This window comes from Fistularia commersonii, chromosome 17 (genome assembly GCF_037954325.1).
Source record: "Fistularia commersonii isolate RoL2024-O1a breed Wild chromosome 17, RoL_Fcom_v1.0, whole genome shotgun sequence".
NCBI lineage: Eukaryota > Metazoa > Chordata > Actinopteri > Syngnathiformes > Fistulariidae > Fistularia > Fistularia commersonii.
The window spans coordinates 3,244,938-3,317,026 of record NC_141300.1 but is presented as its reverse complement, the minus strand read 5'-3'; the positions used below and the strand labels follow the sequence as shown (position 1 = coordinate 3,317,026).

The 72,089-nt window shown below is 38.7% G+C and overlaps 2 protein-coding genes across 2 annotated transcripts in view; both read right to left on the bottom strand.

Moving 5' to 3' along the window:
* Window positions 1-3,885, bottom strand: part of wfdc1 (WAP four-disulfide core domain 1) — a 12,757-nt gene extending 8,872 nt beyond the window's left edge. Inside the window, exon 1 of the mRNA XM_086163343.1 lies at window positions 3,408-3,885. Coding sequence (XP_086019469.1) covers window positions 3,408-3,671 — 264 coding nt within the window. The 5' untranslated portion in view covers window positions 3,672-3,885. The remainder of the gene's footprint in view (window positions 1-3,407) is intronic.
* A 24,812-nt stretch (window positions 3,886-28,697) lies between these two features.
* On the bottom strand, window positions 28,698-55,328 carry kcng4a (potassium voltage-gated channel, subfamily G, member 4a). The gene is made up of 4 exons (XM_086163610.1): window positions 55,108-55,328; window positions 50,565-51,171; window positions 49,838-50,479; window positions 28,698-29,656 (listed from the first exon to the last, which is right to left on the bottom strand). The coding sequence occupies exons 2-4, from the start codon at window positions 50,670-50,672 to the stop codon at window positions 28,775-28,777; spliced, it is 1,632 nt and encodes a 543-aa protein (XP_086019736.1). The 5' UTR covers window positions 50,673-51,171; window positions 55,108-55,328; the 3' UTR covers window positions 28,698-28,774.
* Between the last annotated feature and the right edge of the window lie 16,761 nt (window positions 55,329-72,089).

Below are 72,089 nucleotides of genomic sequence, written 5' to 3'. Positions count from 1 at the left end.
AGTCAGAGAGTCAGCATGATCAAATTTTTCCACCCTCTTCTGTGAACTATTATACACATATAGACGCATAATAGCCGCATAATACCCTTGGCTTGAAAATGCTGCGTAAAAGGGGCCATTATTTGATGCGCTGGCCAATTATCAGAATAAGAGTAGCATGTATGGAAAAGTGCATGCAAAGTATTGTCATTAGCTTGTCATTAAAGCAGTTAAATTCAATTTTTTTGCCGACAAACAACCACATCAAAATAGCATACTCTACAGTTCTGATAAATTATTATTAATGGAAATACTAAAGCAGACATGGATTCTGTCTCTGTGTATGGCACCATGTTTATTATCAAATGTCCTGTACTCTAACTGCTGAACAAGATGAGTTTCCTGTTTGAAATACCATTTGACTGTGTTAATGGGTATCAGTAGACAGTTATCTTTAAGCTGAATAACTTATATAACTTACATAATAGAGTATATAGAGAGAGTTGGTTAACAGTACATATCATGGTTGGAGTCTTAACCCCTTAACTGCCCCAGTAGGTTAAGGGGGTTCAGGGGCCTTACCACTATATAGTTAAAAGTTTAAAATAAGAGGTGGAACAGATACACTTCATCATTAGAATCAGGTCTGATATTGACAGAATTCATTCACCAGATACCAGGTAACACAACCACATGCACAATCCCAAATATCTGCAGGATCACAATCACCAGCTTTTTGTTTTGTTCCCTGCAAAATAAAAGTAGACAGTCTGCATTAGCTGATGTGGAATGGTTTATCTTTTCCATCATCTTAAACATTTGTGTGTTTAATTGAATCATTCAAACAGAGACATGAAGTAACTTGCTTGAGAAAAAACAAAAAACAAAAAAATGAAATAAAAATGATTAGTAGATGTGCACCATGTGCACGGTGACCCAAAGTCAATCTGCTCAAAAGACATTCCAACAGTGTCAAATCTAATAGCAAGGACAGTCCAAATCACATTTACTGTATTCTGTACTGTATTTACTATAATTCGTTATCAGATAAATGACCCTGCTGCAGTCTGGAACTGTATTTTTTATTCTTTTTATCTCCAATTTGCTACCCGGTGATCATAAACTATCTAAATCATAGTGTCAGGCGTATGCTGAAAGACAGTCACTGTGTGGATTGTTGTGTGTCTTTGAAGAAATTAAGTGCAATAGATGCAAGGACAAGAAGTTATTTGTGTGTGTGTGTGTGTGTGTGTGTGTGTGTGTGTGTGTGTGTGTGTGTGTGTGTGTATGTGTGTGTGTGTGTGTTGGGGGCAGCTGTTTCGACATGTTCAAAGTACAGTAGCTTTGAAGCAGAGTCCCGTGAGTTCACTGCTTTCAGTTCATCCTGACAGTAGGAAAAGAAGTCATAGGATATTTTTTAAAAGGAAAATGGAGGATTATATTGCAGGAGTTGCATGGGTGAACAGAGAACTAAAAAGGAGGAACTGGGGCAACAATTTTGGATGATGGAAGAGAATTAATCAGTGAAAATAGAAGGGATTTGGGTCAGTGAGGGCATAACCTTGTCAGAAAGTGAGAACATTAAAGCATAAGAGGGTGCAGAGTTGAGGCAATAGTGAAAGGGAAGGCAAACATGCTACAGTGCACATTTGTTAAAGATGACTAATCAGCTAGGCTGAACTGAGTTAACAAGCAGGGGCCCACTGCGTGAGTGCAGTTCCTGCCCACTACACTAGTAATCCACAACACACACACACACACACACAATGAGACGATGATTTTTCAAATTAAGTGTGCCCCTCAGTTACTCATATGGAAATGTGACATGGACGACTTATTCCGACCTGTTGCACAGTCTGATCCTCCAATCCTCATCAGGAACTAAGTGAGTCTCTAGTCTGTGGAGATTATTCAAGCTCTAAAATCAGAGCATCTTCATTTTTTTTTTCTTTAAGTCTTCTCTTGCCAGTGGCAGCTTTTTCTTCCCTAGTTTTTAAGCAATCTTGCTTTTTAATCATTACAAAGTGATTGAAAAAGTGCATCAAAGATAAATGAACTCAGCTAAAAATACAATTGTGTGTGTTAATAGCAACTACTGAAATAATGTAAATAGCAGACAGGCAGTTCATTTAACTTTCTAGGAAAAGATTTAAGGATAAAGGAAAGACTTTGGCTATTCGAGTTTTGATTTTGTAATTAAAAAAATAGATTAAAAAAAAAACAGAGTGACAAGTTGAGGGTAAGTGAGCCTTTTGTTTCAGATAAACAAAAACCAAAAACCAAAAAGAACAAATAAATAATTATCAGTATTCAAAACCAAAGACTAATATTTAAAAGTTTGCAATTGGAAAACTGCAATTTTATTTTTTGAAAGCTTTTTTCAGTTCAATATGTAGGGTTTGGATGTGCTTGTTGTGTATCTTATTTTAACAGATCATTTTTTGATTCTTGATGAAGATCTTGACAAACACTGGTAAATATTATTGCTTCTTTTGTTAAGCTTTGAATGAATTGTTTGGCTATGTCTATTTTCTATTTACTATCTATTTCTACTTTCCTCTTCGAATGATATTAATTATCTGTTTGTCGTCTGAGGGATCGTTTATCATACCTCAGCTTCAGATATCTGAAGGATCGCTTGGAATCTGGTGGAAAGCCAAACAAAAATGTTGACTACACATTTGGGGCTTCCATTTCTAAAAGTTGAAATTGATATTGAACAATCTCGCCAAGCAAAAAAAAAAGATGAAAAATTGAGCTTTTTGACGTACTCTTTTCAGCAGGCCCTTCCCTGCTATAAGCTGTCTGCCTGTTATAAACCGAGAATGCTATCAACACAGGTGTGTTAATATCACAAATCAACAAATTTCAGTCTTGACTAAAGCTCTCTAAAGGTGCCTCAATTGTTATTCTGTCTGTTAGGAAAGCAAAGTAACAGGGTAGTGTGCTTTCATTTGATATGCTATGCACCTGTCTGTGTAGACGGTAAGGTAACAAGGCAGTTAAGGTTTCTTTTTGGAACATATGACTCATTATACTGAAAGTTTTTTGGTCATTAACCATTCCTAGTCATTAAATGAATGGTAATGCATGATGAATACAGTAGCTCCCAGCAAAAAAAGTAAATGAACATATCTTTATCTCCCCGCCCTTCTTTCATTAGTTCTCTCTGTAGTTCTATCAAATCCAGCCGTACAGACAGACAGACAGACAGGCAGACTGACAGAAAGATAAAACCACTCCAGGTCTAAGGTCATTTGCAACATCTCCCACTTCAGCTACACAACTCCTATCACAGTGCAAAAAATAGCTCTCTGTAACAGTACAAGTATTGTACTGTGCTGCTGTGAGCTTTCATTTACATCCACTCTCATGAAGACTGAAAAATACAATATGTACTTAGTAAACCAAGATTTTGGCAGGCTTACCTTTTGGTTGAGTCCTCTTTTCCTAATTTTTCTGGCATAATTTCCTGTGGATAGGACCAACAGGGACAACAGTAGCACCAGACAGCCTGGCATTGTCTGCAAAGAGCTTCTACAACACAACTCTGAAAGCTTTCTGTCACCCTCCCCCTTTCTTGTCGAATAGGTATTCCTTGTTCCTGTGTTTTTCCAAAGTTTGCCGTCCAAGTTTTTGGTATGTTCTCTGCGTTGGCTTTCCAGCTGAAGCACTGACTCTCTAGTGCTCATGTGAAGCCAGAGATTACACAAGCCCTCTCCTTTCAACAGGACCTGCCTTTATATCTGCCTGAGGAAAAGTGCTCGGCAGAATGACACAATAGAAGGGAAGGAAGGGAAAAGAAGATAGGGTGGCTGCAGAAATGAATGGAGGCAATTTGGAGGGAGAAATGAAAGAGGTAGAATAGTCAGAGGAAGGAAGAAACAGCAGCTGTGCATCAGTTGTTGAAAGTGTAGGCTGTCTGCTGGCATAGTGTGTGCACATGTCTCGTGAAAAGAGGAGGGAGGGGATGATGATCGGGAGGGGATAGTGGTCGAGAGGGCATTGTGTGAGACCTCCCCCCTTGCACCCTTGTCTTATCTTACAGCACATCTGGGGATCTTTATGGGAATTTCACAAAACTAAGTTGGTGTTACATATTTTACAGTGGTGTGGTTTTGCTCTGAATGTCTTAAAGGAGAAAAAAACAAATAGGTCTGCCAAAAAGGAGGTTAAAAGAATCCGTCTGATTTCGTCCCTATGGCTCAGTTGAGAGTATATATGCATGTGTTTACATTCCTGATTTGTCTTTAAAACAGGCTGATGCGTTTTAAAATGTTGCACTTGAGCACAGCAAAATCTGTGAAATCCCATGTCTAAAATGATATATTTTCAAAGCGGCAGAAGTGTGATTTATGAGCCAGTGACCCATAGAAAAATGAAGCATGTGGTGTATTTCGGGGAAAGGGGCCTCTCTGGACTGTATCTATAATGTGTGCTTCAGTGATCTCCTTTTCTTCTTTTCCCAGTAACTCAAACCTTCTTTCCTTTTTAAGTTGGACGCAACACCAACAACTTTACCATTTGGAACTTCTCCCCTTTCTGTCTCCTCCCCTTGCTCCATTCTCAGTTCAGTGTTTTGCACTGAGAGGGAGAAAGAATGCTAAGCCTGCACAAATCTCAGTCATTATTAGTTTTACAGGAGCACGGCTCATGTCATTGTGAGGCCCCTGGCTTCACTTGCACAAAAGAGTAAAGAGATGGAGAAATGCAGAAAGGGAGGAGACAGAACTAGCTGACAAGAGACAATGAAAGAGTTACAAAGATTAGGTTGAAGAGACGGATCGATTAAACAGTACAACCCACATTAACCTTAAAGTTTTTGACATGCAGCCATTATTATTATCATTATTATTATCAATCAATCCATCCATACGTCGATCTACTGTCTATTGCTTATCCTGGTCGGAATCGAGGGGATGCCAGAGTCTATTCCAGCTGCGGTTGGGCCAAAGGCGGGGAAGTCCCTGGACTGGTTGCCAGTCAATCCCAGGGCTACATAAACAGACAGGCAACCATTCATATGGGCAATTTTTCCCAATTTTTCCAACTAACCTGCATGTTTTTGGACTGTGGGAAGAAACTGTAGAACTTGGAGGAAACCCATGCAGACACAGGGAGAACATGCAAACCACTGCCACCTTTTTATAATAAAAAATAAATAAATAAATAAATAAATAGATTAATAATAATAACAACAACAACAACAACAATAATAATGATAATACTACTACTACTACTACTACTAATAATAATAATAATCATTATTATCATTATTATTATTATTATTATTGGATACAGGTTTTAAATGATTACAATAAAAATTAAGTGTTAAAATTTAACAGTCCTTACATATTTCAAATTTTCCATTTTAAATGTTTGAAAGCATTTTTTGCACTCCCCCAACAGGAACTTTACTTTCTCCAGCGCTACAAGGACACCTTTTGAACCCCTGGTTTTAAATACCAAGACAGTGGAGTTTTGTTTTTTTTTTTTGTCAAAATGCTGTAATATTTTATAAAATTAGTTACATTAAAAACATAATTTTATATGACAATTGTCTCTTCAAGAACTTTTTTAGGACAAAATGGGGATTCAATATTAATAAGAATATTTTATATATACTTGGGAGATCATTAAAATATAATTCTTTAGTTTTGCAACATCTGACCCACTCTTAGTTCACAATGAACATGAAAAACTTCAAACCTCGAGTTTCCTGCATTACAAGGTTTTGGATATGTTTCACTGATTCTGGAATTTATTCACTAACAGTGAATAAGCAATTGGTTTCATCTAAAGGATATGGTTTGATGTATTGAGGCCACTGACACTCTGGTCACACACACATACACACACACACACACACACACACACACACACACACACACACACACACACACACATACTGCAACACCATATGCAGACCTCAGCAGTAAATAAATCATACGGCGTCTAAGTTTTAACAATACACACACACAGACACACAGAGATTCTTTCCACCTGGAACACATTCTCAGCAGTAAAAAGCTGTTGATTGTAGCTGTTTTTTGGGGTGGAGTGTTTAAGTGTCTCAGAGGGTTCCATATCACATGATGGTGAGGATTATATCCAGCCAGATTCCTGGTTTAATAGTTGGTAGGTGTCCAGAGAAGGAAGCCTGGCAGTCAAGGCAGCCCAATGTGATGCTGATGGCCTGGAATATGTTTTCTAAAACTCCAAATACAAACATATGTCGTTGGAGAGTGCAGCTGGACAGAATATGTACTGCTTGAGATTAAACTTTGTTTTTTTTTAGCTATTTCATTTTAACAAGTGTTGCTTTTTTACCAAATTAATATTTGAAGACAATGTATTGTAGCAAGCTGTGGGGTTTTGCTCTTTTGGAAATGACGAGGCATTGGTATTGCTCAGTCAGCCTTTTATTTTGAACACACTGAATACAGGACATCAGCCAAAGCCCATTAAACTGTCTGTCTACCTCACTCACAGCTTTGACACTAACTAAATTTTGGACACCTCGATTGCAACATAATAAAGACATAACTGAATATCACCACATAATATCTTCTTTGAAACAGTTAAAACAGTCCTGTGCTCTATAGCCCATTTCCCTCAGTACCTGCTTCATTTACATATCTAACATTTTTGCCAATCTCTTCCTGGAGGATCCTTCACAATATGCTGTGTGAGACGTGTGTGATTGATGTTGTCTACTTTTGCAATTTGCTATATTTCTCTCCCAGAAATAGAAGAATTGTGCATTTTTATGTATTTGTACACAGAGTTTACCCGACAAAATATACGTCAATGCACATATGCATTTACTTTTTACCATGATCATACAGAAGTTCAGAAAAAAAGCAAGAACTACTTCCATGCCTGTGTGCTTTATCAAAGTATCTGTCAAGTTACATATCAAATCCTTGCAAAAGGGTTTTGAGTGCTCAGATGAAATATTACAGTCTATGTAATCATATTTTGGTACACAAGTAAGATTATATGCAGCTGTGCAAGATTAAATAAGGAAGCAGCTGATTCACCTCACAACCCAACACCACATTTCATTGAGCTGAAAGACTCGGCAATCTCTTTCTGCTTCTTTTCAATAAACTGTTTATGTGCATGTACATCTACAGGATAAAGGAACTAAAGTATTCATGATCGGGGACAACTTGCTGCTGTGAACAGTTAGTTTGTAAAGTCACTCTTGCAAGAGCTTGATGTCGGCACAAGATCAACTGACCCAATCCAGGAACACCAGCTGTGAGCCAAGGAAAGGAGGCTGTATCTATCACACTAACCGGTTAGTGTTGAGATATAATATTTGAGCAAATTCTCAATATGTATGAATGTTGTATATGAGTTATTGTATATATCAGAGCTGTAGTTTAAATTAAATATCAATCATTTTTTTTATTTCATTATTTCATGAATGATGAAATTTTTTTAGATTGTGGTAGCTGCATTCATCATGACTCATTCAATTCATTTATTATGATTTTTTTCATATTAGGTAACATAACAAACTTTAGCAGGGTATTACTGAAATTAATTAAACAATACAATTGCCATTAAATTTCCTTGACAGACAAGCTAGAGTCCTAAGTAACCAGGGACAAAAAAAAAAGTTTTATTTGATAATATTTATTGTTGCTCCAACCTGGCGGGCTGCTCTTGTGTTAGCTTACTGATGAGGAAGAAGCCTGTCTAAGCCTTTTACTTTACATCAGCAGAGTCAGCAATGGTCAAAGGTCACCCTGAAATGCTAAAGGTTAGCCTGACCATTTGGTATTTGCAGCCTGCTGAATAGTGGAAATTGTACTTTTACAAAATATAACCACACACAATATATGGTAAATATATGTAGTATATCTTGAATTATTTCATGCTGTTGATTCAAAAGTTCCATCAACACATGACAATTTTCCTTTTTTGATATGCTGTGTATCAACAGCCGTTACAAAAGTATTGGTTTTATTGTCATTGATCTAAAATCATGAAAATGAATGAGCTGCACCCCAACATTTGGTTTTAATGAGCTTTGGATAGAATATAAATGGCAAGCAGTTGAAAAGGCATCATTAGTCTTTTACTTCTAGGTCATTTAATCGGTAACGGAGTACATTTTTGTTACATTTTTGCAGTTTTTTAGCATGAAATTGGCATTATGTACTTCTGTATGACTGTAGGGGATTACATTGTAGCTTTTCAAAGATTTATTTGAATGAAAAGGGATAAGAAGTATGCAAGCAATGCCATTCTGTCCACTTTCACAAACAGAAAAGTCTGGTAATGATAATGTGATATTGCTTCTTGGCATGAACATTTTCTTTAAAAGCCCAGAGAAAATTAAATATATATTTTCCAGAGTATATCGTTATTCTTTCCATGACAGTAACGTGATTCTACGATGTTTCTATTTTACTCATTATATTTCCTCTGCAGTGTAATCAATCAAACAAAATAAGACAATATACCAATGTACAGTGCAGCAAGGTACCTTACAGCTGCAGGGATACTAAGGGAAAAAACATGCTCTGTCAAAAACTGATCAATAATCACCTTTCTTTGGATTACAACTAAGCCAAAATGCTAGAGTGGCCAGGCAAACTTGTTATCAGACTTGCAGGAGGAAGAGCCTTACCAGATTATTTAAATACTGTTCAGTTTTATTGGGAAATGAGGAATGTCAAGGAGAACTAGATGTTTGTTTTGAAACTTATCTGGAGCTGAATGAAATTTTCCAGAAAATAACCACAACCATGAATTGTTGTGCATCCACATGGCCTGCAATGCCTCGGCAATGCTTGAAAGATGATTCATGATTCTCTGATACTCTGATTTATTTCACATGCGCTCACTCAAATTCTCTGATTTACAGCGTAATTGTTTTATTCTATGATTTATAAGAACTTGATGTCTCACAAGGTCTTGTAGCTACTCTCACCCGCTGTATAGAAATGTCCAAAGTCTATGTCTCAGAAAGTTCAAATAGAAGTTAAATGACTTCCATTTCCCTTCACCCCATAGAGCTAGCCACTGTATGCCTTGTTTGGCCAGGGTGTGAGATTCCTTACCTTTCATACAGAAATGTGCTGCAGCCAAAATGCAGATAATCTTCAAAATGTTGGAAAATTTGTCTGCATACTAACATGAAAATAGAAAATCCAATAGGCCTCTATTTTTGAGATCTACTGGATATTCTCCCTGCGCATGCATAGGAACCCTCAGGGTTTTCCCAACTTGAATTGATGGGTGTCTCAGTATGTGACCTTGTGATCGACTGGCGGCTAGAGATCCAGCTCCCCCATTTATGTGGGTATTTTTAATATTTTTTGTTTGAATTTTAAACAACCAGTGTTCTAAGACTTTTTTGTGTCTTTCCTTAGATGCTTTGCTCTGTCTTTTGATTCAATGTTCATTCAAAACTCAACTTTTTTGAAGTCATGTAAGCAGGAAGTAATGAGAGACTCCATGGAATGTTAGATGAGTTATTTGGAGTATGAACATGAGCTTGGATGCATTTTTCACATCAAATTAGTGTGGACCCTAACATCTAACCTCAACTTTGCATTCCTTATCCTTTATCCTTTAACTATCCAAAATATCACAATCAATGCTGTTTTTCTCCACAACATTCTCACCCAGTTGTGGGGATTTTGTACTTTTCTTTATAAAACATGTTCAGCTTTCAGTCCTTCCATTTATTCCTTCACAGTTTTTAGTTATTAACCTATTCCCCATATCTTCCTCACCAACCCGCCTACTTACCCCGTCTGTGTTTTTCCTGCTACTGAGAACTCAGGTAGCACTGCAGCATTCCACAGCATGGCCTCTGGGAAGAAGGTCAGCGGGGAAAAAAAAAAAAAAACGTTTCAGTTGTTCTATAGCACATGGTTTCCAATGTGAGGTCAAAGTGACCAGGAGGTACTTCAGGAAGACTTCAAAGTTCTTCTTGTTTTCTGATTTAGAGGGTGATGCATTAAGTGGTGAGTTTCTTGCTCTAATGTCCTCCTACTCCTCTACGCCAGGAAAAATACATAAGTGCTCATATCCCTTTTATTTGTTTAATGTTGGATTGAAGAACACACTCTATTTATGCAATGCCCCTTTTCTAATGATACAAAATATCCCGAAAATTGCATCACAGTGTCCATAAAAATGTGGAACTTTGAAAAAGCACTTCCTTTTTCAATGTGAGAATGTATATTTTCCAGAAATATTATATAGTAATTAATTCTAATTTATAGGCCTACTTTTTTCTATATTATCCTTATGTCTTATTCATTCCTCTTTTTAATTCCTGTATTACAAAAAGAACCATATTAGAGAAGGATTAACAAGCATTTCTGTAGAAATGTTTTGTGGGAGATGCTTAAAGCAGCCTTTTACATTGCAGTTGTTTGGGAAGTTGGGCAACGGCTCTCACTTTACACTGTCAAGATGCATTATAGATACAATGACATATTGTTACATCAACTAAAAAGGCGGTCTGGGCCTCAAGGCAACATTCTTTTTAATGGTTTAAATAACTTTGACCTGACCTGGCCCACGGACAACCACAGACACAACTGCCATCCTTAGTGTACTAATTCGAGTGCCCTGTGTGTGGTAAAATAATTGTTCCACCATTTCTGAATGTAGTAAAGAGTGTCAAGCGAGGTTGCAATATATTAGGGGATCTATAGTGAGCTGTTAATGTGCCCCCAGCTGAATAGTGTACCAATTGTTAATGACAAGATTTATCGGATTTATGTGTTTAGATTTAATTTACATCTAAATTAAAAAGGTAGGTATTGAGTTTCCATTTAAACAATCAGCTCTTAACAACCAAAGTTTGATTTTCATGTCTGGAACTCGGGAGAGAACAGTGTTGAATTATCATTGAACGTTTCCCAGAAAGCTGCAAGCGCCATTAACATTTTGAATTGCCATTGTATTAGTCAGGTTCCATTAAATAAACTGTAATTTGATAACATTTCAGGAAGAGGGTCAAATGTTTCAGGAGGTATGTGGCTCATCTTTTAAATATGCATCTTTGGTACTTGAAAATGAAGATAAAGAAACTATATCAAGCAGACGCTCATATAAAATTAGACCCTCGTCCAGCTTCAGGTGATAGTCCGTGGTTATTTTATGCAATGAATATAAGGAAGAGGTGGAAAACAAGTAACTTTATAAGGCATAAGAGGATGAAGAAATAACAAATATTATTAAAACTTTAGGGCTTGGAATGAATGTATTTGTGTTTAGCAGTAACTGTCAGAGACTATGAGCACTTTTAGACTGTAATTTAGCTTATTAGGAGAGATAATAAATCATGAAAAATATCACATTCTTACAAAATGTAAAAACTTATGTATTTAACAATGTATTCAGTTGACATTTAACTGCTATTACTGCTATTTCTTTTTAAAAAGTTGAGGAACTTACATTTCCATTTCAGTAGACTGCTCTAAAGAAGTACACTCTATATGGGTTGAGTGGATTGAGATATTTCGGAAAGGTCGAAATGCATAAATGTTGGCACCATCATGCAATACTGATTAATAGACTATTGGATCCATGGACTGGACATGGACAGGTTGGAAACAACACTCTTCTAACTCTTGGCTGCTAGTCTTTGTGGTGTCTGCTTGTGCTTGTGTGTGTGTGTGTGTGTATGGGTGTGTGGGTGTGTTTGGTTTTCATGTAGAGTTTCTCTGAAACAGGGATTAAGTCTTTGTGTCTGTCTGGCCCTGAAAAGCGTGTGGAATTTTGTAACCATCTCTCTTACTGTGACAAGTTTTCTTTTCTGCATTTGCTTTTCTCTCTTTGTGTAGCTTGTGCTGTACGTTAGTCCAGGGGGATTCCAATGTGAGACAGTGTTTTGTAAACCTCAATATAAATTTAGATTTGACGTTTTATGGAAAGGGAAATGTATATCTATGTATGTGCATTACACCTCGCTGATAATGTTTATTTGGTGCCTCCTGTTGGTTCAGAGTTATAAAAGCTAGTTTTCTTGATGGTTGCACATACCAAACATTCTACAGACGAAGAAAACGAGGAAGTGCTGGGGTCCAAGCCATGTTGGAAAAGAAAATGGACTGCAACATTTTGAACTTGTTTAGGTTTCACAGGAATTTAGTTCAACATTTCCTGTTTCTTTCTTTCTTTCTTTCTTTCTTTCTTTCTTTCTTTCTTTCTTTCTTTCTTTCTTTCTTTCAAGCTTGCAGAACTTGGAACAACACTGAACACTGCATGTAATGGTATGTTTTGCAAAAACATGATTTAGCCCACTGTGACCCAATTATTTATTTTTGCATTGTTTTACAATTACAAAATTATTTTTATTGTTTTGGATTTGAAGTGACATATTTGCTTGTTTTAGCTCTGCTATACAGTTATGCAATTGTAAGTGCAATATCTGTATCTTCTCACAGGATGGAGCCACAACCACATTTTCTATTTGAGAACCTGCCTTGGCTAAACCAACAATAACTAAAGACCACCAGATTAAGTCCCGGTCTTTGTATTATTTTTGACAATCAGAGTAATGTTTTGGAAAATTCACAGTCTCGGGAGTATTGGGAATTAAAATGAGTAATCGATGTCACAAAACAAGCACATTCTGATGCAATAATTCTTCAGATGCTTGAACATAGTAGAAACATGATCATAGTTTAGTGAGCTGGATGCCTTCTCAAATCAGGAATTAGCAAAACTTTCAAGTTGCATGAATCCCTGTATGTATTTATGGCACTTTATTATACAACCGTTCAACAAAAAAATCCACTTTCTACTGTTTGACAGTGTTGCTGAGAAACGTTTGGAAGCGATGTCCCCTCACCTGCATGGATATCTTCTTTGTGCTTCATAAAATTGTATATTTGGAATTTATTTGATCATTTATAAATTTGACTGCATATTCTGAATAGCAGCCAATGACCAAGAACGGGGTATATACATGGGTATATAATATAGGGACAAACAACCTTATGAGAAAAAAGCTGAGGAAAAAATATTATTTATAGGAGATGATTTCAATAAGAGTCCCTTTTTCCTTTTCTGGGTACTATTGGTGCTGCCTTCCTCTGGTGATACAAACATAATGACAACTCTTTGGTGAATCTTCAAAATCCATCAGCTGCCTGGTCTTCAAAGTAGCAGAATTGTACAGTTAACTTAAAAATAGCCTTTGTCTGAGGGACCATGTTTAGTTATAAATAGGACACTGCCAGCTGTATTTGCATCTGCCTTGTCTTAATTAACTCTGAAATTCATAAAAAGACAATTTCAGCATTATCTAAAATCCAGCGTTTGCATCTCAGAACATTTCCTTGAATCAGATCAGAGAGAGTCCACTTCAGATATTTAATAAAACCAGAGACTCTAAAGGTGTATAAAGTGAAGGGAATGGAATGAAAAAGTGTTGTCAAGGCTTCACCACAACCTTTACTCACTTGACCAAAAATACCAAAAATATGCTGTATCAAAGTGCACTTTCCTCCTTGTTCAACACCTGGATGCCCAAATTATGCTTGGTGTGATTCAGACTGTGCTTCAAGCTATTGTTTACGGCTGATAATGGGTTATAACATCAATAATTAAGACAAAATGCTTGCTGGTTCGTGGGCCGGCACTGTGGGTGGTTGGTCTGAAGAGCTTGTCGATTTGCACAGGAAAGGATATAGAAAATTTGTTTCTGTTGAATATGAGTGGGAGGTGGAACTGTTTTACACCAATAGCTCTCTGATTTAAAAAAAAAAGTAAAAATCCTGAACTTAACGAGAAACAAGTTTGCAATGTAGATGAAAGTTGGGTGATAGGTTTATAGAAAAAAGGATGAATTTATGTCGAGGAAATATGAAACAATGTTATAGATTTTCTTGTGGTATTTTCTGTCATCTGAAAAAGATTTATAATCAATTTTCACATCAACATTGGCTCAAATTCTTCAACCGAGTACCGTGCCATCACATTATACACATATCCAAAGGGACACAAGCAGTTTCAGGTTTATCATGCATATCTAAAACTGAAAATAACTGAAGTACACTGTACAGCACAGAAAATAAGTCAATAAATGAATAAATCCAAAGTTCAAAATACATACCATGTTTATTGCAAGGAATTTTATTTTACATAATAACAACAAGACAGTTCAACTTAAAGGGGTGTTTTTGAAAAGTTGGGACAGTGTAATAAGAAACACATTTTTTCAACCATGACAGAAAATTTCAGTTATCAGCTACAGACTCTGGTTCATTGTGTTTCTTAGAATTGTATTCATTTATGATTTATACAAGGCACACTAATTGGAAATTGACCTAAGTGAAAAATATCAAAAATGACAACAGCATTTAGCTCACAAATTAAAAAGAGAATAATTAAATAAAACATTATCATATCTCATACAATACTAAAGAGTTTCTTTGCACCCTTTTTCGCGAAACAAAAAATATGAATGGCGCAAGAGAGAGAGAGAGAGAGAAAATGGTAGAAAATCTCTTGAGTATTTTCAATAGGTATCCACTGCAGCAGTCAGTGGATACCTAAATATAGATTAGTGTCTTTTAGACCTTTTGTCGAGATAAAATTGCACGAAGAGCCCTGTCAGTCTCACACCTACGTGTGAAAGTACTTTGATCTATAACAATCCAGGGGAACCAGCACAGGCTAATAAAAAAAAAAAATGTTAGAGTGATATAATCGAAGCCTGCTGGGATAAGAGATTGACCTAAAATTGACCCCGGCTATATACTAGATCTATGTCTGGGTAGTACCATGGTAATATGCATCCCCTTGAATTGAAGCCGTTGGCTCTGTGAAACAGGAAATAGCTTGATTGTGGTGAAGAGCGAAATGGAAATTTATCTTGGTATTCAAAAATCTTTTCATTGTTCTTTCATTGAGATTAGATTTGAATTTCTCGTAAAAGGCATCTTTTGGAGGGGCGGCACGGTGGTTTGCACTCTGCCTCACCGTGTGGCGCTCACATGTTTTGTCGGGTCCCGTGTCTGTGTGGGTTTCCTCCAGTTTCCTCCCACAATCCAACCAAAAAATATTTGGGGAATTGCCCAGATGAGCGAATGAGAGAGTGAATGGTTGTCTATCTGTCTGTATATGTGGCCTTGTGTTTGACTGGCGACCAGTCCAGAGTGTGCCCTGCCTCTTGCCCGATGGCAGCTGATCCCCTGCGACCCTGAATAGGATAAGTGGTAGACCATGGATGGATGGATGGGCATCCCATTTTACATCATTGTATTTGCTGTTTTCCTGCTAAAAAAAACTTTAACCCTACTGTTGGGTACCTAACAGTGAAAAATTAAGCTGGCTACCTGGTGATCAAGGTGAATATGTTGTTAGAGAAACATATGAATGTTACCCACAAATGTTTGGCCAATAAAAGTTCAAATAAAGGTGAAATGAAGTTTTGGTTATAATGATTTGCATTTCTTTTGCAACATTTTGCAGTAAAGTTGCCTAATGTTAAAGTCTGATTATGAATTTAAATCCCAGTTGTTTTGTATGAGTCCAATTTAGTCACCAGAAGATCTGGTGTATGCTACTATTATGTTAATGTTGCCGTGTTGTAGGGCACAGACTATGAATTTGGACAGATTCAATTTCACAGAGAGCAGCAGCAATGATGCATGAAATTAACACATAGAATGATATCATAGTTTTTAGCCAGCTGTTTTGTCTGGACATAAAAAATAAAGATTGTATAAAATAGATCATCAGCAAAATATATGATTCAACGTGGGGTCTGGTGCTGCATGTCTGAGAGGTTCAAAATCTCATGGTTGAAGGAGATCTGCACTGCGGTAACATTACACCTAGGTTTTAAGCATTTCTTCAGTGAGGGATGTGAGAGGTTTTATTCTTTGTGGAGACACCTAACAGAATGGATGGTGGTATATAATATAATAGCTAATGATTTATTAATCATTTTCTTTTCATTCATTTTTTAAGGCTGCACTTATAGAAGCTTGGGAAAATTCTTTGCAGCTTGTTGATGACAGGCACAGCGGTAGAAATGATCACTGGGAATATTCTAGCAAAAACTCAAAGATGAAACCGTTTTTTTTTTTTTACCCACTCACTAGAATTCCATGCAGTCTTGCTCAGAAGTATTATAAACTCGATAAACTCCTGAGATTGTAAATGCTGACAAAGGTAGTGGTATGGATGTGGATTGAATGTAGTTGTACACCATGCCATTAGTTGTTCTTCAAATGTCCAAATTAAGAAAAAAAAAAAAACACATCTTTGGTGATGCACAGAGTTTATATATATAAACATAAAGGTGTATTGTAGACACTTGTCATTGTAGCACCTGTCCAGAAGAGGGGAACTGGCAACAGCGTTCGCCCTTCATCAAATTAAATTGAAGTGTGATGATTTGTTATTTGCCAAGTGAGGGCAAAGCAAAACCCTGTGATGAAGGACACCAGGGAAGGACATAGTTTTCATTTATATGACTTCCATGATATGATTTCCATGTTTTTCATCATTGCTCAGCAGATATGAATCTTTTTATTGAATAGAGTTCAGTCAGTTACGAGAAAACAGTTCTGAAGATTCAAAAAACAGTGACCGAGTAATACCCTTGTACATCTGTGTAAAATAGATGTAAGAATGTGTACAGATATGGTCTGTGATATGGTCTACTGTTATTTATTATTGTTATGTTTTTCTTGTAACTCTGGCACAACAATTTTCTTCCGGATAAATAAAGTTGTTCGTATTGTTATAGTTATTGTTATTGTTATTGTTATTGTTATTCTTATAATTATTTTAAAAAGAGCCAGTGGTTTAACATACCTGTCTATGCTGAGGACATGTAAACGCATACAGTTCTTGTAGCCTTTCAAAAGGATTTTCCACCATGTGGTTTAGCATTCTTTGGTCAAGAATAAGGAATGTATTAAAAAAAAAAAGATACAATCACTAGATTATATTGTTTTTTCATAATTATCCACTCACAGCTCAGACCTCCGCCGCATGATCATAAGCAGGAAAATATCTTTAGAAATAGTTGTGTTGTGTTATTTTTTTTTAAATATTTACACTGCTTTCTCACTAACAAGTGAGTTCAGAGCATATTGTGGATGCCATTCAATTCAATGTCTATCATTGGGATTTGTTTTTGTTTTCTGTCCATCCATCCATTGTCTGGCGTCTGGTCGCGGGGGATGCTGGAGCCGATCCCAGCTGCCTTCGGCAAGAGCTGGGGTGCACGCTGGACTAGGCGCTACTCAACTGCAGAGCCATATACACACAAACAACTATTCACTCTCTTATTCACATTTTTTCCAGTGTATTCCAATTAACCCACTGCAATTTTTCCAATTTACCCACTGCACGTTTTTTTGGAGAGGAAACCAGAGAATCCGGAGAAACTCACAAAGACCCATGCTTTATTATTTATATTTTTCTGTGTATTTCATGCTATTCAATCATATATGCCTCTGATGAGGCACATAGATGCATATCATTAAAATAACATGCATCTACGGGCACATGACTTGTTTCTTGTGCACTAATTTTGTAGCTGGTGTTGTAACTTCATTCACAGAGATGGCATTTCGCATTAAACATTTAAGTAAATTCCTGTCAGCTCTGCATTAGGGTCCTGGCAATACTTGCTGATAAGGCTCTATTTACATCATATTTATGAATCTACCATAATGTATCATCTTTTTAAAAGAAAAGTTTCTGACATTACTTGTGTGTAGCTGACACGTCTGCTGTATGTTTGATACTGAACACTGAAAACATTTCATCATAGAGTCAATTTTTTGAAGTAAAACTTTCATGTCTTTGAACAATAGGCAGCTCAAGCAGATTATATTTGGATTTAACCAAATTTCATTTTCTGTTGAGAAATACATAATACCCACAACAAATTGAGTTCATTGACTACAATGATCCCCGTTACCAAAGGATTTCTTTTATGATTCATTTTTTTTAATGAAGATGGCCTCCATTGTTCATGATTTTGATGCAAGAAGTCTGTGTCTTGAAATTAAAAACCTTACATAATGTGTCACGGTAAATCAAACCAAATGTTAATGTAAAATGTATATATATTTTATAGTTTATCAACTGATTTTTAACTAATGTTGGAAAATACCCAAACCACAAAGAGTAACCATTTGACTCTGAATGGGACAAAGGGGATTGATCTTAAGTCAGCATCATTATTCAGGTATATCTTTTGCATACTCCATATAAATACATATTGAATAATGGGAAAAAAAGGTTTGAAAGGGATATTTTTCCAAATACTTTTACAAAACAATTCCTGTACATTTATTTAGACAATATTATGAAAACAAGTTTAGGGGCCTTTAAAACTGTCATGTAATTGCTATGTTCTGAAAATTAATTTTACAAGTTGTTCTTTAATAGAGCAGATGTGCAATATTGACACCATTGAAAATGGATCAATAATTGTCTTGTGGGTCTAGCTTCAGGTTTGAAAACCATGTGCTGATGCAAGTCAACATAGTAGGTATATTAAAAGTAATATTATCATAGTTGAAATATAAGAGCAACCAGGAGAAACATATCTATTCATATTTTATTTATAAAGAATCAATCTTAAAACATGATATACAAATGATATACTGTGTAACGGTAGTTCGTTTATTTGAATCTTCTTCTTCGTCTTCTTCTTCTCCTTTTGGCTTCTCCCTTCAGGGGTCACCATAAATCTTCTCTATGGTCTTTCCCCTAAACCTCCTGCCTGACAGCTCCAATTCCAGCATCCTTCTACCAATATATATACTATCCCTCTTCTGCACATGACTGAACCATCTCAGTCTGATCTTCTCTCCAAAACATCTAACATGCGTTCCTCTGATGGACTCATTCCTGATCCTATCCATCCTCGTCACTCCCAAAGAGAACCTCAACATCTTCATCTCTGCGACCTCCAGCTCTGCCTCCTGTCTTTTTGTCATCGTCACTGTTTCTAGACCGTATAGCATCCCTGGTCTCATCACTGTCTTGTACACATTTCCTGACACTTTTCTCCTCCAGTTCCATCCTGCTTGAATCAGTTTCTTTACTTCTTTTCCACACTCTCCGCTGCTGTGGACTGTTGACTCTAAGTACTTGAAATCCTCCGACGTGATCTCCACTCCCTGTAGCCTCACCGTTACACCCGGGTTCACACATATACACACACACACACACACACACACATGCACACACACACACACACACATATTCTGTCTTGCTGCAACTAACCTTCATTCTTCTCCTTTCCAGTGCATACCTCCACCTCTTAAGATTTTCCTCAACCTGTTCTCTGCTCTCACTACAAATCACAATGTCATCAGCAAACATCATGGTTCATGCAGATTTCTGTCTAAACTCATTTGTCAGCCTGTCCATCACAACTGCAAGCGAGAAGGGGATCAGAGCTGATCCCTGATGAAGCCCCAACTCCACCGTCCTTTTATTTGAATAAGAACTTATAAACATTGAAAGAGTGGAAAAATTATTATCTAGGTTCTGTTGCAAATGCAAGAAATTGTAACTAAGCACTTCCTTCCCCATTTTGGAGTGGTGTGGCTCAGGGGGTTAGAGTCGTTCTTCTTGGAGCTGAATATTCCTGCGCTCTTCCTCGTCCGTCAAAGTGTTATTGAATAAGACACTGAACCTCTAATTGCTTCCCTGGCGCTACTCATGAGCTTCCTTCTGCTTATGGTTCATCCATGATGGGTTAAATGCAGTGGTCATATTTAGCTGATATTGTGCTGTATGTTAGCTGAATGTGACAATAAAGGTATTTCCTTCTAAACAAGCAGCAGGACAGGTAATCCAACACTTCCAACTGTCACATTCTTTTTATTCATTACCCAAGTGGTTTTACTTTCCAATAAACTCTCCTAAACAATTGATTGAGCTTGTAAAATGCTTTCTCTTTAATGAAGTCACCAGGGAGGAAGGCTATCAAGGTCTGGGATATGTTGGATCGTACTGTAACTGGGGACATGCAGCATTACATAGCTAAGTGCAGAATATTTGGGCCAGGTCTTTGCAGGCTCCTTAGTCAGCAGTAAAGACCATTTGTAGTTGAGCTTTAATGTGACCTCAATGTTATTTATGGTTGATAGAGCAGCTTTTTATAATGTCAGCTCAGCACTAAATGCTATTTGGGTGGCTCATTCCCTTGAAGTTACAGATATTAACCCTCAGATATTGTGTTCTCATTGATGCATGTACGTTTCATCAATTCCTTTATTAATATGATTGTAAAATTAAACATATAATTTGAGGGATTTAAAAATATTCAGTATTTAAACTATGAGATAAGAACAGATTGATTCAAGATAGTGTTTTTTTCCCAATCCTTTTGGGATATTGGTTTTTTAAAAGTACCATTTGAAATTTTACTAGTTCAAAATTTGTCACGATGAACTCTAGGTTAAAAAACCCCAACTTTAAATCCATTGCTTCAATTTCAGTTATTTATAGATACTAAAAATTGTGATTGAAATGAATGGACAATCTTACCGTCAAGTTTTTGCGATAAAATTATATACCAATCATTTTTATACCAATCCAGAATCAATGGATTTTCATAAATGTGATTGAGAACAAGCTTGCATTGTGGTGCATTTAATTCTATATCCCCGCAGGATGGTCAAAAACAATCAAAGATTCATGCGTCTGACCAATGAATTATGAATATATAGTGGGGATGACTGGGAAGGATGGATAAGATGTATAAGTAGAGAGGAGAACCTTGTGAAAAATGAATGCTTGATGGTGAAGCTTAACATAGTTGGCAACTGGTGAATGTTACCACCTGTATTTAAAAAAAAAAAAAAAATCTGTAAAATTTTTGCACGCCGGTTTGAGTGTGTGTGTGTGTGTGTGTGTGTGTGTGTGTGTGTGTGTGTGTGTGTGTTTGTGTGTATATAACTGTATATGTCTGCTGGTTGCTAGCAGTGCTGAATCTATAAATCTGTAAATCTAAATTATAGACATATTTTCTTAAGAAAAGGGGATACTTTATATGTTCAACTGTTTGAAGCTTATTTTGTGAAATTACAATTTACAGTAGGTTCTACCATTCAACCCATGAACAGACATTGATACTTCTCTAGTATCAATTTAGAATCATAGGAATCCAGTGGTTGTTGTACTTCATACCAAGTTTGTTTTATCAACTATTTGCTGTATTTGATAAAATGTATATTATGAACACATTACACAAGTAATCATACAAAGTAAAGTGGGAAAACAAAAGGGTCAATGAAACATCAGTCACTGAAACTGATATTTATGATGCCAGTCTAAAAGCACATTATGTTTCTGGCTGACAATGAGGCAGGAATGAAAATAAAACTTTGGCTACAGCTTTTGGAAACAGAAAACCCCTCAAACTACCTTTTGATTTGTTTGGTGTTATCAAATATTTATTGTCCGCCATTGGCTATGCTGCATGTTTGTTACAGAAGTCTCTGTATTTATAAAAATAATGGATGTATTTGAAAGACGTATGAGTATGTGTTCGTGTCAGTGTTTGTGTGTTGGTGTATACAGATGTGTATGCAGAATACAGATGTATTTGTGTACTGTGTAAAAAACAAATTTCAAAAAAATTGCAAAAAAAGATTTCCAAAAGCTCAAACTCCATAGCAGGTGGACCCTGAATCTGTCCAAAATCCAAACAAAAATGTGCAATAGTAATTACCATAAGCTAACCAGCCAGACAGGTTGTTTATAATTTGGCACTTGGCTGTGTTTTGTATTGGGAGCTTTCTAAAATAATAAGGAAGGAGGTCATCTTCCAGGTCATGGTGAATACTTGTCGAAATCTTTTTGTGGCAACTGTGTTTTTTATTTCTTCAACAACATAATCCAGGTGCCATCACAAGAAGATTTCAACATGGGAGTGATAAAGTTGTACAAAGTTGATTGGTATCAACTACAAGACTGATACCATCTCCATGAAAATCTGAAAACTACTTATTAATTCTTACTAATTCATCTTATCCCCAGGTAAAGATTTGGTTGTATCTGAGCTCCTGTTTGTTAACTAGTAAACAAAGACACACAGACACAGAGGCAAAAAGGCAAACAGAAACACAGAGATGGGTACACATATAAGCATGCTTAGGCTTTATAACAATCAAAACACCAAGGGGGAATTATTATTATTTTTATCCATCTATTTTCTACCGCTTATCCTACACTGGGTTGCGAGGGATGCTGGAGCCTATCCCAGCTGCCATTGAGCGTGAGGTGGAGTACACCCTGGACTGGTCACCAGTCAATTGCAAGGCCACACGTAGAGACATACAACCATTCACACCCTCATTCAACATGTCACGGACATTTAGCGGTTTTCAAAAACAAACTACTGCATGTTTTTGAATTGTGAGAGAAATCCAGACAACCTGGAGTAAACCCAAATAGACACAAAGAGAACATGAAAACTACACACAGAAAGACCCCCTTTTGGAATCGAACAAGGGACATTCTTGTTGTGAGGCAGGATCCATCACCGATCTAATAATAATAATAATAATAATAATAATAATAATAATAATAATAATAATAATAATGATAATGATAACAACAACAACAATAATAATAATAATAACAACAACAACAACAACAACAACAACAACAACAATAATAATAATGATAATGATAATAATAATAACAACAACAACAACAACAACAACAACAACAATAATAATAATGATAATGATAATAATAACAACAACAACAACAACAACAACAACAATAATAATAATAATAACAAAAATAGTGATAATAATAATTTATTCATTCTTAAATTGTTCACGCTTTATTAAACTTAAAAAGTATAATATCCTCTCTGGATCTTATCTGAAAATGTTCTGCAATGTCATATACAATACAAATGTACACGTGACTGTTCCATGTTATGTTTTCAGCTGAGGGTGAATTATTTGCATGCATGAGGAAAGAGGAAAGGGGTGGAGAGCAGATCCTGCAGGAGGTGACTGCCAACTTTATCAGAGGTTGTGCAGACAAACACACAAACAGCTAAATCTTTGGCACAAGCCTGAGGGAAGTCGACGACCTTATAACATGGATAACTATTAATCCTAAGACTACCATAACAGGGTAGGTGCAGTTACGGGTGTAACGCTGACCCAGCCTCAATTTTTTATCTTTGAGTCACACTGACATACATGCACGCACAGAATACTTTATTCTGCAGAACAGAGGTGTTATACTGAACTCTTAATCAACATCAATGAATTTTACCACCGAGTAATCTTTCCGTCATTTTTTTGCCGTTTCATATCTGATTTTTTTTCTCATAACAGATTTGTCATCAATTCCTCAGACGTCACCATTTGAAATATCAGTGTATTATGTACTGAATCTTTCTCAGTTGTATTTCTGTGATTTCTGCACACAAGTTCTGAAATGTGGCTTAACTATGAAGTAAACTGAAGCACCTTAGTCTTTCCCTTCAGGACATTTTGTGTCCAGCCCTGTGTCCTGTCTTTTGCACTTCACCTCTGCTTCAATGATTCAGGCTAGGCATCCTGCTTTGTGGCACATTCCCAGAAAGCACAGGTGTGTGTGGGCTTACACAGATGGCACTGTTGTGGATGCAGTGGGGAAGCAGCCAACTAGCTGATTGCATACAGGTCATCCACCAGCCATGTAGAACATTTAAAGTCCAACTTCAGTAGCAATTTTTAAAATGAGTGGGTTGGTGAGAAGAATACTTTTTGGTGTCTGTAAAACAGCTGAAAGTAATAATTGTGAGTGTGAATGAATCATGTATTTGCAAATGTTAAGAAGAAGAGTTTCTCTCAATAGGTTATGAATCTGTGTGTCTTTTCCCTACCGAATAATAATGACCGGGGTAATAATGAAAATTATATTTATAATATAAAAGGACTAAATTAAAGGGGAATTATTACTCTAATTGGCCCAATGATCGACTGACAATTTGTCACGTTAAAACCCTGCTTTGTAGAGCTTGTGACCTTTATCAGTACCCGTCAAACACATTAGAATATTAATGTAAAGCAGGCAATAAAATAAAATTAAAAAAAAAAATCTCAATTATATCCCCCCGGTGCCTTTTATCGCTCTCATTGTCCTCCACACTTGACAAATTCAAGTGCACTAAATTTAAACTACGCCTGCCTTCAGTGGCGAATGTTCAACCTTTTACCCTGAATAATCCATAGCTTGTTCTCCCTAATGAAGTTGAGCTTTTTCTTGGCAGCCTCTGCATCGGTTAACTAATAACAAGCTGTGAGAACCATTGTTTTTATGGTTGTGATTATCTTAAATGAGGTGTTATTAGCATTTATATACATGCTGTCTTCATCTAGCTCTGCTCCTGACCACCAAAATCTCTACGATCAACATCCTCAATGTTTTTTCTTGTCATTTCAAGAAGCATATTAAACAGTAAGCCACATCTTAATTTTCCTTTAAGAGACACTGATGTTTTAAACCTCCAAAATAAATGTATCTCCATGATTACTATAACTAATACATTTACTATAAGAAGTGGACAGGTTTCTTGGTGATTTTATCAAAATTTTTTCCTTCCGTTAAATGGCAGCGGACGTTTGAGCATCAAACAAAAGAGGAATGCATCATCGACATACTCTAGTCCCCTCTTGCACTGCTGTAAAACCAGAAAAAAACATTCTGCAATTGAAGTGCATTTGCCCAGAATTCCTAATCACAGTCTCAAGAACATTAAAAATAAATGCACACGATGACCCCTTCAATAGTTACACTTTCTATGTGCAATCTCATTAGTAGGTGTGTGTGAAATAGAGAAAAGGGAGAAATAGTGAAAAGACTGTTAGGGGTGCCCTTTGAGACAATTCATGGATATTCAGTTATTTCAAGACACTTAAAATGTTGTGCCAAACTATAGCTTCTCGTAATGGTGTTTTATTTAATCTTTCGAGTGTGTGGGGAAATCAGTTTGTGAGTTTAACAGACTAAAAAAAAGCCACCAGTAGAAACCCGTCAGCCTAATCTGTGTTCATAAATTCCCACAAAAAAAACATTTATTTCCTGTCTTTTTAGTTTTTTTTCATACTCAGGAATTACCACTAAATAGTGTCTTACTAGAATCCCTAGTTTGTTCACAAAAATCGACCATACACAGAATCAGAGCAATAAAACCCATTCATCTCTGTGTCTTTGTCATTTTAATCGGGTTTAGAGGGCTTGATAATGGGAAATTTAGCATTTATAAATATGACACATTGGAAGTATATTACACCCCCCATGTATATCTCATTCATCTTTTTATCAATAATTGTACTATTAAAGATATGATAGATTAAGTTAAACTTCAATAAGGTTTTATTTATCATACTTAATGTCCACACAAAGCAAGTTTATTTAGAAAGCAGGAATAAGCTGTCAAAGCATTCAGGTTTTTGTCATCCTCCTCATCATAGTGACATTATGATAGATCAAAACAAAAGAATGTCAAGTATGTTGCATTCACAAATAGATTTGTCGTAAAAAAAGAGTGCAGTTCGTTCTAAGAGGGAGAAATTAGATTTTAGAATCAGCAGCTTTCAAAGTTGGTATTACAGAAACAAAATTGTTTTACAAGTAGTTAAACTGATAATGAGGTCTATGTGAAAACTGTAATATATGACAATATGCATGTTAGTTTAGATCCTGATGGCTTAACGGGGGATGAGATATCTGGATGAGATTTCAAGTACACGCTTCACCCACATTGGCCTCTTGTAAATAGACAGGTAACGGGATCCATCTTACAACTTTTGAATACTTTTAAAAGGGGTGTCCAATAAAATGTATTATGTAAAATGTATAGAGGACACTCAGTGTCGGAGAATATACTCACACATAGGTCAGTCCTAGTTTCGAAATTCTTTACTGAAGTTAACTGGAAGGGTCATAATGTAAAAGTAGTTTAACAACAGGCATAAAGAAACAAACAAAAGTTATGATGACCAGTCATAATGAGTAGACTCTGACAGTTGAAATTATTACAGATTTATGCTTTATTTTCTTATGAATACAACAATTTAAGTATTGTAAATTAATATAATTTGAGGTAAGCTAGTTGGCCTTGAAAACCCTTCCCTCGATCTATTATTTATGGAAATGATCAATATTTTTGAGAAATATTTGAAAAATAATGATCTATATTAGATACATAGATACCGTTATGATTCTATTCTTTCAGAAGGATCAACAGATGTGATTGTCCCTCTGAACAAAGCATTTGCAAAAAATGTAATTTTGCATAATGAAAAAATGTTCTTCCCCCTTAAGCATTACATTACCAGTAGCCTTTATTAAAAAATCCCCTGCAACTACAAATTCCCAAAATCACTACCTTGAAATGGGATACCATAAAGCCCGTGAGAATCTCAGTAAGCAATAATTGTTTCCACTGTGAGGCCAAATCAAATTCAAAGCAACTGAATAAAGTTTCAAGCATTTGTCTGTGGGTCTGTTAATCCCAACTTTAATCTAGATTATATCCACATCTGGCACGTCTCTGGCGTGCCTCCACATCTCTCTTGGGCCCCATTGTGTTACTGAACACAATTCTCAGAATAAAGAGGATCACCCAGTCTGCATTAGAGGCCACATCAGGATTTAACAGAGAATGACATAATTAGTTTATCCCAGACCTGAAAATGAGATTCTTTAGTCTTGGGCTACAGAAATCCCTGTTTGTGAGATTTGTAGATAGACGTGGCATCCTTCCACGAGCATCGCTAGTGTGCACATAAAAAGGAAGTGTTATAAGAAGGGGGATTGTCACAGAACTACGGTCCAGAGAATCCTTATCCAAGAGTCTGACAGGGACAGCTGTTCCTATCGAAAGCGTTAAACACGAGACTGATTGAGCATTCTGAATTGCCCAAAGCAATTTCACTGTTTTAATAAGAATCATGCACACAAACAACACACACACACACACACACACACACACACACACACAGACAAACACACACACAGGCACACACATATGCATACACTCAAAGACAGTCAGCTCAGACAATGGCTTTCTGTCAGATTACTAGAGAGCTTTTAATTGGAGCGTTGCAAAGTACATTGTATGGATGTTAGCAAACATTTTATTAAACTTGCATACACTGTCTTTAGTCAGTAACAAATCTGTGTTTCATTCCCTCACTATCCGATTACAAAAAGCACTGTAATACAATGTTTTTTGAGATTTTTACCATGAGTTCATGAGAGAAAACACGCAGTCCTCACCTCATAAGATAAAGCATACAGACATTTTGACAGTCGTTGCTATACATTTTACATGGATAAATCTTTGAATTTCTTCTCGGAAAATGGCTTCAAGCTTTTCAAAAGTAAATTAAGAGGAGCACTTAATTAAACTAATGGCAGGCAAGTAGAAGGTAATACTTGACCTTTATAAATAAACATTGAATTAATACTTAATCACATTTATTTTACAGTCATTTTAACATTAACAATTGAATGGCATTTAATGGTGTTAACTTATTGGTTGTAGTGCTAGATTTTTTATTTGGTCCTTGCTGTGTGAATTAATGTAATATATAGACTATACAGCAACACATTGCAGAGATTATACGATTATATTGTTATCAATAGTTTTTCCAACTTCTTTATATCTAAATAATTTTTATAGATACTTCATTAAGCATTCACTTGCTACTTTCAAAAAAATAAGGTATTTTTAGTTCACAGGCATTTTGTAACGTTTGCCCTCAGTGGGACATACCAAAAAGCTAATAAAGAAGCAAAAAAAGCAAAAAAAGTTCTACAGAGTTAGCGGTTTATTTCAAAATCTGGCTATATGTGTGTATATATATATTTTTTTTTTAATTATATTTCTTCTTATTTGTCAGGTATCCATAACCCTTTCAATCGTCATAGTTGGTAAGCATATGAAATTGCACCTGCTGGTATGCTGATTATGCATCAGCCACAATATTACTTCCTATCAAAATGGCATTTCATAAAGGGTATAAGATTAGTAACTTATGGTAAGAAATGAATCTAGATAATCTACCTATGTAATATTTCACGACAAAGATCTAATCAATAATGGGTACTAGATGCCATATAAAAATATTAATATGTGTGTAATAAACTACATTTCAAGTCAGGATTAGAATTTAATAGTTATTGAATTTTACTACCTGTAGTACAAAAACTTTATTAACTATGTAGCATTACATAGCAAATGGGGGAAAACAAACAAAAAAAAAAAAATGATAAAAGAAAACTGCATTTTATAAGCATTTTCAATTCCAAAAAAATAATTACCATTTCTTTTTACCACAATGTAAAATAATATGTGATTAACTTTAACTGAGCATTTATTAACAATGGCGAGTATGGTGATATGTACAGTACAAGATATATTTTCAGTTCATAATGTATGCAACATACTGAAGCATAATAAACTTGAAATGTTTTCACAGTGGAAGGATAAGCAACTTTGGATTGGTATTGCATGTTCATGGAAGCAGGCAGATTCTTATATTGCTGCAGTATACAGGCTTTCCCAACAGGAAAGGCTAAAGTCCAATTTAAAGGGCTTCTGGGAGTCTCCTGATGTCTGTGTTCAGGTGCACATTGGGGTACCATGTTTGGTGTTTGTTCAATGTCTACTTCATTTTCAGTTCCATAAAGATATATTAACAACGAGTTGAGACTTGGAAGGATATGAGTCTGCAGTTTTTATTATATTGTAAGTATATCCTGTATACTGAAAGTTTTGAATTGTTTCGCTTTCTGTCCTTCAGAAAGCCGCTGCAGGCAGGTCGTGGTTATTGTGCCCATCTTTTTGCAATAGAGACTGTAATGAGTGCATACAGTCCTTTTTGAGATTTAATCCCAGTCCAGGAGAAAGTGAATCATCCAGCGCTCTATCGCTCTTTTGTCCACCCCTACCGCCCACCTCATTCAGCTCCACGCTGGCAGCCGCAGCCGCCGCAGCCGCCGCGCACTCCTCTTTGAACAAGCGGTCATGCTCCATCTTGAGCTCTTGATAGGACCGAGAGAACATGTGGAAGATGGACGTGGCGGGGAAAGCCATGATGAGGATCCCGCTGAGGATGCTGCTCAGAGCTACGACCTGTCCGGGGATGGATCTAGGCACCATGTCCCCATAGCCCACAGTCGTCATGGAGATGATGGCCCACCAGTACGAGGCGGGGATGCTGCTGAAGTCATGGGTACCTGTTAGCTCACTCTCAGCCAAATGGACGAGCGGGGAGAAGAGGGTGACAGCCACGCAGAGAAAAAGCAACAGGAGACCAAACTCTCTTGTACTGCGTCTTACTGTCAACCCAAGTGTCTGCAGGCCCAGAGAGTGTCGCGCCAGACGCATCACATAGAGGATTCTCAGTGCACGCAGGATCCGCAACACCAGACCCAGCTTGTCCAGATACACCTTACCTCCTCCTGGCCTCTCGTGCTCCGAGGCCGGGTCGTCCTCTGTCACCACTAGAGACACATAGTAAGGCAGGATGGCCATGGCGTCGATGATATTGAGCGGCCCTCGCAGGAACTCTAGCTTGCTTCGGGCCTGAATGAAGCGTAGGATGAATTCCAAGGAGAACCACGCCACACAAACTGTCTCTATGATGAACATGTTGTTGCACTTGGAGGAACACTCGCCCTGATTAATTAATAGATGGAGAAATTGAGAACAGGAAGAGTTTGACAGGGAGGAAGAAAGAATGGTATTAGAGGGAGAAAAGAGAAAAATCCTCAGGTCAAATAATCAACAATGGAAATCTTTAATGAGTCGTGAACACTGTGCTTACGCAGCAACTGTTCAATTTATAAAGATGCTTTTTTTTTGCGTTGTTTCATCAGGGCAGGCTTCAAATAGTAATATCATACAAACAAAAAGCAATTAGAGTTGCCGCTAATAATTAAGTTCACTCCAAGTTTTGTATACAAAGCAGGCAATTCTAAACTCCCTCGTGTCCAAAAGAGAGTATACTACAATGGAAACCCTTTTCATAATAGCAAGAGTAAATTTTGGTGTAATTCACAACATAAATGATCTATTTGCTCTTTTGAGGCAATGGCCATTGAACTGTTTACATTGTCTCACTCATGAAAATGCATTGCAAACACAATGTTCATTGCACACTGGATAGATCAATTTACTAGACGTAAATGACTGTCATCATTTTTTAAATATTTCAAATTGTGATGGAAAAGGATTATGCTGTACTAAAAACCACAATCCTTTTCACATATTCTCTTTGATTATTTGACCTAAGATTTCCATATTGAATTTGTTTTTAATATTTCAGTTTTTAAAAAACATAACATAATAAATAGATATGAATAGTTAATTTAAAGCACAGCTACTGACTGACTGCTCATAGTTTAAGGTGGAGGGAATAAGTGTCTTTATGTGTGTGCTCAGAAAATAGAGTGGGTGAGCTGATGCTATTTCATTGAATGTGGCTGTATAGACATAAAAACTGTGAGGGACTGATCACCTCCAGAAGCAGCACCAATTCCCCAAAGCTTATTGAGCACAAACCGCTGTGACTTGCACAAAATCCTCATCCATATTTCAGGGAATCCTCCCAAGGTCCAAAATCATGCAGCCGGTTTATTGTATTTTGAATTGCCCTGATGTGTGAATGAGAGAATGAATAGTTGTAAGTCCCTGTGTGTGGCTCTGTAATTGACTGAGGACAAGCCCAGGGTGTATCCCGCCTCTTGCCAAATGTCAGCTAAGATTTGCTCCGGGCCAACTGCACCCCTGAGTGCAAATAAGCAGTGCAGACAATGAATAAAAATAATCAGAAATTCTGGATTGCAACTAAAATAAAACAAAAAGGTCCGGTTGAACTTGTGGGCGGGATGTTACTAAGGGATGAAACACAACTGTATGAGACTTGTTTGAAGCGACAACTGGGCTTGACATTGACAAAGCAAACAAAATAAATAATGTTGATGTGCGCTGAAAACATTTAATTTGACCTTGTATTTTTAATGGCTTGCCCTTATATATTTTTTATTCCATAATAAAGATATATATATATCTATAGTACTGATAGACTAAGATTGAAGGGACAGTGTGTAACTCCAAATATCCAAAGCCAACCGAACAGTCTGCACAATAGAATCCTATCCTTCAGCACTCAATGAAACAGATATTACATGCTTATTTAATTTATTAATATCCTACCTTGCACTTCAGAACCAGAGTTCTTTGCTTTTTTTGACTAGTAAAAACCTCCTGACATTGACCCTGACACCATGTCACAAGGGCTGACATTATTTGAGTGTTCCATCGTCCCTTTTCTTCATCAGCCGCTTGCCACGTTTTTCATTGTTCACTCTCAACATTCATCTTCCTACTCGTTCTGTATTTTCATTCTCTCGCCTCCTTCATTTCTCTCCCCCCTTTTTTCTGCGGCCTCAGTCTCCACCTTCTCATTACTCATTCTGTTTCCTCCTCCATCACGCCTCTATGGACTCCCTCCCTCATCCTTCATTCTGCGTTTGCCTGTGACATGGCTCTCTCTTTCTCCATCAAACGTTTCATTCATTTACTGTTCTCCTAAGAGAAACCCAACCCCGTCATAGTCTTTCTCCATGCATGATGCATGCTACACACTCGTGTTCAATTTCTTGTGCTCTCATTTATCACTTCTGTCCTTGCACACACATGTCTCCCTTACCTACAGGTATTTATTTGCAATATTTCCATTGATCGTGCTGGTGTAGTAGAATCGTGCTTTTTTTGTATTACTTTGAATTTTTTTTCACGATTTCATATAATAAAAGTCTCAACTGTATTTCATTTCAGTAATTCAGATTGAGGCATTTGGTTAATTCACACAATGCTGGTACTCTGATGATTTTCTTTTCTTAAGAAAAATATTGAGAAGTCAGTTGTTTTTTTTTGCACCTTAGTTCTGAATATGATTAATCCTGTTGTCCTGAGTGCAGCCAGTTTGTCAAAATTAAAAAGTTGAATGCAATTATAGTTAAGTCAAAAAGAAAAGGATAAATATATAAAATAAAAATGTACATTTTACTGGAATTTTACTTTGGGGAGGGGTTTAGTAAGCAAGACAGAATGACTAGGCAAGAGTAACGGAACCCAAATGCTCAACCAACAGTCAAGTAATAAATGAACACAAACTTGAATATCTCAACGAGGAAATGATAAAACATTGACCTCAAAGAAACTGAATTTAAGGCAAAGTGTGAGAAAAACATTTCCCAAACTCAAAAAAATAAACCTGACTTCAAGTCGTTATTATAATAACTAAAGTTGTTTTTTTTTTTCATATTTACTAAATAACAAAACTGCTCCCAACAAAAAAAAAAAATCCTGATGAGGTTGCTTGCAACTACCCAACTATCCATCACCGGGGGTTTCACTGCCAGCCTTCCTGCTAAGAAGAAAGGATGGCAATAAGAAATGTAATTTATTTCTATTTAAAACTGACAAGCCAAAACAGTGGGACACTATATCAAATGGGAGTTTTATAGTCAGTAAAAGCAGACACTAATTATGCAGGTTTGAAATTGGAATTCAGTCTCAGGTCTGCGCTGATATGTTTAGAATGATCAAAACTGTATGTAGGCCAGTTCAATATTTTTTTGATGTAGTTTTAGCATTTAGGTTACCAATTTCTTGCTGCATTAAGCAGCAACATCACTGAAAAAGATAATCTGGATTGCAGCATAGATTTTTAGAAAACTTGTTTAAAAAAATGATTCTTTCACTTAAGTGCTAGTAATAAAACACCATATCAACATGGATGTTGGCTTACTTTGGTGGTGACAATCTGAGGGTTTTTTCTCTCCACTTTACCCCCGAGTACATAATGTTTATAGTTTAAGTAAACAATCAGATTAATGTTGCATTCACATTCCACTGCCAGGATAACCTTTTCTCAAAACCACCAGAGCAACGACTGAAGCTACAAGTGATGTTTGCTACCGACTCAGTTGCAGGACAGATCGGCAACTACTTTTAAATTGACCATCAGACCACAGAAGAAACATTGCCTGATTGATTCTTTACAGTAACATCTGTCCGACACTTGGCTAATGTTTGTTGTGCAAGTTGTGCTCCGTCAGACTGCTTCACTGTAAGGTCTGAACATGCTCCCTGTTCGAAAAAAATTCGCATTTAATCATATAATTTTTCTGTTTTTTTTTTACCATCAGTACCATGGAATCAGATAACATGCAGTCAGATAACTTTGCCACATCCCACTATGTTCAAATTGTGGTAAAAACCTTTTGGAATTAAAAATGGTCTTATTTTATCTGCATTGTCTGTTAATGTAATATGACATTTTTGTCAAAAACTGTATGTTCACTGTGTACCAGTTCATTATCCATACCACTAATCCTGTACTCAGGGTTGGAGGAGCTTATCCCAGCTGCTGTTGGGCAAGAGGCGGGGTACACAGATGACCAATCACAGCGCCACATATAAAAACAAACAATCATTTTCACATCTGGGCATTTTAGGATCTTCATTTTATATTTTTAGACAGTGGGAGAGTCCCTTTGCCAGAAGCAGATCAAGGACCTTCTTGCTGGGTGGCAGGAGCACTAACCTCTGCCCCACCTGAACTAGTTAATCCTTATTTAATCTTTCAGTTTATCAACTCCATGGTGGTACTCTGGATCCGTCTTTTGGTCTGGAAATAAAAATCCTAAAGGATCATCTAAAACAATGATCCTTTTGGTCTGTAGAAATGACAGACTGCACAATCTATGTGACATTTACTTGATCCGCGGCCTTTCCAGGTTGCTGGGATTTTCTCTCTTGGCTTGTTTTTATAGTGGGCTTAAAGCTGCTAAACATGCCTGTCACGGCATTATAAGATGTGAACTGTCTGAGACCCAGCACGTACCTGTAGCACTGAGCTACAAATGTGACATGTAACATTCACTTGGTATGAACCTCGTGCGGGTTCATGTGAGTTTCTTTCTTGGCTTGTGGGCCTGTGGTTTCTAACTACAGATTTTGTCATACTAATCCTGTACTGCAACCAGTTATTAATCTCAGTAAGATGTGACCTGTGTGAACCCTGAAAACCAATAGGTACTTGGCACATTATCAAAACACAAAACAAGAGGCAAATCCGAAAGCTGACTATGCTTAGAAGGTGTTCTGAATAGCAGCCATTCAAATGGAAAGACACTTGAAACAGCCTGCCTTGAGTCGAATCCAAAAGTGTACGAAGGCATGGTAATGTAAAAGATATAAGTAATGCTGCAAAAAAAAAAAAAAAAAAACTTTACAAAGCATAGGAAAGGAACATGAGTCAACATAATTTATAGCAAACTTAGTTATTGATTTGACTGAAATGTCCCTCTGATATCCAGTTTTAGTCTGTGACCATGAAAATCTTTTAGAGTAAGCCCAGCATTATTTGTGTTTTGGTTTGGTCAGCACATGAAAATGTGGGCCGGCGTCTCCATGCCAACAATGCACTGACAGCCTGTCACCGGGTCAGTCAGAGTTCACTGCTGCCGAACGAATGGTATTTTATTACTTTTAGATCTGTTTGCCTGTTGATATTTAGCCAGCAGTGGGGGCCTAGATTGTGTGAAAATGTCATAATCCAAGATCACTGCTAAAAGAAGTGGAAAACAAAAGTTGGCAATTCAAAGCCAGATAGACAATTTGCACTAATTTTAACTCTAACCAACACAAGACCGATGTCCATTAATATGCCAAGAGACCATCGCTATGGTGAAGAGTTTCAGACCAAGCAAAGGAATTTTGATGAGACATTTCCTCAAAATTCAGAAGTTAGAAAAACAAGACAAATCCACTGAAATCATATCAGAGTGCTCACTCAGGGTGGTGTGAGTTTTGGGTAAGCAGAAGAAACCATTCTCTGATTCAGAAATAAATATGCTATTTGTCTCTGCTCTTCTCATCAGTTGAGTGTTCTGTTCTCTGTCATTTACTAAAGATCCAGATCCAAAGCTAAGCATAGATGATAGTAAAACTAATTCTAGATCTAAATACTCCATCTCTCGCATGAGCTCCGGCACCAGAGAGGAGACATCCTCAATCATTCTAAAGGCAGTTTATCCAACCCAAAACCATGTATGGGTGTCTACATTTGTCTGCCAATCAAGACAAATTGCATCCCTCTCTGCTGGTGGAGAGCGGCTGTGCCAAACTTACGAATAAAAGGTTACACTTTTCATTTTCAAAGTGCTTTACACTTGAAAGCATTCACCAAAGTCTGCACAGTGGTGCATGGTTAGCACTTCGACCACCCAGCAAGAGAATCCCTGGTTCAGTTTTGGCAGGTAGCCTCGTGTGTGGAGTTTGCATTTTCTCCCTGTGCGGGTTTTCTCCAGTTTCTCTGGTTTCGTCCCACAGAAACCGAACTAGAGACCCTAAATCGCCCAGATATGTGAATAACTGTTTGTTGTCTCTATATGCCGTGCTGTTATCAACCTGTTCAGGGGGTACCATGCCTGTCTCCCAATGACGGGATGGGCTTCAGCTCTCCCACAACCCTGAACGCAGGATAAGCGGTACAGATAATGAATGAACATTCAAAATAAAACCTTTGTTAATGTTAATCTCTTTATTAACAGCTTTCTGATTTTTTTTTTTTCTTTAAAAGGATGCTGAAGTAGTTCCAATGCATGAGATTCTACTTTTCGGTCTTGGGTAAGCAAGAGAAATGGGATTTACGTTTTCTTTTGATTACAATTCTCCTAGAAAGTTCCAACAAAACAAATTTGTATCTCCAGACCTCACCAGACTTCATTTGGATCTTCAGCAAAAACGTCTTTGAAGAAAACAACCTCTTGCTTCTTTAGCGTATGTGTGTCTGCGTTCTCTGAAGACAGAGTGTTGTGACGTATCTGGTGCAGTAGTTAGAGGGAAGCTGCATCCCTAGGTGCTTTCAGAGCTGTTGCTGGTTGGCCCTTATGGTGAATGAAAAAGCAACTAATGCATCAGTCTTCTGCCAGTACGAAGCATCTCCATCACCAAGATTCCTGCCAGGCCAAAGATTCCTGGAACATACAAACCCTCCCGGACACTGATGGAGTCAGTGACAGGCCGCAGGGGAGAACTGCACTCATTCCAGAGATCCTCAAATATGGAGGCTACCTCCGCACTTGCACACTCTACCTCTTTATTGCAGATGTCTGGCAGCAACAAACAGTCCCTCAACAGTGGAGGGATGCAAACATCATCACCATCTATGAAGGCAAAGGAGATAAGTCCATCTGGGGAAACAACTGTGGCATTTCACTACTTTCGGTTGCCGGCAAAGTCTTTGCCAAAGTCATGCTGCTGGAGGATAACACCTTGGAGCAGCTGTTGCCTGAATCACAACGTGGATTCAGAAGGAAAAGATGCACTGTGGACATGGTCTTTACAGCAAGACAACTTCAGGAGAGGTAAAGAGACCAAAACAGGACTTCTTCATGGCATTCATACTCCTATAGAGTATCCTCCTGAAATTCAGCCCACCAACCCTCACAGTCTCAGACTAGCCCCTTGCAATTATAGAACCTTTTAAATACCTTGGCAGCTTCTGTCCAGCAAAACTGGATCAATCAAGCATCGTCTTCTTTTGAGCGACTCAGACATATCAACCTCCTCACTAAAGCATGTGTTTACTAGGGCAGTAGTCCTAACAACACTCTTCTACACTTGTGAAACATGGAAACTGTACGTATGACATGTAAGGATGCTGGAGGCCTTTCACATGTGATGCCCACAATGCATCCTGGGTATATCCTGTATACACCGCTTCCCCCACACGGAGTCTCTACAAGACCATTATGTCAGTATCGAGGCCACAGTCGGCCAGCGCAAGATCCGCAAGGTTGGCCAAAGATCGCCAACCATGGAAAGTTCTCAACTGCCAATTATATCGTGGCCGCCGCTCTGCTGGTGGCCAGAAAAAAAGGCGAAGACCAACTGAAAATCCTGATGAAGAAGTGTAGCCTGAAGAAAAAAACAGCTGGAGAAGGCTGCAACCCAGCCCTCCACCTGGTGGAGGCTCTGCCAACAAAATGTGCACAGACTTGAGGCGGACCAAACAGCTAGACAGATGAAGAAACGCACAAAGAGACATGAAGGCAGCACTATATCTACTACCCAGACTGTGGATTCATCTGCACTGACGACAGCAGACAGTTTGGATCAAAGATTGGACTCTCCAGCCACAGAATGACTCAAAAGTAGCAGAGGCAGGACTGTCATCGCACATTGGACCGCCGAGAGAGAGTGTGTGTGTGTGTTTGTGTGTGCACGTGTTATAGTAGGGAAAATTATTTGGATGATATTTTTCATTCACTGGATGAGGTTTAATATTAAATTATGTACAATTATGTGCTGCTGTATTTATTATTTGCACATTTATTATACATAAATGTTCTTATAATAATGAACAGCTATATTATTGAACTTCTTTCACTCCTGTTTTGGTAATTAAGTTAAAACCTCCATGATAACTTATTCAACACAATAACAAGAATTATGAAAGATGTTCCATTCATCTCAGAAAGTCATGATTTGTCCAAGAATCTTAAAAATCCTCATGAACATTTCCAAACCAGTGACGATTTAAGAATGAAAACTAAATTCATGACTAACATCAATGCTGTGACAACTTTTACATTGTTTTTGTCAAATATTCATCCCCACAGCTGTCCCCTCTTAACCTTGCCTTCCTCTCTATCGGAGTTTCTTGTGACCTCCATCAGCCTTACAGACACATTATCCCCTGAGCTTACTTGCTTTGTCTCTCCTGTGCTCTTTCTATCTCTAATTCATGCCCGTCCTTGCTGCGCTTTCTCCATCAGGTCCATCGGGGCTTAACAACACATTCTCACCCATAGTATACAAGGCCATTTGTTATTGCTGTAGGCTTTCTACCCCTGATGCATTCAAACTATCACCGCACCCTCACAAACACACACACACACACATATACACGCAAACAAAACACACACACAGACAATTACTTCTATAATACCCACTATCTCCCTGACCTCATCTCCTCTGTACAGCTCCCTCGGACTAATGTCAGTGACAGTTCATTTGGCACTTGGCACTATGGCATCCATATCACACAGGGTTTCACATTATTATCCTTATTAACCGATGCCAATGCCATTTATGATTAAGACCTCTGTGGGGATATAAATCATCTAATGGGACTGTTCGGGGAACCGGAACAGTTTGAACATGAAGGTTGGGTCCTTCAGGAAAATCTCTGGTGGAAAAATAATGAGGTCATGATACTAAATTCTACGTAGAAATATACCGCTTATTATTCTAATAATCAAGTACTGTTTAGTAATGTATTTTAAATTCACGACATGACATTAAATTCTCGGTATTCATTTTGGGGATATTTTAAATGACTTAAAACCCATGCAAAGTAAAAAAAAAGAAAAAAACATAGACCTAAATTTGTAACTTCAGGTGTGAAAATTTTGTTATATTGCCTGTATAAAACAAATGTATTTATTTCTACAATCATTGTTCCAGGATTCACACAATATATGGCTCAGGCAGGCAATATGCATCAATTAACAATGGATAATTGATACCAGTATCATTAATTTTCTATCCCTATACTTTAACACACATGGCTATCAGTCAATCAATGTGCCTTCTCTTAAACCATAGTTGTGAGGAAGTTGGAGAAACCCCAGAAAACCCACACAAGTCAAGGGAGAACATTTTCGTTTCACACAGAATAGCCCAAGTCAGCCAACTAATATAAAACAGGAATGTTCTTGTTGTAAGCTGAGGTGAGAGAAAACCCACAGAACTACTCTGTTGCCCAATAAAACAATCTGTATAGATAGATATATTACAACATTTTTTTTTTTTACAAAACCAAGGATGTCGGTTGAAAGTAATTTATTTGTTGTGTGTGCGTGTGTGTGTGTGTGCATGTGTGTGTGATTTGATGCACTCATAGTAGTCTATCCATTCATCCACCCATTAACTACCGTTTGTCATACACTTGCAGTCGTGGGGGGATACTGGGACTGTCATTGCTCCACCTCCATGCACAGCCATGCTTATAACAGGACGCACGACTGTTGTATATTACCAGCAATCATTAAGGGGTTAAAAGCCATAGCTTCAGCCTCACTGGTTGGGTTGTGGCCATGCTGTTACGTTTTTTGCTCATCTCTTGACACCCTGCATGATGGGCCAGTGACAGGATTGCTGGACTGAGACCTCCCAGCGGTTTGTTGTCTGAACCTTCCGAACCTCACCGGTACCGCCAGCCTTTCAGTACCGTCTAAGCCCTTCCTGGATGCCCTGCCCTGATGGTGAAGGCTTGCCGCCTGGCTTCCTGGTACCGACCCTACCCTCCTCAAGTTCCCAAGTCCCCATACCTGGCCTACTGATCCAGACACCATAGTGTGATGATTTTGACAAGAAAGATAGAGAGGACAAAGGCAGAGCAGAGGGCGAAGTGGTGCCAGCTGCAAAGGGACAGGCGCTCTGTGGTTTTCAGGGAAATAAGGAGGCTTGGTGGTAGAATGAGGAAGAACAGGAGTGTATACAGAGAAAAAGGTTTTCAAAGAAGTGGGACATTGAAGGGGCTGAAGAGAACAGGGATATTCAGTGCAAGGAGAGGTAGCAAATGCCAAACAAAGGGTGTATGATGACTTCAATGGTAATTTGGACAGCAAGGTGTGAGAGTGATTTACAGGTTGGCACAACAGATGGACAGAGGGGGAATGATGGAAAGCAGGTTCAGGTGATTACAGATAGAGGGTTGAGAAAGGCTTTGGGTGGTCAGGGAGAGCTTCCAGATGATTGGACAACTACAGCTGATGTTATCAGGGAGACAGGAAGGAGGGTACTTGGTGTACCATCTGGAAGGAAAGTAGATAAGGAGACTTGGTGGTGGAACAAGGAAGTGCATGAGTATATACAGAGAAAGCAGTTAGCAAAGAAGAAGTGGGAAACTAAGAGGACTGAAAAGAACAGACAGGAGTACAAGGAGATACAATGTAAGGTAAAGATAGAGGTAGCAAAGGCAAAACAAAGGGCGTACACTGACTTGTATGCTCGGTCTGACAGTCAGGAGGGACAGAATGATCTATACAGGTTGGCAAAACAGAGATAAAGATGGAAAGGATGTACTACAGGTCCAGGTGATTAAGAATAGAGAGGGCAATTTACTGACAGATGCTAGAGGAGTGATGGGAAGATGGAAAGAGTACTTTGAAGAGCTGATGAATGTGGAAAATGAAAGAGAGGCAAGGGTAGAAGAGGTAACTACTGTAGACCACAAAGTAGCAGAGATTAGTGAGGAAGGCATTGAAGAGGATGAAGAGTGGAAAGGCAGTTGGTCCTGATAATATACCTGTGGAGGTGTAGAAGTGTCTAGGAGAGGCAGCGGTAGAGTTTCTGAATAGATTATTCAACAGGATCTTAGAGAGTGAGAAGATGCCTGAGGAATGGAGACAAAGTGTGACGGTGCCCATTTTTAAGTGTAAGGGGGATTATACATGGATAAAGTTGATAAGCCATACAATGGAGGTACGGGAAAGAGTAGTGGAAACTAGACTGAGAGCAGAAGTTAGCATTTGTGAACAGCAGTATGGCTTTATGCTTAGAAAGAGTAATACAGATGCAGTATTTGCTTTGAAAATACTAATAGAGAAGTACAGAGGAGGCCAGAAAAAGCTGCATTGTGTTTTTGTAGACCTAGAAAAAGCGTATGACAGGTTGCCAAGAGAGGAACTCTGGTATTGTATGAGGAAATCTGGAGAGGCAGAGAAGTATGTTAGACTGGTGCAGGACATGTATGCAAGCTGTGAGACAGTGGTGTGCTGGAGGGGTAACAAAGAAGTTCAAGGTGGAGGTGGGACTCCATCTGGGATCAGCTCTGAGTCCTTCCTTGTTTGCAGTGGTGATGGACAGATGAGGTTAGACAGGAATCTCCATGGACCATGATGTTTGCAGATGACAATGTGATATGTAGTGAGAGCAGAGAACAGGTTGAGGAAAACCTAGAGGTGGAGGTATGTACTGAAAAGGAGAAGAATGACGGTTAGTTGCAGCAAAACAGAGTCTTTGTGTGTGAATAAGAAGAACCCGGGTGGAATGGTGAGGCTGCAGAGAGTGGAGATCAAGAAGTTGGAGGATTTCAGTGAAAGGAAAGGTGTGCAAGACAGTGGTGAGAACAGCGATGCTGTATGGACTAGAAACAGTTACAATAACGAAAAGACAGGAGGCAGAGGTAGAGGTCGCAGAGATGAAGATGCTAATGTTCTCTTTGGGAGTGACCAGGATGGGTAGGATCAGGAATCAGAGGAACAGCATGTTAGATGTTTTGGAAAGAAGGTCAGAGAAGCCAGACTGAGATGGTTCTGTCATGTACAAATGAGGGATAGTGAATATATTGGTAGACGGATGCTGGAATTGGAGCTGCCAGGCAGGAGGTCTAGGGGAAGACCAAAGAGAAGATTTATGGATTAGTAAGAGAGGATATGAAGTTAGTTGGTGTGGGAGAGGAGGACGCTGAGAATAGGGTGAGATGGAGAGGGTTGATTTGCTCTGGCGACCCCTGAAGGGAAAAGCTGAAAGGAGAAGAAAAAGAAGGCAATAGAGTTTGCAAAACATAGCTTCTGGGGTTGGACATTGGTCTAAATTTATAGAGTTTATGTCAATTAGTGAGTTATTCTGCAGCAAGCTAGAAATTGTAGTTGTGATGTTCTCTGTTGTTCGTGGTTATGCCCCACAGGTTGGATGGGAGTTAGAAGATAAGGAGGAATTCCAGATTGAGTTGAAAAATATACTCACTACATCTTGTATAGACAATGTCATCTGAGAGAGATCAGTGACTGCAAAGAAGTGGTAGGGGAGAATGTAGCCATCATGAATCTGGTGGCAAGGAAGATGAAGGGGACAAAGGCAAAGCAGAGTACAAACTGGTGGAGGCTGAAAATGGAGGAGAGTTTTATCATTTTCAGGGAGCAGTTGTGAAAGACCCCAGGTGGTCAGGAGGAACTTCCAGATGACTGGACAACTGCAGCTAATGTGATCTGGAAGATAGGTAGCAGAGTACTTGGTATGTCATCTGGAAGGAAAGTAGATAAGGGGAGACTTGGTCATGGAATGAAAAAATGCAGGAGTGTATACAGAGAAAAGGAATAGCTTTGAAAAAATGGGGCACTGAGGGAAATGAAAAGAGTAAACAGAAAATAAGAGTACAAGGATATGCAGCATAATGTGAATGTGAAGGTAGAGATAGCAAAAGCCAAACAAGGGGCATATGGTGATTTGTATGATTGCAAGGAGGATAGTAAGGAGGGAGAGACTTATATATACAGGTTGACAAAAAAGAGAGAAATGGGATGGGTGTGCAGCAGATCAGGATGTTTAAATACATAGAGGAAAATGTACTGACAAGAGCCAGAAGTGTGATGGGAAGTTTGATAGAGTAATTTGAAGAGTTGTTGAATGAGGAGAGAGAGAGAGAGAGAGAGAATGAAGAGTAGAAGAGGTGACTGTTGTGAACCATGAAGTAGCAGGGATTAGTAAAGGCCAAGTGCGGAGGGCACTGAAGAGGATGAAGACTAGAAGGCCGACAGATTTACCTTCAAATGGAAAATATCTGTGCCCTGCTGGATCCTCTGCTTACAAACCAAGTTTTCCAAGTACAATGGCAGTTTCTAGGACAGAAACATGGAAGTGCAATAGACTCTCCTGAATCACGAGGGAGGACGTCACTGAAGACAAACAACCTTTCTTGGACTGCCCCATAAAAGTACATCCAAAAATATAAGAATATCATAAAAAGTTTGATATTTTTTTGTTACTCATTGAAGAGTGAAACCCATATATAACATTGATTGATCAGATTGATTACATATAGAGTGAAATATTTCAAGCCTTTATATCTTGAAATTTGATATCTATGGCTTACTGATAATATAACCCAAAATCCTATCTCAAAAAATTAGAACACGTTCAATGTTCAAGACTGCTAACTTGATGGATTCACAGACTGCTGTATCAAATCGTATTCATAGAAAGTTAAGTGGAATGTGAAAGTGTTGTTGGAAATGGCTCACCAACAAAAAGGACAATTGCTGCCTTGTGAGGATTGTCAAGCAAAATCCATTCAAGTATTTGGGGGACCTTGACAAGGAGTGGACTGAGGCTGGAGTCACTGTATCAAGAGACAGAGTCCACATTCTTTGAAGTCCAGTGTGAGGGTTCCACAGTCATTGATGATTTGGACGTTATGCTATGGTATGCAATGTGTTGGTCCGCTAATTTTTCAGAAGTCCACAATCAATGCAGCCATCTGCCAGGCCATTATAGAACATTTCATGCTTTCTTCTGCTGATGCTGCTTCTGCTTTATTGAGATGCTGATTTCATTTTCCAAGACTTGGCACCTGCCTACACTGCCAGGGTACAAAAAGCTGGTTCAATGACTTTGGTGTTACTGTGCTGGATTTGCTAGCAAATTTGCAGAGCCTGAACCCCACAGAGAAACCGTTGGGTATTAGCAAGAGGAAGATGAGAGATACCAGACCCAACAAGTGCATATAAATGAACATATTTCTCAAAAGCCTGAAATTTCTTTTTAAAATGTGCATGTTCTTATTATTGCAGACAATTTTTGGTTTTATTTTAGCCATAGTCATCAAAATTACAAGACGTAAAGGCTTAAAATATTTCACTTCCTGGGTGAAAAATATTGAACCTGATGATATTCAATTTATTTTGAGTCCTGTTATTCAACAGGACTGAAGCTTGGCCATGAGGATATAATGATAACTAAAGTATATTGAGTAGCACTTGTTGGTGACTCTCACCACCCCCTTGAAAAAAAACCAGGGGTCATCAGGAGTCTCCAACATCAGACTCTCCTGTGACCTAAAATCTTGTGACTACTATTGGCCCTTTCACAAAACAGAAACTGGAATAAAAGCACACAAAACACAAGGATGATAGTGACAAATGCAGGGACATTGGAATGCCATATGTCACAGGATTTCCATAAGACTTAAAGGGTCTTTAACAAATGACAAATAGCGGTATATTCCTTAACTAACTGCCATCTATTTACTTGATCTCTTTGATCCATCAGTTTTATCAAAATATCATACTATGATGAAATAAACAATCTAGGTGTCACAGTGGTGCTTCTGCCTCACAACTCAAAGGACTCGATTCTGAAAAGGGACCTCTCTGAATTCACTTTTTTAGGACTTTGCACGTTCACCACGTGTCTGGGGTGGCTCCCATGATAAGCTCACACCAACCTAAGTAGGAAAAGTGATAGATAATGAATAGATAGACTAATTCCCACCTGTCATCAATAACCTTGGATATCATATTAAGATCTAAGATCCTCTATAGCACGTGCATGCAGTGCGGCATAGGCAGGATAAAGATGACATACATTGCTGTTTTCCCTTACATCTTTCTCAGCAGTCAGGAACATAAATCAATCGGTCCATCAAAAAGGCTTTTATGGGAAATTTGTTCTACACCGATATGGTGAAATCGGTACATGCTAGTAGACATAAACACATTTGATAACCATCCACATACATAATACTTGCTATCATGTCCTGTACTGCAGATGTGACAAGAAAAGTATAAAGAGATATAGTGAAGTATAAAAAGGAAAGTAAAAATAAATCTTCTAATCACATAGAAAAACATTTTCCTGTCAATGATGTATTTCAGCCTCAGTGGCATCAACGATGAATCTTCCCTCTTTGCAACACCAATAATAATATTGTTTAAGTAACATTTTCAGTTTGGTTTCTCTCATCTGAAATTGAAGCTATTCCATTTTAAAACAACCCAGTCAATTTCCATGCCACTGGCTGCTAAATGTCTTTCCATTTGGGTCACTTTCTTGCCTTCTTGTGATGTAGAATCACAAGAGAGTGATGCCTATAATGTTAACAGATTTCAACTGGGGCTTTAGGGATGATGCTGTCTTGTGTAGCTCAAAGTTCAATAAATTTCTCCTACAAAGCCCCTGCTTCTGTTAGTGAAACTTGAATAAGCCTGTAGTGCGGCTGCATTGTGTTGTTATTGTATTTAGATATATTTTAGATGTTTTATACTTCAATTTTTGTTTCGGTATGCCCAAGGTGATAAGGCTGTCTTCTGTGAACTAACTCATCCCTTTTCTTAATACTTTTCTCTTTGACCAGATAATTTTTTTGTGGGCTGTCGGGCGGTTGCCGTGAAATGTAAGCACTGAGTTCATTTTTTAGGAAAACTGGCTGATGAAATTCACATTTTTAATAAGGAAATAATTTTTATTGCCAAGCCCTTTGTTAAGTTACTTATGTCAAATAAAAGAGATTGTCGTGCAAATGTGCTTATCTTTTCTAAATAACAGCAAAAAACATTGTAACGATGCAGGAGCATCTACATCTTCTGCCATGAATTACGAACATCATGAATGGATACGTAACAAGAACCATCATTTTTTTTGGAGAGATGTCCTTTTTTCTGATGACAAGTTTTTTCAATTCGGTTTGCCCATAATGACCAAAGAGGCTGAGAAAATTGACATAAAAAGTAAAACAGTGAAGTAAACTCACTTGTGTCAGTCCATAAGGTTTGTATAAAGATATGTTCAGTCTTAAATAAAGAGGCCTCATGGCTGTGAGGTGATACTTCCTCCAAAAAGCTTTGATAGAGCCGGAGAGAAATGTCTTCAGTGAACGTAGCCTTGTAGACAGTATAGCCTTCATAAAAGATGTTCATACACAAGACTATTTACAGGATCTACAATATGATACATGATATAAAAAGAAGAAAGAAATGGAAATAGGAATGCCTTGTTCTTCCTTCTTGCAGCAATGATGCACCAGTCTATGGCTGAAGGAGCTGCTTAAAGCCCCCACAGTGTCTTGCAGAGGGTGAGAGGGGTCGTCCCTGATGGATGCCAGCTTAATGCCATTATGGATTATGGTCACCGAAATTCTCTATCTGTTTTAAGTAGCCTACTTTTTTTGATTCTTAATAATCTTAATAATGTTCAGAAGTACAATCCTATCAATGCTAAGGTTGTGATATTAAACTGTAATATTTTTTACTATCCCAACACAAACAAAACAAAAAGCGGGGAATAGGCTAGTACAGAGCAAGGTGTCCAAAATGTGAAAAGCTTATTGTCTGGAGCAAGTGATTCAGTTCAGATTACATTCTGCTAATATCATATAGAAAAATATAGAATAAGTAGTTCCAGAGCTGATGGGCTAGTAGGGCTAATTGTATTTAAGGAGCTAACCGCAGCAGCAGCCTTTTGACATCTACAAAGATTGAAATATTTGTATAGAGCGAAAATGTATTTGAAAAGGCTTACAATGTCTGGTATGGACCAACCATAAGCATTTATTTTATAATATCCTTTAGGATTGACCCGCTTCTCCCCAGATTGTAATTATTACCATACTTAACATTTATCTACTAAGTTTCTACTAAGTCTGTTTCTGTGCAGAACTTATGAGGACTGACAAAGTGGTTACACTCAATGTGCTACTGAATGTAGCTGTAAGATAAAAGTACGGGTGAAAGTCTTTGCAATGTATTGTTCGATAAAAGCAATTACCTGAGGACATACAGATTACACCCATATAGACACAATAGAGTCGAGGGAAGAAAAAAATCAATTAATTAGTGAATTGTTCATCTTTCTTTTCCTCTTATTTCTTGCCATCATCTCTTCATTTAAACTTTTTGTTTAAACAAAATCTCTCTTGGTCTCCCAGTCTCAAAGCCACACTTAAATTCATTTAACAGCCTTTAGCTTACATAAGTAGTGGTTTTGTATTTTTTACTCAAAGGCATGGAAAGAGAAGCTTAGTGAATGATGAAGGATCAGGGTCTTGCCGCTTCTCATTTTCAGGCTTGCCATACATGGGTTTGGTAGAGCCCTCTGAGGTATAAATAGGATAAAAATAAAAGTTTCGATCAAACTATGGGTTCTGTGAGAAGAATGTTTAAGATACACTGTTTACACACGTGTGTGTATACATGTATGCCTTTGACTGTGGAAGTTCCTTCTGCAATATGATGAAAAAATAAAAATAAATAAAACAAATAAATAGATAAAATCTCCACATTTATATTATTTTATGCAAAATAAGACACTCGGTGTACTTTTAAATTCAAATGAGCAATACTTTTCAAATTATTATAAGGGAAATAAAACAAATTCTGAATTTATCTTTGGTCATTTTGCATGGCTTTTTTTTTTTCTTTCCTTTTTTTTTACTCTGCATTTTCATCTTCATTTTTCTCTGCTATTATTCTAAAGTACGCCGATATTTTATATATAACTTCCTTAAGAAGTTGGAAAATTTACAGGGCGATACTACAGACTTTTGTTTTATTTTCATTCACATTTGAATAAAAAAATACTTTGCTTGCATCTGCGACACTGTATGATTTGAGAATACCCCCATTGTTGACATCAGCTAAGATTTTATCATCTGTCAAATATAACACTTTAATTTTAACAGTCAACTGTCTTACAATGGTTTGCCATTAGACAAGAGTTTATTTAAGTCCTGGTTTTGGCTCATTTTTAACCAGCACTGCTTTTCAATGGGAATAAAAGTTATGGACTTAGGAGGAAATTATGGGACACGTCATTCATGCTTCAATAGTTCTTGTGATATGTCTGTAAATGTGAAGGCGTTTGGAATGAACAGTGAATTAGATATTCAAGAGATTTCTGTGTGTGTGATTTTGTGTGTGTGTGTGTGTGTGTGTGTGTGTGTGTGTGTGTGTTGGTATGACAGACCAGAGTAGACTGATTTTGTAAGGTGTGAGTAAACAGGGGAACAGACTGTCTTGCATGGATTTAGTTTCCCCTTGGGAACAGCTTGATTTCTCCCAGAGAACCCCTGTTAAATCACTGATACTTTTCTGTAGCATCATAAAAAATTAATTTCAAGCTGTAATAATTGTACTGCTTCTGCTTTGTTGTTTCTTGTTAATAGTGTTACACACCCCTTCTCTTGTTGTGGACTGCCCTACTATTTCAACTGTAAACAGATTCAGAAATTGTATAGAAATTAAATATGGCACAACAACATACTGTATCTCCTTAACCTTCAAATCAAAGTCTTGGTCCGGCCCTCCAGAAAACAGTCGGCACCAAAATTCTCACTAACCTCTATAAATTGTCCCACATCAAGACTTGCCTCACTTGACTTGTGGTGACTTATTAAAATTAATAAATTCTCAAGTAGAGGATTTGGAACAGATGCGTTAAAGTGGGATGGTTTTCAATACAAACTATTCTTGACAAATATGAACTTAAGAGTTCTTTTTTTTTTTTCTTCAAAATAAATTAAAGAACTTAAAACTGAATATATTAACATTCTTAGTTTTTTGTACTTCCGGCTCTGTCTCGGGCAGCTGCCTGCCAGAGGTTCTCCTCACCTTAGTGTCTCTTTTTTCCTAAATCTTCTACTTTTTTTATTCTATTTACTTCTTCTTGCTTTAGTTAAGAATCAACAATTTCCTTCGGGGTAAATAAAGTTGTTCTTATTCTTATTCCTATTCTTATCAGTTAGGCTTATGCTTACGACCGATGAGTCATGTTAACGTTATTGTCTACTCCACCTTGGAATTAATAAAAAGAATTGATGTCTTTGATTATCCTAACATCATGTATGCACAAAAAAGTTGAGGAATTTTTCATTATGACTCATTATGAGATTATGACTCCGTAAGAAACTAACTTTGTCCCATTCTAGATAAATCTTAAACAGGGCAGCACAGCCTTGGAACGGAGGGTTCCTGGTTAGATTGCGACAGGGGATATTTCTGTGCGGGGTTTGCATTTGCTTTCTGTGTCTGCTTGGGTTTCCTCCGGGTTCTCCAGTTTCCCCCAGCGGTCTATAAACATGCAGTAGGTTAATTGATGACCCTAGAATTGCTTGTGAAGCAGTCATGCAGCAGTCCATTTTTTTTTTTGTTCTGCTATTTCTATTCTATTGTATTCGACTCTATGATCAGCCAACTACAAGTCTAAGGTGTACCCCATCTTTTATCAAGCGACAACTCAGATAGGTTCGAGCCCTGCCTCAATGGTGTTGAGCAGAATAGATAATCAGTGAATGAATATGTAAACACTATTGGCTGCTATCTATGCTAATTATGTGGAAAATGTAATGCTAAATGCAAATCTGAGAAGAAGGAAACACAAAATTCATATATTTAAACAAAAAAAGTATGTACAGCCTTCAGTCTCAGAATAAAATTGATGAAAGTGAATAAAAGTGATAAGAAATTGCGGTATTTACTTTATAAATCCTATTCTGCCTGTATAATATTAATAACACTGTTTCAAATGACAAAAATCATTATCTATTCCTCTTCCTTCAGCTGCAGGGAATCTTCAAATCTTTGCACTTAAGACCTTAAAACACTTAATAGCCTTGACTTTGACACTTTATAGTTTTATTTGTATTTCTTATTCTCCCCCCCTTTTTTTGTACTGTTTATACAATTTCCTACTATTATTTATTATTGTTTTGTTTTACTCCACACTCTGGCACAACAATTTCCTTCGGGATAAATAAAGTTGTTCTTATTCCTATTCTTATTCTTATTATTCTTAAACAGCAACAGATTTGAATGCAAAAGTTATCTTAGCTCGTCTGTGAAATCTCCACCCTTAATATGATATCTAATCTAAAAGCTTTTCGCATATCTTCTTGCAGACGGACACAATAAAGTATTCGTATAAATGCCATTTTTGCACTGACCTGCCTGAGGGCACCACGATGCTGACGCCTACATTAACAACAATCTTTATTTCACTCACCCTGTCCTCTTCTTCTCTGAGGTCCGGCATGGTGCTGATGCACAAGCTAACCACAGTTACCGCCACCATGATCACCGACATGCATGCGAAGATCTTTCCCGGCAAGCCGGACTGAGGATTCTCCACCATATCTCTCAGCCAGTTCATCACTTTTCTGTATCTTGTCTCCTCCACCTGAACAGACTGCATGGCCTTCCTCTGCCTGTGCTCTTCTTCTCGACGCTCTTGCTCATGTACTTCCTCTATTCGAGTATACATCTTCCTCTTACAGCAGCGTTCCATATAGGCCATCTCCACACCCCAGTAGGTAAGCTCATCATGCAGGGACAGAATGCACATCTCGCGGAGTAGCCGGAGTTTTCCGGCGGCCAAAAAGTTGAGAATGACCCTGAAGGCAGAGGGTGAACGATCAAAGAAGAACTCCTTTTGAGCTTCGTCATAGTCATCGCAGACATCGGCAATGTCCTCAGGAGACCTGCAACCACAGAGGCGGCCAAGTCGGGTGAGAGGGAATTGCTCAAGCGTACTCCAAGGGAATGTATAGCGATTCCCCCCGACATTAATCACTGCCAGCAATCCATGGTCAATAGAGACTAGGTCCTCCTGTCGGCGGATGAACTGAGCCCTTTGGTAGTATACGCCCTGCAGAAATAAATATATCAACCAATAAAAATTGATGGAAAATTGCTCTTCCCAGTATTCTTTTATAAACTTAATTTAATTATACCTTTACTGTCTCAGTCTCCGGGATCTCAGTGAAGATGCGGTCAAGACTGCTGTCATCACTGATGGACAGATTGCTGAAGTCATGGTTAGCATTGCTGATGATAGGCATGACAGCGCCTGAAATGCTAATAGCTCTAAACTGGGCACATCACATCAAGTAATAGAGACGGGAAATATTGTTTGTAAAAGCTCAACTCATCAGTATAAATACAGAGAATTCCTGTCCAGATAGCAGCCTGCCCTCAAGAACACTCATGACACTGAGTGTTTTACCAGCGACTTCTGATCTCTGACCTTTAGCCTGCAAATGACAACTCCGGACAGCAGAGGATGAGGAGTGTTGGGAGATTTGCTATCCCATTCCACAGTGGATGATATTTTTGGTTGTTGCCAAGGGTCAAGTATAGAGCTAGGATTCAGGAGCTGGATTTATTGGGTTATCCCAAATATTGAGAGTCGTTTAAGATGATTAGTGGCCTGTAGCCACAGCGACTACTGGATGAGTCAATGCGCTAAATGTGTGGCACTGTGGTTCCCAGGGACTGCCAGGGATTTTCTGTGATGCTGCAGCAGGATTATGAAGCTCCAGTGGTGGCATCATGCAGGCACTGAGACAGAGACACAAAGAAAGAGAAAATGTCAGAAAAGAGGAGGATGGGTTGACATTTAGGATGATATATAGAGCAAGACTCAGAAATGACTGGAAAGTTGGATTGTTTGTAGAAAAGGGAACAATTGACACGAATCTTATTGTTACAAATGCCTTACCACAAGGTAGAGCGTGACATTAAAAAATCATTCATGCATTTACCTTAAAATGAAAATCTAGTGCGTAAGGTCTAGTCTTTATGGGTCCTACAGATGTTTTAAAATGTTTGGAATTGAAAACAGCATCCAGTTTTGTTGCCTACGATAATTCTTAGAGCCCCTATTTAGCTGTTTGTAATGGATAGTAATCTCAGCCAAAGAGTGAAACACAGTGTCCAAAATAATTTTCTTGGCAATGTATTTCTCCAGGAATTACTGACAATAATATCTGCTTATGTTTTCCCATAATGCGTGGCCGATCCTGAATGAGGTAGTACATCACCTTATCGCATTTCATGTCCTATGCATGAAGATCAGGTAACAAGTTAAGGTAGACAGCAGAAAGACTTGATGCAGAATCTGTCTAACGACTATAAAAAGAAAATAAATACTTGCCCTTACACATTCAACAACTGATAGCAGAAAGCTGACGGTATGTTTTTTTTTTTCCTTCTTCCATATACAAAAACAACAGTTTACAACAAGAGGTGATTTGAAGCTTAGATAGCATCTGATTTTGTGTTGCAGTTTTTGCAGTATTCATAGAATTTGAATTCTCTCTGGCCAGATAATCATCATCTTAAAAAATAATGTTTGCAAAATATACTATTGACATAGGTTTATGACAAATACAGTGGACCCTCAATACTTTGTGGTTCGGCTTTCACGTCCCCGCTATTTCACAGATTTTTTTTTTGTAATTTGTTTCTCACGATTTATTGTTCTTTAGCCCTTTTTTTGCAGTATTTGAAAAGTTTTTTCTTGATGAAATAGCCATTTTCTGGCCAAAGAAGAAAAAAAACAGTAAAACATACAGAAAAATTAAACTAAAATTAATTTTATAAAATAAATAAAATACGAGATCTCCTTTGCTAAACAAAGATACCCAGCATCTCGAACTCTCGCTCCCACCATTGTAATTCAAAGGGTTGAGTGAGGTTCCTTGAGGGTTTATATATTTATAAATACCATCAAAATGATCACGTCTCTACTTTGCGGAAATTCACTTTTCGCAGGGGTCTTGGAATGCAGGGGGGTTTTGGAAAAGTGAGGGTGTACTGTATGTCTTTTACGTTTAATACATAATAACAAATGTCCAATTCTTTGTATTTTAAATTTTATTAACTTATTTGTTATAGTTAAATGTTAAATGGAAGATAGCGATAAATACAAGGCAGTATTACTGTAATGTGTTACAATAGTCCAGTCATAGTCCAGACCCCAATCCAATCGAAAATCTGCAGCAAGATCTGAAAGCTGCTGTTCACAAACACTCTCTATCTAATCTGACTGAGCTTGAGCAGTTTTTCAAAAAAGAAGGGGTGGAAATTTCTTTTTCTATTTATGCAAAGCTGCTACTGACATATTCCAAAACTATACTCCAGCTATAATTGCAGTAAAAAGAGGTTCCACGAAGTATTGACTCAGTGGGGCTGAATACTTTTGCACACTGTGCTTTTCAGATTTTTATTTAAAATAACAAAAAAAAAAAAATCCTGTTCTTTTTTTGTGCTCAACAATTGTGTACCTCTTTGTGTTGGTCTTTCGCATACAATATGTTTACAGTTTTGGTCGTACTGTAACAAAATATGGAAAAGTTCTACTCTGTTTTTCAATCATTGAATAAAGTATGTTTCAAGTAAAGTACCAGAATTCTCTTCTTTCTTATGGTTTTATTAACCGGGGTTTTAACCTCATTAAAGGTTGCATTTTAGTTATGCTACTTCATATGGCAGGTTAAAATTGTGCCACAGATTTTCAAGGGCAGGAGAACATTGCTAATAGCAAATACAACACTTCTTATCTTCTTCCCTTTTCTGCATTTAGAAATTGACAAAAAAAAATCTGAAACTTTGAACTTTTTTTCTCATTTGCTTTGTGTGCATTGGAGAAACAGAAACTGACTTATAGTAAAAAAAGAAAACTGCAGAATTTCTTCCCTAATCCAAGCATTATGAGAAATTGTCACAATATTCTGGATAACAGTGAATTTCAATGGATAGTTTCAGCTAAACGGAGGCATCATTCTGTCATCATTTGCTCCCTTGTATTTTGGACTTTTTACTTTCACCTTTGTGAAACTAGTTTAGTACCATACATATATTTCAAATCTAATCGTAAATACAAAAATTTGAAATATATGTTTGGTACTAAATCCAATCGTAAATACAAAAATTTGAAATATATGTATGGTACTAAATCTAATAGTAAATACAATAATTTGAAATATATGTACGGTACTAAACTAGTTTCACAAAGGTGAAAGTAAAAAGTCCAAAATGCAAGGGAGCAAATGATGACAGAATGATGCCTCCGTTTAGCTGAAACTATCCATTGAAATTCACTGTTATCCAGAATATTGTGACAATTTCTCATAATACTTGGATTTGGGAGGAAACTGCAGTTTTCTTTTTTTACTATAAGTCAGTTTCTGTTTCTCCAATGCACACAAAGCAAATGAGAAAAAAATGGGTAAGGTTTCAGATTTTTTTGTCCATTTCTAAATGCAGAAAGGGTAAGAAGTGTACTTTACGGGTTTATTTGTCACTCTGGTCAGACCTGAAGGCGAGCAGCTAGGTGTAATGATGGACAGGCTTGTATCTTACAAGCCTATGAGTGAATCTGCGACATTCTGTTGACTAATATTCAGATGAACGTGTTCAATATCTAGCTACAGTAAAAACAGACTAATGAATATCTGGCTGGAATGAGTGGACGGCTTTTAGTGCACCAACATGAATCCCTAATTCAGACCCTGAGTTAGAACGTAGCATTGGGAGAACCAATAAATCACTTCTTTCACACTGGTGGTGTTTCATTTTCACGTCACAGGAGGAGAGCATGATAAAGTATTTAGTAATCGATTTCCATCCCGAGTGAATATGGATGGTATATTTTGCAGGAAGAGTAATGGTAGGGGGTGTTTTAAGCAGCACCTCACTGTTATGATCAGCTTTACTTGACCTCCTGCTGGCTTTCAACTAGCCAGACGTGGCAAAGGAGAAAGAGCAAAGATATTTTTCCAAATAATGTTACTAAGATAAAAAAATTCTCTCTCTCTCTCTACCCATGATCAAGCAGCGACTTCAATTAAGCTTAATAAAATTAGGCAAGCAATTAAGAGTTAAGGTTGCGCAGCAGTGCTTACACGATTTTATGGAAAAATAAAAAGACGCACAGAGACATATCTTGCGGGAGTTAACTTATCATATATATATATGTGTGTGTGTGTGTGTGTATATGTATGTATATATATACACACAAACATGCATATATGCATATATATGCACACACACACACACACACATATATACATATATATATATACACACACACATGCATATATATGTTCACACACACACACACTCACACACTTAAATATATATATATGATCGATGGTTTAGGCTGCGATTTTTTTTAGATTCTAACATATCCCTACATTTGTATCAATTTCTTACCGATCAATGCGTCATTCTGCATCTTTCCATGCTTATGAGCCGGGTATGCATGCTTCATTTTTAAGTAAAAGATAACTTCTCATATGAAGACACAAATCCCTGTATAAGCCAGCTTAACTTGGGAGAGCCTTTTACAATACAAAGCACCGAACTCATCTCCAGAAGCACGACGAGGAATGTCTCCAACGCCTTGCAGTCCTTTGGTTTAGTCAGCGCTGGAACAGTCCAGCTGTTATTGTCCCTATTCAACCCGAACCACAATAACAATTGGACACATACCTTTTCGAAGTCATCCGAGCCGTTTGGTAAAGCGCGCAGGTCGCCTGCTCGTATTAAGAGGGAAGAAGCAGTTGAAGGGTTTTTTTTGTTGCGCCAGTTGTGGTCCAAAGTGTCCCGTTACGGATCTGCGGCAGGAGGAGATGAGGGAGGAGAGGAAAGGGGAGGGGGCGCCGAGGCGGTGATGCGCAACAGAGAGGGTACCCCAGTTCAAGTTTGCATAAAGGTGAAGAAAAAAAAAAAAAGCTGAGACCAGGTGTGGCAGAAACGAGTCGTTCTGCAAAATCGCGGGAGGAGCGTGTGTCCACTACTCTGCTTCTTTTTTTTTTTTTTTTTTTTTTTTTTTTGCAGAAAAGCCTGAAATTCAAGGGCAAAAGGGATGTAAGCTCAGCGCTACCGTATCCATGCATTTATGCCGGAATGCGTCTTGCGCAACAGGGGGCGCGGTTTTCGGTCGATCGCCTTCACTTGGCTTCAACACACAGTCATGAAGTTAAAACTGTGTGACAGAAATCACCGTCTCGACGACTGTGTGGTGTTTTGTTGATGTTTTACACACGCGAAAAAAAATCGCAGTATTCATTAATGGGGGGACATTAACGACAAACGCAGAATAATTAATCTTCACTCTTGCATCACCTGAAACTAACTGGGGTTTGATTCTGCTCTCCGTATAATCATATAATCCCGGGGACTTCTGGTTTAATTCTGAAGCCCAGTTTGCTGGATTTAATTACCACATGCTTGTATGTGTGTGTGCGTGTGTGTATGATCTTATGCATCCCTGCTTTTTCCATCGAATCTAGATTTTGATGAACAGAAAAGCCACTTATGCGCCACTTTTGGTGGAATCTACATAACTGTGTTATGTACTGTGGTGTAGTGTGTGGTACAGCGATCTTTAAACATTTTGATAATCTGAACCCCTAGATAATCACGAGTGACACATTATAAATTTCATCATAGTTCTCAACAAACCAAAAATATTTCTCCTTCTTCAGTGTTTCCGAAGCCCCATTCCACTTTTTTATACTCCACAGAACAATATCCTCACTAGACATTTAACGCAAGAACAAAAAGTTGGCAAATAGAGAAATATTTTTTTCGATGATTTTCAATGATTATGCTCTTTATTAGTTATAAAAACCATACAACAAATGGTAAGGTGGATCCCTGAGGCTTCTATCCAGGTATGTCTCACCCTTTGCAGGGGTCAACGGTTGATACAGTGGCAAACTGTATCAACTGAGTTGCCCTGCAAATGCGGTTGTGCTACCAGACAGTAGGACCTCTATTTGGTAGGTGTGGCGCATTAGTTTTGCTTTGTAAACCTACACCTGTACCCCGGGAGCAAAATCCTCCCCATGACAGCGAGTGTCCGATGCCCATTTCAGTTTGGACCGGCCCCAGCTTGCCTTTTTAGGTCCTATTCTCTCCTGAGTAATTCTCGCAGATGGTACAGATAGTCGAAGCAAGGGTTACTTCCCACCTCCAAAAAACAATGTCCAAAAACAATGGGAGTGTGTAATTCCAACCCAGACAGGTGGGGTACGGTGGATTCCCGTACTGTTGTCTGGTTATCCCGCAGGACCACGGGTAGGTGCTGGTTGGGTGACCAGGGTGTGGTTGAAGTGCTCAACTAACTCATTGGTCTGAGGGTACTGTGGCAATGTTTGGGTTTGCTTGCCATCCAGCCAGCGGAAGACCTCACTCAATACCTGAGCCTTGAAGTTCCATCCCTGGTCAATATGCAGCAACTGTGGTAATACTTTTTTTTCCACCATAATTTGCAAATAAATTCTTTAAAAATCAGACGATGTGATTTTCTGGATTTTTTTTTTTCTGTCTCTCATAGTTGAAGTATACCTATGATGAAAATTACGGGTCTCTATAATCTTTTTAAATGGGAGTACTTGCACAATTGGTGGCTGACAAAATATTTTTTTACCCCACTGTATGTCAGGAGCGGCTCTGTTGTGAGTGTGGTTTAACTGTGACCACTCTTTTTCAAGTCTGTCTGTCTACTTGAATCCACTTTATCCTGCAATCACTGCCTCAGATCCAATGTTTTTGACAGCAGGATTGGAATAAATTTCCTAATGAAATTTATCAACCCCAGTGCAACCCCAAGTCACCTTTTTTTTTATCTTCAGGGCAGGGCATCTCCAGTATTACCATCACATTATCCTTTTCTGGCTCCACCTCCGCTGACAGCTTGTCTCCAAGAAAGGTGATTTCAGTCACCCCGGACTGACATTAAGCTCTATTCGGCTTCGGTCCATACCTTTGGATGCATTGCAGCAACTTGCCGAGCCGCTCATCGTGCTGCGTGAGCATGAACCCCCAGAGCACAATGCCGTTCACGTAAACCCGGACCGTGTCAAGGCCCTCCATGATGTGCTCCATGGTCCTGTAGAAAACTTCTGGGGCAGAGGAGATTCCAAAAGGCATCCTCTGAAAGGCATCACCACCAAAAGGCGTAATTGGTGGTGTCTTCGTACAGGTTCAAGTGCCAAAATCCTTTGGATACATCAAGCTTACTGAAGAACTGTGCATTTTTTATTTCACTTTTGATTGATTCTGTTGGCAATTATGTTGGCATCGAGATCTTTGGGATTCTTGCTCAAGTGCAGAACACTGGTAGGTTTTTTTCACACACACACCATGGAGTTGACCCATTCTACGGGCTCCTCCGCTTTCTTTATAACGCCCTGAGATGTCATTCGCTCGAGTTCCTCTCTTAACTTGTCACGCAGCAATGCTGGATTACGCCGGTATGCATGAACAGACCTTGCCTCTTCTCTTAGCTGTATCTTAGAAGTAAATGATAAAACATGAGAATTGGCTTACACTCTGTTTGCTTCATTCCTGCGGATCTGGTGCTCTCTTTCCACAAGGCCTAGTCTTACACACACTTTGTCCATTAGTGGCGACTCGTGTCCCTTTGGTACGACGACAAACATGAAGCCATGTGCTTTCCCTTTGACTTTTAACTTAAGTCTGCATCTGCTTGTGGTAATAATGAGCAGTCCATTATAAGGTTTTAGAAACTTACACTTTGGCTGAATATGTGGTTGTAGCTTCACAGCCTGGATGTCAAGCTCCTTCACCAAGTTAGCCTTCACGTCTGTGTCCAGTTTGAATGTGATGACAGTTCCTTTCACATACAGTGCCTCTATCCATGGGTCCTGCTCCGCGGAGTTTATGGTTGACTTCTCCATCCCTGTAGACAAGGAGCCCTCCTGTGTCATCATTCCCACAAAGAATGTGTCACTGACGCTGTCTGGGTTCATGTTGGCCCTTTTTAGCTTTTGAAAAGCATTGCTTTGTAAAATGATTTTGTCCTCCACACTTGGTGCAGACTTTTCCATACATCGGTCACTGTTTTGGTGTATGTCTGGTGCCACACCATTTAAAATCAAAAGTCTCCGTGCCTTTATGGCATTTAGAATACGCTGCTCGTGGTCTTTTTGTCCGAGTGAACACTACGGCTACTGCTGCACTGTCTTGTGTCCCTCACCGCTTCAAACGTTTTAGCACGTTGCAGAGCGAATACACTCGCATGACAGAGCTTTATGGCGCCAGCTAAAGTTAGCTTAGTCTCTCGTACTCTTTTGTCCTGAACTTGGGAAATCACCTTGTCATAAATCATTGAATCCAGTGGTGCTCCAAAGTTGCATGTCCTTTTTATTTTATCTTTTATGGGGGGGTCCAGGCTGAGTGGGGGAGTAGGAGGAATTTCTCTGCTTAAACCTGGGCTGACCCTTGCTCGGGTTCTCCATGTGTCTGCTGCGTTGACTGCGAGTGCTGGCCTGGCAGGTGGTGAGGTGGAAGCAGCCAACCAAAGAAGTGGTTGAACATTTCTGGAAGGAAATCGTCATCATCCTCCTACCTGGACTTGCGCTTGGACTCCCTGCCACACTGGTCTGGTGTTTCCAGTGTCACAGAGGTGTCCGCGTTTTTTCTCAGCGTAGGTATGTTTTGCAGCTTTAATCCCTGCTGAGAACACAAACTTGGCTGACCAGAAAAGAGGTCTTGTCCACTCACCCTGAAGGGCGTGTCTTGGGCTGTCAGCAGTGTCCGCACTTTAATGAGGGCACTGATGGCATCAAGTAGCCCTTCGAATGCCTTGTTTTATCTTTAACATTAGCGCTGGAGCCTACAGCGGCTATGGTCGTGTTGGTGAATTTGTCCTTTTTCTTGATCAGGGCCGCTGGAGCTGCACATGGGCTAGATGAGGATCAGCCCTGCCAGTTTCAATCTCATGAACTAAGCCGGTCTTTTGTTGCAAAAATGTCGGCGAACAGGTCCGGGAGCTTCAATAGCTGGCATTTCTGGCCCGTTTCCAGGCCCTGACAGCTCCAGCAGTACAGGTCATCAATCGCCTGCTTGGTTTCTGTGGAAGAAGAGCTGAGATGGTTGCGGTCCTGCAGGCTTACTTACTTACTTCTACAGGAGGCGATGAGTTGGTGAAATAGCGATGAGTTGCGCTGCAGACCAGCAGGATGGAGCGCGGTGGCTTCGCAACCCCGGTGCGCTCCGTTGAAGTAAGGCAGTTTCATCATCTCCCACTGGTTTCTGCAGTTTCTTCAAATATTTTTGTCATTTAGATCCCACTTCTGAGTGCAGTATGGTGAGCCATAGTTGCAGTAAGTAAGTAGCAAAATCCCTTTTTCAAGGATTATACTCTTAAATAAATGCATCACTTTGAAAACTTTGCTACACATACAAAAGCCTGAGAGCATGATTAACAACACACCACATTCTTCCATCCCTTCATGCAAAAGTACAGCGCTGGTTGGTGCATCACGTGTACTTGTCTAGGACACTTAAATAAACACTCTCAAGCATTATTATAGAGTTAATTATAGCAGGCTTGCAAAGTTCTGACTGCCGAAGCAAAGGATGCTGGGAAGACTTTCCTGCAAGTTTCCCCAAAACACATCACAGTATGAATTACAACAAAACAAAACAAAACAAAACAAAACAAAACAAAACAAAACAAAACAAAACAAAACAAAACAAAACAAAACAAAACAAAACAAAACAAAACATGGGTGTTACTTTTCCCACAAACCCTTGATGCCGTAGCTGCGCTTAGAAATCCTGTCCATAAGAATCTGACTTACAGCTGGCAATATGGGCCAAGCTCTTACACTGATCACTAGAGGGACCGAGCGGCCCCTATAACAGGATTTGGTGCCCCATACTCCCTTAGCACTTTCCACAAGGCTCCTGCGGGACACAGCTGAATGCCCTCTCCAGGCCCACATGTAGACTGGTTGGGCACGTTGACTCCCATACACCCTCAATGAACTTGCTAAGGGTAGGGAGCTAGAAAACAATAAATCATTAATATTGCTTTAAGGTAAACATAACATGGGTAATATTTGTCTGAAGGAAATTACAAATATGAGATGGTCGCATATCTCTGGTTTTACTGCTTTCTGATGAATCTTACTAGTACTTAAAACATCAGTAACAGTATGCTTGGTGATAGACTGATATATTTCACAGATAGATAGATAGATAGATAGATAGATAGATAGATAGATAGATAGATAGATAGATAGATAGAGTCCACAGTTTAAAAAATTGTAGTATGTCAATAAACTACACTTTTTAGCATTGCTACAATTAAATTGACCTCTGAGTTCCATCCACTCATATATATCCATCTTCCTACCACTTATCAGGTCACAGGGGCAGCAGCTGAAGCGGAGAAGCCTTGGTCCAGCTCTTCAAGGTGTTCCCAGGCCAACCGAGACACAGAGTCTCTCCATGCCCTGGGTCTTCCTCTGGTCACCCTCCCATTTGGACATGCCCGAACACCTCATTTGGGCATCCTGACCAGATGCCCAAGCCAACTTTTATGACTCCTCCCAATATGTAGGAGCAGCAACTCTACTCTGATCCCCTCTTGGGGATTGCTAAACTCCTGACCCTCTCTCAAAGGGAGAGCCCGGGCACCCTGTGGAGAGAGGTAATTTCGGATGTTTGGCTCCGTGACCCTGCTCTTTTCATATTGTAATTTTGATGTTGTAAAAAGCACAGTATTAAACAGAACATGAATGCCTGCTTCTCATTTACAGTTGGTGCTTGGGACCTTCTGCCGAAAAACCCTCCATATAAAGATTTTCTTCATGAACTAATAAGTCACTGCTTCCCATTACATGATATTCCACTAAGAATGTAGTGAACCCACCATAGAAATGAATGCTTGGAACGGGTGCCTCACCTCAGTTTCTCAGCCCGATTGCTTTTTTTCCCCCTCTTGTATTAATCTCACAGACATACACAACTACATAACACCAGAGAAGCCAGAACACATTAAAAAAATAAAACAAACGGAAAAACAAAGCAACGAAAACTGCAGTACTAATAGCAGGCCTCAGTCTGGGGGATTAAGAGTTTAATCCCTCACAGGCGAGCGGGGCTGAGATGAGATTGCAGCAGCCAGTATTCTGGGGTCTGACAAGAGGTTTTTTTTTTAGAGGAGGAAAGATTAGTTACACAGCCATTAAAAAAACAACATATATTTCAGGATGGTCACCAGCAATTACCCCCTTTTAGTTCTTTTTCAAGTTTTGCTTTGTGTTAACCCAGAAATGGCTTTTCTCATCCCCGAATCTCTCCATCCTTGGATATTCTATTTCTTCCCTCTTACTTTTAAATAGCTTCGATCTCACCTCACACAAGTTTTGATCAGGTTAATTACTGTCTCGGTGGAATGCAAAAATAGACTGATTGAGACTCATAAGCTGATGGGATAAGACGCTGCAAAGTTTTTGAGATCAATAAAGTACCACGGAAAGTACCAAGATGATGGGTGTTTGAGGGACAGCGATGACGTAAAACGCATTTTTGAAGGCACAAAAGAGATGAAGTGTATACATACACAGAATGAATATACAGTATGTCATGCTTTAAGAAACTGCGGGTTTGGAATAGAAGAAAATAGCAACACATCTAAAATAACAGCTGAAAATGATAGTACTCATTGCTATTTTCAAGTCTTGAGACTGAAAAGATGTCAAATATCAATGTAAAATTGCTGCTTTTGCCTTGGGTGGTTATCGTTATACCAGATTTTAGGTTTCCAGGGGGAACTGAGGAGCTCCTCAGGAAGGGAGCAGTGGTTCGTCCTTGGTTTGATTCCGACTGTTTCCCTCAATCCAAAAACCAATTGGAAAAATGGTCTTATTTTAAAAAAATGTGTGAATGAGAGAATCAGTGGTTGTTTGTCTCTATATGTGGCCCCGTGATTGACCTGAGAGCAGTCCACTGTACCCCAACTCTTGCCTGATGGCAGCCCAGATAGGTTGCCTTGCAATCCTAACTGTAGGATATGTGGTAAATGACAGATGGATGGAAATGGAAATGTCATCAGTGTGTGTGCATGTGTGTGTGGTAGCTCTGTCTGTAAAGCTTGAAAAGAAAAATTGTACCATCACAGCCATGGTTTAATGACTATTTCTTAATTTTAGTTGTCTCTGTTGCCAACTTTGCAATGCTGTACCCCAATGCTGTAGTGCTCAATGTTTTTCTCTTTTTCTTTCGTTTTGTCTGCAATACCTGTCAAAGTCAGCCTGGTCACCAGCATGAATAACTTTTGGTCACGTATCTGAGGTCCTAAAATTTCTTTGATTACACGAGTATCCCCAGCACATTTTATGTTGCATATAGCGCTTATGATAATGCTAAAACATATCCAATACCAATACATTTAACATAATTTCAACTCAAATGATTAGCAATTCTAATGCTCTGCAAGCCTAGCATTAGAATTAAGAACATAAGCATCATGCATATTGAGAATTCAACTCTCTGGTGTAACAAATATCTTGTCTAGGACAACTCAGTTTCATTGATTGGAGTCAATCCAGAAACAAAAGATAAGATACTTTACTGATCCCCGATGGATAAATTCTAGTGTTACTGAAGTGCAGGGTAAGAGGACAGGTATCAAAAGACACTGAGGGACAGTATTAATAAATAGACAAAAATAAAGACATAAAAAGAGACAGACTAAAACAATAAAATGGTAAAAAAGGATAAACTGCAACATGAGAAAAGGAGCAAAAAGACAGTTACAGGCAGTGGCCAGTGGTACTTTGGCAAGTCAGAGTTGTGAGCTTTCCAAACTGCTTTTGTACAGTTTGATAACTAAAGAAGAGTCTGGGCACAAAGGAGTGTCTGAAGTGTTCAGTTCTGCACCGGGGTTGGAAGATCTGCTGGCTGAATGAGCTGCCCATCAGCCACAGCTCATGGTGCAGGGTAAGAAGGATTGTCGAGGACCGATCCAAGTTTGTCCTTTACCCTCCTCTCAGCCACCATTTCCAAACTGTCCAAGTTTAGTCCCACAGCAGAGTGAGCTATCCACACCAGCTTGTTTAGCCTGTGACCTCACAAGTATTGGCACCGCCGCACCAGCGCACTACAGCAAAGATGAGTGGACTGGCTACCACAGTACCATGAGGGACTCGGGTGTAACATGCCACACTGTGACATACTGTTGTTGTCCTGTGAGGTAGTCCAAAATCCAGGGAGTGATGTCAGGGTAAAGTTGCATACCCAGCAGCTTGTGTCTCAGGTGGGTGTGTTTGATGCTATTGAAGGCACTGGAAGAAGTCATAGAAAGTAACTCTCACTGTGCTTCCTGCACTTCCTTGCATGTGAGGAAGATATTTGTGTCCTGTAGTGACATGCGGTGAGGTTCATGGCTGGTGAGGCACTGATGTCATCACAGTCAGATTTACAAACATATGAACCCTACGGAGTAGCTCGTTCACCATTTTATTGGCAACAGTTAACGTGTTTTGTTTAAAAGATCATATCAGCATTTTTTACATATACAAACTGTAGCATAGAAAAAAAGCACATTTAAAAAAAAAAGGTTATTATCTCTTCCCTTTACTTATAAATGAAGTCTATGCGCCGCTTCCTCTCAGGAAAAGCATCGATAACTTGCTTGTAGAAGTCTTCCTTATCTTAAAAGTCTCTGTCTTGATGGAAATCACTGTTCCGACTGTATGTTTTGAGTCTTTTCAGTGCTGAGAATGACCGCTTCTGTCCTGTGGTCCGAAGCAAACCAATTAGCTCAGGTGTTGGTCTTCCCTTAATTATTATCTCCTGCTTTGACTGAAAGTCCAGTTTAGAAAGTTCTTTCAGTTTAAAGTTGTAATCCTCCATTTAGGAAATTAGGCCAAGCAAGAACAAAAAATTACTGGAAGGCTGCACTTGACTTGCCAACTGTTTACTGTAGCTTGCTATTGCTAATTATATTATTCTGTTGCTGAGTACTAAGAAGGATCCCTGGGATCACCAGTGCCCCCTACCATGAGGCACCGTTACTGCGTGCCTCACTTAATGTCTCTTTGCAGTCGTTTTATGATTGCTCAGCACAAGAAACACGTTAAAGTTGTTGACAAAAAACATTATACAAATTAGCTAAACTATGAAATTTAGTTCATATATTGAAAGTGTTTGAAAATTTTAATAGTGACATACACGAGACGGCACTACAGTCTCAGCGCATAGCATTGCAGCACAGTTAGCATAATCATTGTGCAATCCATCGTGGGCTCAGCTGGTTGCTGTGACACCGCATGTCTCTTCTTCACATTGAAACAATGTGAATTTTTATTTCAGCAATTTTGAAAAAAAACAACTAAAAATGGTGAATTTAAGTGGAAAATTATTTAACATTACAAATCGCCGAATAGATAGCCATTTAATTTATTTTTTCATTTTACATTTTTTTTCTTTCCATAATGACAGGTGAGGCCCGGCCTCCCCTGCCTCTACTGATTGCACATCACTTGTATCCTCCACACAACTGGGCTGCCTGTATGCAAACTGCAGGGTTCCAGGAAAGCAGATACCTGTCGCCTTTTCCTCAGGTGCTGAAGGACACACCTCAAAATGTATTCATGACATGTGAAGTTAGTGCCCCTGAAGTTGAAAAATATGTTAAGCTCTGCAGCAAATTATAGGCCAACTTTGACTCTAGGTGGGAATTTCCCACAGCCTGTTGTCCTTAATCTTACTCTAGACCTCTTTTGTGTTGTTTTGTCCCATCTTGGTATAATGTCCTTTTCTACTGTGACTGATTTAATACATCTGTGGTGGTATTTCATGCCCACATAGTATGGCATAAGAAATAAGTGGGAGTTTTTCCAGACACCAAGCTCTGTATAAACGTATAATACCACAAAAGGATATGTCGTTAAGTGTGTCTGTGCGTAAATGGTCTAATGAACCATTAAGCTTGGGATCTAAATCTCTGTTCTTCAGTTGCCCAGGATCCTCTCAGGTATTCTAATCAGATCTAACTACAGGGAGTAGATAATAAAAAACTGCCTGTATGCCTATTAAAAATGTTCAGAAAGATTAATCTTTCAATCGATCAGACAGTACATTATGTAATTCCTTCATTCATCTTCTGCCGCTTATCCTTCAGTCAGGGTTGCGGGGGGATGCTGGAATCTACCCCAGCTGTCTTTGGGCAAGAGGCAGGATACACCCTGGACTGGTTGCCAGTCAATTTCAGGGCCGCATATGTACCTTTATTTTAAAAATAAAGGTACAGCTGCAGCTTTGTGAATGGCTTAAGAGAAACAGCTTATCGTTGTTTTCGTGCCATCTAAGAACATTCTTGTAATATAAGGTAGAATTATTATTAAGTAAACTGAAGGCAAGTGGAGGATGAGCCCATGATATGCCTTGTCTAAATTCCTTGTGGGGAAATTTATGTATCTGTTTACTTAATAAAATATATCTCCCCTCTCAATGAGACAGAATGCTATGGCTCATATGTCATTGCAAGGACACCGAGATATGTATAAACAGTTGTTTCCTTCTATTACTAAAGTTCATCCATGGGGAAAAATAGAATGGGACTCAGGCAGCTACTCACTTGTTCAACAGCATTTTATCAGCAAGAGCTGTAGATAGACGAATATGGTTTGCTGTCACATACGAGGATAAACTGTACATACATTTTTTTCAATAAAAATAAATATCAAATATTTGTCTGAAGAAATACCAAAAAAAAATAAACAGTGTTTATACAGTTCAATTTTTTTTTAATTAACAGAACAATAATAAAAAAATATCTAAAGCTAAGAGAAACTACTCAAAAAATATAAAAATATATAAAAAACTGAAAAATATTTTTTCAGGAAAAATAGTAGTCCTATAAGGGACCATTTACTGGCCCTCAAATGGCACTGCCATTGCTGAGATTCTGGTTAGGGTTACCTTTAAGATGTACACACAAAAGTTACAAGCAATAATCCAATCAGACATTTTATTTTGTTCATGAATAAATCCTGTACATAAACAGACACAGTTAAAGGGGAAAAAATAATCCATTTGGTAAGCACCGGGAGCACTGTGACTTACAAATTAGCAGAAGAAAACATTAAATTGATGCCATTTAATTCATGTGTATGGTCTTTTCACTGTGAAATGGAGATTGTCATCTGGATTGTAATGTCTAGATAATACTGACAGGCATTTGGCAAGTTCAAAACTGAATCTCCAAACCCTGACGTCAAAAAGATTGTGCCAAACAGCAATACCGACATCCTGATCAGGCATGTGCAAAGGTATTAGGGGGGAGTGGATTGATGTAGAATTGGACCAAAATACAAAAGTTATAAAATGAACAGCAAGACAGTCTGAGTGTATAAATTAGATTAAAAAAAATCAGTCATGGAATTTTAGAAATGCATACAAATTAGCTATCTATCAAGTGCAGCTTAATGAATATCCATTCCCCAAGCAATAGCTATCTGCCTTTAATGACTTGAGCAACACATTTTGTCATAGAAAAGTAATTGTAGGTTAATTTGTGCACTTCTCCCCTTACCACATACTTGATTCGAATGAACTTCAAGTGCTTGCGCGAGCTTTTGCAGATATTTATAAGCAATAGCAAGAATCAATGTTTCCACACTCCTGGAATGTGAGCTAGTTTACAATGAATACAAGTGGGATGGATGTTGAGGCTATCAAATGTAGTATCATCATTCTTTATAATCACAAGATTGCTGATTTGCACAGCACAGCTAGTTGCTGTAACATAACAAAATTCATGAATGCACACACTCAAACAGGCTAAATCAGTCCAAATGAGGCTGCAGTGTTTGCTGAAATAATTCATATTCAGGGCAGGTTCACAGCTTATCAACACTGCTCCCTACAGACATCAAAATCCCTTCTTGCATAAAAGGGATTCCAGTACAGCAAGGTAGCAGGTAAATTACTGACTACTGTCTCAGTCCTCTGCATATGTCAAATCTGTTCTTTTCATCACTTTGAAATTTGACAACTCTTTAGATCTTTTTATATCTTTCGCCATCTATTGCACTTTTTTACTTACACTGGTTAGGACATTGACAGTACAGTCATTGTTTCTACTCCGGTGATCATAAAGCAAAAACCCATCAGAAGCTTTTCTCTCTTCTTCTCCAAGGCTCTGCTATTTTAGGTGCACGTAAACCTCCCAAAAATTTGTGGGCTCAATTTGTGTGCCGTGGCTTTTTTTTAAAACTACTAAAGACATGGGGATCTCTTCGCCACGGCAGAATTGATGAATGGAGCCATCAGTATTCCGTTCAGGAGATGGGACTCGAGACAGATGAACAAAAACATACCCAACAGGCAGCAGCATCTCCTGCCCAAGCCTCAGCTGAAGTCAGGTTCAAGTCAGATATTATTTATACTATCCCAAATTATGTTTTCTAATGGCACTTTCCATATAGACCAGGTCTGGAGCACACTTTTTTAAAATGATTTACAAGAACCCAACATTCATTTTGAACACAATTGAGGTAAAAGCTGGCGGGCTTCTGTCACGACCAGTCGTGGTGAAAAGAGAAAGAGCAAGAGACGGGGAGAGATGGAGGGCAAGAGAGTGAGATGGGGGTGATACGAGGGTTGGGAGTGACAGGCGCAAATGATTATTACAACAGCTGTGCTAACAGCTACAAGATTCTGGTAACATGATAAAATAATGGCCTCAATATTCATGAAAGAAATAGTGAAATAATGATGGGCACCTAGCAGTAACGGTGCAGTAGATCAAATCATGCACCCTGACAACCTGAAAATGAGAGAGCCCAAGGACTTGGGAGAAGAAAGGAGGTTGCTATCGTGCTTTGATAAAGGGATATGAGTGCAGACAGGATAAGAAGAGTGGGAGGAATGAGAGAAGTGCATCACGGGATATCCCCTCAGCTGGTTAAGCCTATGGCAACATAAATAGGGCTAGCCTCGCCCTTAATATATGCTTTCACAAAAAAGGTTTTAAGTCTATTTTTCAGCAAAGAGAGGGTGTCTTCCCCTCCTGGAGTGAAATTGGAAGATGGTTCCACAGAAGAGGAGCTTGGTAAGTGAATGCTCTGGCCCCTTTCGGAGATCCTGGGGACCACAAGGAGCACAGCCTCCTGGGAGCGTAGGGATCTGATTTGGTGGAAGGGTTCTAATTGTTCTTTGAGATACGATGGTGCCTTGCCAGTGTGATTTTATAGGTAAGGATAATGATTTTAAACTCTGAATTACTCTGAATTGTATAGGGAGTCAGAGCAGAGAAGCCAATACTGGGGCTCTCACAGTAGTTTACCAGATAGAACACATGCAAAAGTATTATGAATGAGCTGGAGAGTCTTGAACAACAAGAGCTACAACAATCCAGTCTAGAAGAGATAAAAGCAATGGATATAAATTTGTTTTTTTGGTTTTATAATCTTCCTTTTTTCATAGCCCAAAGTTCGAAATACATCGATCACATTGTCTACTCAGTGATTGATACAGGACAAACTAGTTAGTCAGCAAGTTATACGTTCTATAAAGGTATGATTTTGAGCTTAGAACGGAAGGAATCAGATCCTTTAATTTCACCACAGCATCCTCTGACAGAAGTCTTGTCTAAGCACATTTGTCTACCATTCCATAATCCTGTTATAAAAATTCCATTCAAAAGTAACCAAAAAATGGCCTGACAAAATGGATTTCTGTGGGTGGACCAATAATTGGGAATTTTGAATACTATGCCGTATATCGAACAAGGTCAAGTGTCATTAAAACAATGGTTGGGTTTATATACACATTAATGGAAGCCAATTGTGTCCAAAGATTTGAACTGCAGCACCCATGGTGACGCCATCAGTGTCTACATGAATGTTAAAATCGCAAGGATTGAGAAGGCTATCCATCTCAAGACCTAAACTTGATATGGATCGGCTATTCTTTTCCAGGCTGGATGCAAGAGATGAATCAAAAGAATTTTAAATGAGCTATAGTTGAGTTTCAGTTTGGTATCGAGCAATAAACCTGAATGGAAGATAGCATCCTGTCAGCCTCCTCGACCAGAATTTTCGGGAACGTCAGTATCAATATGCCTGGGAGTGGACCCATTTTGGGTCATGCATTAGGGAGAATACATCAATATGATTGTCTGATATTAAATTGCACACGACTCCATTCAAACCCAACTGTATCATATCCGCCAAGCGGTGTCTCGCATCACAAACTACTCTATCAAGTTCTGTTCTTTCACCTCCACCAGTGGTTGGGACAAATGGGCCCTCCTAATCACGTATTGCCAAGGACTGGATCCTGTTCTCGACCTATGAAGATCAGCCGACCCTGAAGAAAATCATACAGTTGGCTATTTGGGTCGCACATCACCAAGAGGCGTGTTGAGCTGAACGCTCCTCTCCACCAATAGGAGCTCAGGTTGCAGACTGGGCCATGCCAGAGGAGCCCATGAAGCTCACAGCTGTGGAGAAGAACCACCTCCTAGCGTCAAGGCTGTGTCTATACTGCTGGGGCCACATCTTCATGTGAATAACGTCAACAACTTTGGGGGAGGACAAAATTTCACCAAACTTGACCTCAAAAGTGTCTGCAACCTCATTTGAATCCAAGACAAGTGGAAAACTGCTTTCATAACACCCACAGGTCATGACCTGGTGATGCCTTGTGGACTAGCGAATAGCCTGCAAGGCATAAGTTGTATGAATTTCTCCCATTATTGAATGAATACGTATTTGCCCTCTTACGCCTACTCCCCTAGGCGTAATACTTCTGAACCCAAATCACCAGTGGTCTCATACCATTCCAGTGCGTATTGGGCTACCAACTTGCCCTATCCCCATGGTGAGGTGAGGAATTGGGGGTGCTGTACATAGACCTCAGGAGAAGCAAGCATGTCTGGGACAGCAGCTTACAATAAGTCCGCAGCCATCGCCAGTAGTGAACCCCTTGTCTACACTGTGGACAACCTTCCAGTTAGACCTTCCTCTGTCCTACTGCATACACTCCTATATTCATGTTTCCCCCTTCAAACCCTGTGTCTCTCCCCCCAAGCTTAGCCTGGAGAAGGACCCACCACCGCTGCAGAAGGATGAATGGGTTTCGACATCCTTGTGTTGCAGGGGATGCTTGGAACAACTGATCAATTGGGCAGGGTATGGCTTAAAGGCATGAGCTAATTTTTTATTGACATGTTAAACAAGTTCAATGAAATCTATCCATTAGCCTCACAATTACCTTTTCAAATCCAAGCTCAGGTGAGTTCCCTACCCCAAATGACAAACACATAATGAAACATAAATACATTGCAATGACTACTTCATTAATATAGAGAACCCTTTTTACATAGGCTAATGTCAAGTTCCAGTAGTTACACACTGTTAAAACTGAAGAGGCGTCTTGGATGAAGTGAAACTTCTTAAATTAAAGAAACTGTTTCAGACAATTGATAATGCACATATTTGCTGAGTAAGATCAACCACTTTACAACTTTTCTTTTTTATTTTCATCCAATACTATATATCCAATATTCCAAGTTTCTCCAATCCAAATTAAAAAGATCAGGGGGGAAATAGCTGATGACAGACATGGTGTAAAAATGTCACCATTGTGCACCATCAACCTGTTGTCTCCTGAAGCCCAAGGACATATAGTATGTTCTTTTGTGTTTGTGCTGATAAGAGTTTTTTCCTCTCCTCTGAACCCTGATTCAATCCTCGATGTTTCCTTTTGAAGAGCGGCGATGATATAGCAGGGCAGTTGGAAATGGGATGCTTGCAGTTGCTCATTGCATTCTCAAGTTCTCACTCAGGTATGCTGCGCTCTGTCTCCATTTCATTATTGGTAACTGAATACCACCTACTCTGCCTTGTTTTTGAAATTCAGCTGTTGATTCTACTTAAAAGAAGAAGAGCGCAATTTAGCCAGGTGATCAAAATTGGCCAGTGAATCGTCAGCATATTTTAATTGAAACAATATTGATTTGCTTCAGGGAGGTGTTATTTGAGGCAAAAGCCATCGTGGAAATGTCCTCTGGGAGATTGCAGTCATTAACTATCAGTCTACCAGCACCACAAAGTATTTTAAGGCAGGTAAGGAAAATACTAATGCAAACGTATTCAACTGTTCCCCTACTCTTATGGTAGAATTATGTTTTTCTTAGACAATCATTTACTCTATTGCATATACCAGTCATTCTGAAGTCAGGGTAGTTGTGGGGCTGGCAGAAGTCAATGCCAGCAGCCATTAAATAAGAGGCAGTAAACTCCGGACTGGATGGCTCACATAGACACATACGGCCATTCACTCATTCATTTAAACAGCATGCCAATGTAGAGTCTTCAGTGCCGGACTGGCCATTGGCTACTTACCTGATGGAGATCCAGAAGTTGGCTCTTGTTAGTCCATACTGTATGTCTGGTGGTCTGGGATGTGGTCTGGGAGAAAGGTCAGAGAAAAGGTAAAGGCTTGTTCACACTTGTCACACTTGTTTAGTGTCAAATATATCAAAAGACCCAAGCATTTGCTCAATTCCATCCATGAGAGTAGCCCGACTAGAGACAGCCTTGACTTTGCCGGTCCATTTATTAATCCTGTTTTTCTTGAATGGACTTTGGGGTCACACTAAGAGTGTGGAAACAGCCTCATAGGCTATGGTGTGT

What these genes read in the sequence shown, in the direction of transcription:
- kcng4a (XM_086163610.1), bottom strand. Translation starts at nt 50,672, where the DNA reads ATGCCTATCATCAGCAATGCTAACCATGACTTCAGCAATCTGTCCATC. An exon ending in CGGAGACTGAGACAGTAAAG is followed by an intron (nt 50,480 to 50,564) that starts GTATAATTAAAT and finishes TTATTTCTGCAG; the next exon opens with GGCGTATACTACCAAAGGGC. An exon ending in TCAGAGAAGAAGAGGACAGG is followed by an intron (nt 29,657 to 49,837) that starts GTGAGTGAAATA and finishes TTAATTAATCAG; the next exon opens with GGCGAGTGTTCCTCCAAGTG.